The sequence below is a fragment of the Triticum urartu genome, chromosome 2A (assembly GCF_056163025.1).
Source record: "Triticum urartu cultivar PI428250 chromosome 2A, HENAU_Tu73, whole genome shotgun sequence".
Classification (NCBI taxonomy): domain Eukaryota; kingdom Viridiplantae; phylum Streptophyta; class Magnoliopsida; order Poales; family Poaceae; genus Triticum; species Triticum urartu.
The window spans coordinates 42,354,931-42,427,019 of record NC_141874.1 but is presented as its reverse complement, the minus strand read 5'-3'; the positions used below and the strand labels follow the sequence as shown (position 1 = coordinate 42,427,019).

General features: G+C 46.0%; 1 protein-coding gene across 1 annotated transcript; it reads right to left on the bottom strand.

The window, feature by feature from the left end:
* Window positions 1-32,993: 32,993 nt before the first annotated feature.
* Window positions 32,994-43,442, bottom strand: LOC125528647 (E3 ubiquitin-protein ligase UPL3). Its single transcript, XM_087542948.1, has 17 exons — window positions 42,391-43,442; window positions 40,825-40,935; window positions 40,518-40,634; window positions 40,261-40,428; window positions 40,025-40,180; window positions 39,123-39,362; window positions 38,893-39,014; window positions 37,387-38,797; window positions 36,337-36,435; window positions 34,714-36,231; window positions 34,357-34,584; window positions 34,144-34,248; window positions 33,977-34,057; window positions 33,832-33,900; window positions 33,606-33,734; window positions 33,405-33,524; window positions 32,994-33,307 (listed from the first exon to the last, which is right to left on the bottom strand). The coding sequence occupies exons 1-17, from the start codon at window positions 43,237-43,239 to the stop codon at window positions 33,242-33,244; spliced, it is 5,589 nt and encodes a 1,862-aa protein (XP_087399074.1). The 5' UTR covers window positions 43,240-43,442; the 3' UTR covers window positions 32,994-33,241.
* Between the last annotated feature and the right edge of the window lie 28,647 nt (window positions 43,443-72,089).

Genomic DNA, 72,089 nt, shown 5'->3' with positions numbered 1-72,089 from the left:
AGTAGATGGTAAGTTCACCAAGTAGCATCGCATAGCATAATCCTAACCGATGATCCTCCGCTCGTCGCCCTGTGAGAGAGCGATCACCGGTTGTATCTCGCACTTGGAAGGGTGTGTTTTATTAAGTATCCTATTCTAGTTGTCATAAGGTCAAGGTACAACTCTAAGTCGTCCTGTTACCGAAGATCACGGCTATTCGAATAGATTAACTGCCCTGCAGGGGTGCACCACATAACCCAACACGCTCGATCCCATTTGGCTGGACACACTTTTCTGGGTCATGCCCGGCCTCGGAAGATCAACACGTTGCAGCCCTACCTAGGCACAACAGAGAGGTCAGCACGCCGGTCTAAATCCTATGGCGCAGGGGTCTAGGCCCATCTCCCTTTGCACACCTGCACGTTGCGAACGCAGCCGGAAGCAGACCTAGCCTAGCAGGCGTTCCAGTCCAATCGGCGCGCGCCGCTCAGTCACTGACGTCACGAAGGCTGCGGCTGATACCATGACATCGAGTGCCCATAACTGTCCCCACGTAGATGGTTAGTGCGTATAGGCCAGTGGCCAGACTCAAATCAAATACCAAGATCTCGTTAAACGTATTATCTTGAAATAACCGTGAACACCGACCAGGGCCAGGCCCACCTCTCTCCTAGGTGGTCTCAACCTGCCCTGTCGCTCCGCCACAAAGTAACAGTCGGGGCCTGTCGGTGTCAAAACCGGCGGATCTCGGGTAGGGGGTCCCGAACTGTGTGTCTAGGCCGGATGGTAACAGGAGACAAGGGACACAATGTTTTACCCAGGTTCGGGCCCTCTCGATGGAGGTAAAACCCTACGTCCTGCTTGATTAATATTGATGATATGGGTAGTACAAGAGTAGATCTACCACGAGATCAAGGAGGCTAAACCCTAAAAGCTAGCCTATGGTATGATTGTTGTATGATGAAGTTGTCCTACGGACTAAACCCCTCCGGTTTATATAGACACCGGAGAGGGTTAGGGTTAAACAAAGTCGGTTACAATGGTAGGAGATCTTGAATATCCGCATCGCCAAGCTTGCCTTCCACGCCAAGGAAAGTCCCATCCGGACACGGGACAGAGTCTTCAATCTTGTATCTTCATAGTCCTGGAGTTTGGCTGAAGGTATAGTCCGGCTACCCGGACACCCCCTAATGCAGGACTCCCTCAGTAGCCCCCGAACCAGGCTTCAATGACGATGAGTCCGGTGCGCAGATTGTCTTCGGCATTGCAAGGCGGGTTCTCCTCCAAATTCCGTGTACCTGCTGAATAATGTCCGATTTTCGTAATGTAGCGCACCTTGGCTTCCATGCCCAATAATGGCCGTCTTCCACGTGTCAAACGAATGTGAAAAGTCGGGGTGTTTTTACATCCACACCCCTAGCCGCATAAACGAGCCACCTATTTAATGGGATGGGGATTCAGATCCAAACCACACCTTCTCCTCTCCGCGAGTAATCATCAGAGCGCCTCCAGCAAAGGTTCATTCCAACATGGCCAGCCGTCGCAGCTCCTCCTCTCGCCCTTCCAGTCCTAAACCTGGAGACTGGGAGAGGTGCTCCATCCCGCACAGCGAGCTAGTGTCACTTCAGGCCAAGGGATTTCTCCCCCAGGCCTATATGGTCCCGGTCCGAGCCGGACTCGCCACCTATAATGGCGGAGAGCAAGCGGAGAGCACCCCATGTCCCTCCAAAGGAGAGCAGGTGTGCCTCGTCCCTTATCTAGTAAGAGGACTTGGATTTCCAATCCATCCATTTCTTCGTGGGCTTCTGGAGTTCTACGGCCTCCAGCTGCACGATCTCACGCCCGCCTCTATATTGCATATCGCGGGCTTCGTCGCTCTTTGCGAGCTATTCTTGGGTGTTGAGGCTCATTTCGCGCTGTGGAAGAGATTATTCTGTCTGGTGCCCCGCTCTCAAGAGGGGTCTATATATCAAGTGGGCGGAGCCGAAGTGTGGCGTATCGCCGGGACCGGATATCTATCCGGAACCCCAAAGAAGGCATCCGAGGACTGGCCTTCGGAATGGTTTTATATAGATGATGTCCCGCTATCGGACCCTATCCGGGTCGGTCTCCCCGAATTCAACAGTGCTCCCTTAAAGAAACGCCTAAGCTGGCGTCCGCGGAGCTCTCAGAGAGAAAGCGACAGGGACGTCCTTCACCTGATGGGCCGGATAAGACTATTGGCTCATTCCGGACTAACCATGATCGGAGTCATGGCCGCATGCATTATGCGGGGGGTGCAGCCGCTTCAATATAGAGGCCACCCCATGTGGGATTTTAACGGGGAGGATGACGCCACCCGTTACGGTCGTAAGGGGCCAGCCTCAGCTGCCGCTCTAGTAAAGATCTTATCCTCTTTGTACAAGGGAGAAGAGGAGGAATTCCTCCGCGTCAACCCGCAGGGCGGATTTAGTATGTACAACCCCCCGAGTTGGGTAAGTGAACAATTGTGCCCGCCCATCCGCTTTATATTCCCATGATTAAATATGTAGTCCAACGATTTCAACGCAGGAACTGCGTCAGGAAGTAAAGGATATAAACAGCCGTCCCCCACAACCCGAGGATCCAGAACGGTCCCTCGATCCGGACTCCGAAGAGGATCCGGATATATCAGTGGAGTTGATTGACGTGGTGTTTCATCAGTTAAGCAAGGACAATACCTTGGTGGACATTATGGCTGATTACCCAGGGTTAATCCCGGCCTCCCAGGTAACAGAGAGCGGAGTCTCATCCCTTTGAGAAGGAATCCATTCTCACGCATTTCAGTTTTCCTGACCGTGTTTTGCAGGGGAGGTTTCCAAGGCGGGAGGCCGAACCTGCGACGGCTAGCCAACGAGGGGCCGCAGGGCCCCGTGGGGCAAAAAGGAATGTAGTCCGGACTGGGACGCCGGCGCAAAGGTATAGCGCATCCTCTTTTTCCCTGGTGTTATTTCTTCAGGGCATATTAACGTTCGTGCTATCTTCAGGACGAAGAGACCTCGCCGGACTACATCCGGAGAGGTTGCCAACCGCGCCTCCACCAGCCAGGCTCCAACGCCTGGCCCGGAAGCGGGAGCGAACACGAGGCGCGCACCGGACTCTCCTCCGACAGAGGATGCGGACAGGCTGTCTGCCACCAATTCCGAGGTGGAGAGTGCCATGAACCACAGGCGTCGCCGGACAGTTCTTCGCGACGCTTGTTTCTCCCAAGAGGCATTAGATGCCTTCAATTCGGGAGATGCGTACCTCCGTGCCGCTCAAAATGGTTTAACCAGAGCCACGGAGCAATATGTAAAAGACATACGGGTAAGAAAATTTTGGTAAATATATATGTATGTACCAGTAGCCCCCGAGACTTGAAACAGTTAGAGTAACTGGTTTAAGGATCATTTGTTATGCAGGTTCTTACAGAGAAGAATATCGTACTGTCCCAGGAGCTGAAAGAGTGCAAAGCCCAACTGGAGGCCGCACTAGCCACGGCAGGGGAGCCTAAAGAGACCCCCTCTGGTAAGATACACTTCGAAAGATTAATATCTTGCGAAGTGCGGCGTGGGTATGAATCTGCCAAATTATATTGCAGATGGCGCCGGACTGGATCCGGAGAGGCAACAACTCTTACGCCGGCTAAAGGCCGGTGAGAGTATGTTGACAAGGGTGAGGCGGGAGAAGAATGAGCTTTAGGATGCCAACACCAAGCTGGACATTGAACTTAAAGATGTCCGTGGCCAGCTGTCGGACTCTACTAAGGAGAATCAGCGGCTTCGACGCGGCATATTTAGTAAGTGCTTAAGCAAATCTTTGAAAGAAAAGAGTTCGGCGAGGAAGTCGACTAACAGAGTAATGTCTGTAGGTATGCTAACGGGTTGTCCTGCAGAGGAGATGCCCGGTTCTACGGGTGACCTTCTTCCCGAGCTCTCGCAACTGCACGAGCGAGCTCGGCAGGCGATGCGAGGCGTTGCCCGAGCCTTATGGCCTTCCCACTCCATGCCTGAGGGCCTTGGAGAGCTTTCGGAGAAGCTTAAGGGAGCTCGGCGGCGCTTCCGGTTGTGGAAGATATCGGCCTGCCGACAAGGTGCTAGGGAGGCCTGGGCCATGGTGAAGACGTGGTACGCGAAGTCTGACCCAAACCACATGGCCGAGGTCGGACCTGTGGGGCCTCACGGGAAGGAGATCCCTGTAAGCTTAGTGTACGGTCAAGTAGAATTGGCCGCAAAGTATTCCCAGCTGGACTGTAAGTTAGACAGCCTGTTAGATGGTATTGAAGAGGAATACAATCAGTCATAGTGACTATGTAATTTTTAATTGACATGTGTAATGCCTTCTAGCCGGATTGTAGATCGTTTGTCGTTGCCGACCTTTTCACTTCAACCTCAGGACCTGATGGTCTGGAGTGTGTCCGAATACCCTACTGGTTATGTAAGAACCGGGGTATGCATGGAGACCAGGCGTAGGGGTCATTAGTGCTTTATCAGACAAGTGCCCAACTAGTTATGTTATATTACATGGTTAGTAAGAAACATCTTCCAGAGAGAATAGTTCCGTTAGGGGTTCCTTTCTCTGGGAGGCATGCCCTAAAGTGCATGTCCGGACTACAAATGCAGGAAAATCATCTGGGGGCATATACATAAATAAGTAAAAAAAAAGGTCATCTTTTAGTTCACCGACTGAATATTCCCTTAAGAACGCTAGCTTTCGGCTTCACCCAGTCTGAGGTACACATCCGGCTGATCCGGCAGTAACAATCGCAGAGGTGCTCCCTTTACCACCTAGCCGAACAATCGGGAACGTAGGGGTAAGCACAGGAGCCAGGCAACCCAGCTTGGCCAAAACTTAACTCATATCGATGCATATAATGATGAAGAAAAGGTACATGCGGAAGTTTGACACATGTGGTGGGCGTGAAGCCCGTATAAATAAGCTTCTGTTAAAGAAGCCCCCAGGTTTAATGAGCGCGAGTAGCAGTTCACTTGAGGAGCCTTTAAGGGCTAAAAAAGAGAAGAGAGGAAGGAGAGAAATGTAAGACAGAAAATGTAAAAAATGGACAGAGGAAGGAGACAAACACAGAGTCCGGCGCTAGGCATAGAATCTTCGGAGACGGGCTGCGTTCCATGGGTTCGGCTCGAGTCGGTTATCCGACGCATCTCGCAGGCGGTATGCTCCACCAGTCAGGACTTGGTCGATTATGAAGGGACCTTCCCACTTGGGCTTCAGCTTGTCCTTTTTCTTGTCCGGCAGGCGTAGAACTAATTCGCCAACGTTGTAGCTTTTGGCCCGCACTTCTTTTCTTTGATATCTTCGAGCCTGTTGTTGATAGAATGCGGAACGGGCTTTTTCCACGTTGAGCTCCTCCTCTAAGGCGTCCAAACTGTCCTGCCGATCGAGCTCGGCCTCCCTTTCTTCGTACATGCACACTCGAGGTGAGTCATGAATTATGTCGCAGGGCAAGACTGCCTCTGCACCGTACACCATAAAAATGGTGTGTATCCGGTGGTGCGGTTCGGCGTGGTCCGCAGCCCCCAGAGTACGGAGTCGAGCTCCTCTACCCAGTGCGTGTTAGATTCCTTGAGGGACCGCACTAATCTGGGTTTGATGCCGCTCATGATGAGACCATATGCACATTTGACCTGACCGTTAGTTTGTGGGTGATAGACGGAAGCATAATCGAGCTTGATGCCCATGTTTTTGCACCAGAGTTTTACCTCGTCGGCCGTGAAGTTCGTGCCGTTATTGGTGATGATGCTGTGGGGGACGCCATAACGGTGTACGACCCCGGATATAAAGTCTATCACAGGTCCGGATTCGACCGTCTTAACAGGCTTGGCTTCTATCCATTTGGTGAACTTATCCACCATGACCAGTAAGTATTTTTTCTTGTGGGTTCCACCTTTAAGGGGTCCCACCATGTCAAGCCCCCAGACCGCGAAAGGCCAAGTGATGGGGATAGTTTGGAGGGCGGTGGGTGGCATATGGCTTTGGTTTGCAAAAAGCTGGCAACCGACGCATTTATGGACCAAGTCCTGAGCGTCCGCCCGGGCCGTCGGCCAATAAAAGCCTGTACGGAAAGCCTTGCTTACAAGGGACCGGGCTGCGGCGTGATGGCCACCGAGTCCGGCATGAATTTCAGCCAGCAGGTTCCGCCCTTCCTCTTCGGAGATGCACCTTTGAAGGACTCCGGTAGTGCTTTTCTTGTAAAGTTCTCCCTCATGGACTTTATAGGCTTTAGATCGCCGCACTATACAGCGTGCCTCGTTTTGGTCCTCTGGGAGTTCCTGCCTAGTAAGGTAGGCTAGGAATGGTTATGTCCACGGGGCGATAACGGCCATTAGTACGTGGGATGAGGTTGTTATTTCATTGGCAGAGCCTCTGATTATGTCAGATTGTTCGGCGTCGGACAGTGCGGTTGGGTCCGGACTAATATTGCCATGTTCCCCTTCCCATACTACGGATGGCTTGAACAGCCTTTCCAGGAAGATGTTGGGGGGGTACCGCATCGCGTTTTGCACCGATGCGTGCCAGGACGTCTGCCGCCTGATTGTTTTCTCGGGCTATATGGTGAAATTCGAGCCCTTCAAACCGAGCTGACATTTTGAGGACGGCGTTGCAGTAAGCTGCCATTTTTGGATCCTTGGCATCGAAGTCTCCATTTATTTGGGATATCGCGAGGTTCGAATCCCCGCGCACCTCTAGGCGTTGAATGCCCATGGATACTGCCATCCGGAGACCATGTAAAAGGGCCTCATATTCGGCTGCATTGTTGGAGTCCATGTACATAATCTGGAGTACATATTGAACTGTGTCTCCTGTGGGGGACGTCAAAACGACGCCGGCCCCTAGTCCGGCCAGCATTTTGGAACCGTCGAAGTGCATGATCCAGTTTGAATATGTGCCGTACTCTTTAGGGAGTTCGGCCTCCGTCCATTCTGCGACGAAGTCGGCCAAAACTTGCAACTTGATAGCTCGCCGTGGCCTATAAGTTATGTCGAACGGGAGGAGCTCGATGGCCCATTTTGCAATCCGGACCGTTGCGTCACGGTTGTTTATAATATCAATGAGTGGTACTTCCGATGCTACTGTGATTGAACACTCTTGAAAGTAGTGTCGTAGCTTCCGGGATGCCATGAATACCGCATATGCAATCTTTTGATAATGTGGGTACCGTGATTTGCATGGGGTGAGGACAGTGGACACATAGTAAACCGGCTTTTGAAGGGGGAATTTGTGTCCGTCCGTTTCCCGCTCGACGACGAGTACTGCGCTGACAACTTGATGGGTTGCTGCAATGTATAATAGCATTGGTTCGCCGATGTTTGGCGCGGCCAGGATGGGGTTTGTTGCCAATATGGCTTTTATTTCCTCGAGTCCGGCCGTGGCGGCGTCCGTCCACTCGAAGTGTTCGGTGTGCCGAAGGAGGCGATAGAGGGGTAGCGCCTTTTCTCCCAACCGGGAGATAAAGCGGCTTAGAGCCGCCACGCATCCGGTTAATTTTTGTATTTGTTTGAGGTCCTTTGGGATATCCAATTATGACAAAGCTCGGATCTTGGCTGGATTTGCTTCGATTCCCCTACTGGATACAATGAAGCCCGAGAGCTTTCTGGCTGGAACGCCGAAAACGCATTTTTCCGGATTTAGCTTGATGTCATATGCTCGGAGGTTGTCAAATGTAAGCTTCAAGTCGTCTACTAGAGTTTCGACATGTCTTGTTTTTACGACCACATCATCCACGTATGCCTCTACTGTTTTGCCGATCTGGTTTGCCAGACATGTCTGAATCATGCGCTGATATGTTGCACCGGCGTTTTTGAGCCCAAAAGGCATTGTGTTGAAGCAGAATGGGCCGTATGGGGTGATGAATGCCATTGCGGCTTGGTCTGACTCAGCCATCTTGATTTGATGGTAACCGGAGTATGCGTCGAGGAAGCACAACAAATCGTGTCCTGCAGTGGCGTCGATAATTTGATCGATGCGGGGGAGGGGGAAGGGATCCTTTGGGCAGGCCTTGTTGAGGTCTTTGAAGTCAACGCACAGGCGCCAGGATTTGTCCTTCTTTGGTACCATCACCAAGTTTGCTAGCCAGTCCGGATGTTTTATATCTCTGATGAATCCGGCCTCCAATAGTTTGGCTAGCTCCTCTCCCATTGCCTGTCTCTTGGGTTCAGAGAAACGCCAAAGGGCTTGTTTGACAGGTTTGAATCCTTTTAGGATATTTAAGCTGTGTTCGGCCAGCCTGCGTGGGATTCCTGGCATGTCCGAAGGGTGCCATGCAAAAATGTCCCAGTTCTCCCGTAGGAATACTCGCAGTGCGGCGTCTACATCGGGGTTTAATTGTGCCCCGATGGAAGCTGTTTTATTGGGGTCCGTTGGATGGACCTGGAATTTGACTATTTCATCCGCTGGTTTAAAGGAGGTGGACTTGGATCTTTTGTTGAGTATCACATCATCCCTGTTTACCGTGGAGCGCAGCGTAGTCAGTTCCTCAGCCACTAGGGCTTCGGACAGTGCCTCAAGGGCCAGTGTGGCTGTCTTGTTTTCGGCGCAAAGTGCTATGTCCGGATCACTAGCGAGAGTGATTATTCCGTTCGGCCCGGGCATCTTGAGCTTCATGTACCCGTAATGGGGTATTGCTTGGAAGATTGTAAACGCTTCCCGCCCCAGTAGAGCGTGGTATCCGCTGCTGAACGGGGCCACTTGGAATGTGACCTCTTCGGACATATAATTATCCGGCGTGCCGAACACCACATCTAGTGTGATTTTTCCTGTACAGCGTGCTTCCCGACTGGGGATTATTCCTCTGAAGGTTGTGCTGCTTCGCTCAATGCGGTTCCAGTCTATTTCCATTTTTTGAAGGGTTTCCTCGTAAATGAGGTTCAATCCGCTGCCTCCATCCATGAGTACCTTGGTGAGGCGAAAACCGTCCACTATAGGACTGAGTACCAATGCGGCTGGTGCTCGAGCTGTTCGGAATTTAGGTTCGTTGCTGGCATTAAAGGTAATAGCCGTGTCACTCCATGGGTTTATTGTTGCTACTTGATAGACTTTGACGAAGCTGCGGAGTGTTCTTTTTCGCATTTTATTTGATGCGAAAGTCTCGAAGACTGTTAAGACTGTACTGGAGTCCCTGAGGTGGCTTTCTGCGGCCTCCGGAATTAGGAGATCTTCGCCCCTTTTGGCCACCTACCGGAGTATCCAACATGCTCTAAGGCTATGAGTTGGTGTGGCATCCTCTGTACTATGAATTTTACAGGGTCCATTAAGCCATCCCTCCAGTACGGTTCCATGCCCTGTAGAGGGTTTTGGTTTTTTGGTTTTTAACCCCGGGTGTCTGATGATGATGCACCCTTTTATTTCGGACGAGGATTCTATTCAGGGCCGGATTGTCCCAAAATTTAGTTTCAGTTTTCCGGGCGCTTTCCATCGCACAGTACTTTTGTACTATGGACGCCAAGTCAGCGAAGCGTGTAAGATCACGATGACCTGTGGCGTTGAGGATTCCCTTGTCCGTGCAATTATTGCAGAAGATTGAGATTGCGTTTTCCTCGCGGCAGTCCTTTATCCTATTCATAACCAGGAGGAACCTTGCCCAGTAATGATGTACTATTTCTTCGGGCTTTTGCCTGATTTGGGATAGATCGCTTATGTTCGGGCGGGTGGGTGGAATTAAATCCGGAACTTCACCCAATCTAAGACTCAGAGGCCAAGGATTTTCCGAACTCTGAGGTTTGGATTCTTGGATGTTGTCCAGTGAATCTAGCTCGTTGCCTGATTCTAAGTTCAGGTCTTGAGTTACATCCTCCCCTCCGCGAGTATCCGGCTTGGAGGGATCTGGAATCCGGATGTAGCTAGTCCTTAAGATAGATGAAGAGTCGCCGCACTGTGCCTCTACTACGGCAACGTGATGGGTGACTTGGGGAGAATTAATTTCTCTTAGACCGGGTTTAAGTCCAACCTGGTCATAATCCGTAGTGACCCCTAAGGCGGCGATGCGATCCAAGAGCTCATTTACGGAAGAGTGCTCCATTGGATCTAACTGCTCGACGAGTTCCGAGCTGATGTGAAGATTGCTTTTGATGACCCGAGAGGTCACCGTCGGCGCAACGGCCGAACAGGCGGTCATGATAAAACCGCCTAACCGGAGAGTTTGGCCGACAGCCAAGGCTCCCTTAGTAACGGCGCCGTCTTTAAAGACGGGAAGAGGCATCCTTCCTGATTGCGACGACACAGAGGAACTCTCAATGAAAGCACCAATGTCGGTGTCAAAACCGGCGGATCTCGGGTAGGGGGTCCCGAACTGTGCGTCTAGGCCGGATGGTAACAGGAGACAAGGGACACAACGTTTTACCCAGGTTCGGGCCCTCTCGATGGAGGTAAAACCCTACGTCCTGCTTGATTAATATTGATGATATGGGTAGTACAAGAGTAGATCTACCACGAGATCAAGGAGGCTAAACCCTAAAAGCTAGCCTATGGTATGATTGTTGTATGATGAAGTTGTCCTACGGACTAAACCCCTCCGGTTTATATAGACACCGGAGAGGGTTAGGGTTACACAAAGTCGGTTACAATGGTAGGAGATCTTGAATATCCGCATCGCCAAGATTGCTTTCCACGCCAAGGAAAGTCCCATCCGGACATGGGACGGAGTCTTCAATCTTGTATCTTCATAGTCCTGGAGTTCGGCTGAAGGTATAGTCCGGCTACCCAGACACCCCCTAATCCAGGACTCCCTCAGGGCCGTCGGGAACCCAGGCCCACCTCTACCGGGATGGAGCCACCTGCCCCTTCGGCCCCCATCTCCGAATAGTATCATAAGTAATGTAACAGTATAAAGTATATAGCATATGCCCGTGATCACCTCCCGAAGTGATCACGGCCCAGTAGTATAGCATGGCAGATGGACAAGAGTGTAGGGCCACTGATGATAATCTAGCATCCTATACTAAGCATTTAGGATTGCAGGTAAGGTATCAACAGTTGTAGCAACAATGAAAGGCTATGCATCATAATAGGATTAATGGAAAGCAGTAACATGCTACACTACTCTAATCCAAGCTGTATAGAGGAGAGTAGGCGATATCTGGTGATCAAGGGGGGGGGGGGTTGCCTGGTTGCTCTGGCAAGACAGAGGGGTCATCAACACCGTAGTCGACAACAGGGGTACCGGCAGCGGTCTCGGGGTCTACCGAAAAGAAGTAACGGAGGGGAACACAATAAATAGCAGTGCAATCAAAGCATCACAAGGCATAACATGACAATACGCGGTGCTAGGGTGACCTAACGCGGTATGAGGTGATACTGGTGAAGGGGGGAACATCCGGGAAAATATCCCCGGTGTTTCGCGTTTTTGGACAGTCGAACCGGAGAGGGAAAGTTGCATGTTTGCTATGCTAGGGACGCGTGGTGAACGAACGGACTACGTATTTGGATTCGTCTCGTCGTTCTGAGCAACTTTCATGTACAAAGTTTTTTCATCCGAGCTACGGTTTATTTTATATTATTTTTAAAAGAATTAAATCATTTTTAGGATTTATTTAATTATTTTAATTCAACATTATCCAGAATAGTGTTTGCTGACGTCAGCAGCTGACTGGGTCAAACTGACATGTGGGCCCCACTATCATACTCTGTTTTAATTAACTAACAGTTAATTAAGTTAATTAGTGATTAGATTAATCTAATTATGATTAATTAAGTAAATTATTTATTAATTAATTAATTAATTTAATTATTATTTATTTGTTTATTTTGTTTTTTTAGTTAATTTTTTTATTATTAAACGTTCTGGGGTTTGGGGCCCCACACGTCATAGGGCCATAGGCCTTAACGGGCATCGGGTCACGGGCGTCGGGCGGATCGGGCGACGAGCGCCAGGCGCCGGATGTGGCAGCAACGAGGCCACGGCGGGGCGAAGCCGTGGCGATGCGGGCGCTTTAGCGGGAGGCGCGACCGGTTGGGCCAGCGCGCACGCAGCGGGATGCAGGCGGGTCGGCGCGGGTCCAAGCGAAGAAGATGCGGGGAGGGGAATAGGACGTCGCCCTAGCCGTGGCCGGCAGCAGCAGGCAAGTGCGGCGCGCGGCAAGTCAGCAACGACGCAAGCAACAGCCGGGGTAGTGGGCACGGTGGCGCGCACGCGCGGCGTGCAGGAGGTGCGGCCAGGGAGAGCCGCGTGACCAAGGGGCTCACGGGCGTGACGATGGCGTCACGAGCTCACCGAAGCTCGCGGGGCACTGGACGGTGGTTACGACGGAGGCGCGGGCGAGAGGAGCTTGGCGCGGGCGTGGCCTGGTTGGTGTTCAGCATGAGTGTGGCCGGAGTGAGCATGGCGACCGCGGCGACGGGCAGGGGAAAGGGGAGGACGATCGGGTCCTCACCGGCGTTGGTGAGCAGGGGGGGCATCGAGGAGCATGGAGGCCATTCGGGGAGGAGGACGGGGACGACATGGCGACGGGGAGACGAGCGGTTGCGGCGAGGGGCGGCTCCGACGTGGCCACGGACGACGACGGCGGCGGTGCGGCGTCAGGGATCGGCTCGGGTGCCGATCCAGATCGGGATGAGGGGGAATCCAGCTGAGGGGGTCGGTGTGGCGACGCCGGAGGAGCTACGAGGCGGAGGCGACCGTCCTCGGGCGCGGTGCGGCGCTCGCCGGGGTGGCGTTGCAGTCAAGCGACAGCGATGGGGTTCGAACCCCCTGATCCAGTTCGTGGGGGGGCAGAGGAGGCACGAGGGAGAGGGGATCGTGGAGAAGTGGGGGGGTTAGGGTTTCGGTGCCCCCTGGGGGTTATAGGCCAGGGGAGGGAGTGGGCCGGCCTAGCAGGCCACTAGCTGGGCCGAGGCCCAGTTGGCCTAGGGGTTTTCTTTTTATTTGTTTTATTTTCCCTTTTGTCTTTTCTGTTTCTTTTATTCCTTTAATACTTTATAGTTTCTCAAAAATAAAACCCACACCTAAAATAGAGTTACCATTCAACTACTGTCTCAAAAAGTTTTACCCCTGAACAAAATAGTTTAATATTTTATAAAATTCAAAAGACGTTTATTTATTTGTTTTAACTACTATTTTATCCATTTTAGATTACTTAAACATTTTATGAAAGTGTGGTTTCTCGGCCATAATTACACATGCATTATTTGGCACCGCCTGAACATTTTAGTTTTAAAGTTTGAAAACTTTTGTTGTTTGCCTTTAATTTAATTTTGAATTTGAATCGGTTTTGAACTAACCGGAGATTAACTCTAGTGACGTGGCATCATTAGCAAGGAATTACTGTTGTCTAATTATCCGGGCGTCACAATTCTCCTCCACTACAAGAAATCTCGTCCCGAGATTTAAGAGGGAGAGTAAGGGGGAAGGGATTTGGTTACGAAATTCTAACAAGTCTTCCCGGTCTTGGTTGGTCTTCTCGAAGAGGTCGATCCAGTACATTGATGTTTTCATTTCTCTGCTTCAGGTCATCATGATGAAGTTGTCGTCCCTCCTTCAAGATCTTCACCGTACTTACGAAAGGGTAAGAAGGGAAAACTATAAGGACGGATTCTAACAAGATCGAGCATCATACGGTTAACTCAGGGAAGAAGCATAAGTATCTCTCGATTTGAAACTTAAGAAGATATCGGGAGCAAAGTAAGAAGGTACCATGAGAAGTTCCAGACGGATAGGCAATCGTTCGATGCCTAAGCAGAAGGTGAAAGGGTTTCAATGCAATGAGAATAAGTATTGCGTCTCATACCAGAATAGATCACTAGACTGGTGGTCCGTGAATTACATACGAAGTCAAGCGCAAGGAATAACCTTGGGAACAGGTGGTGTACAGGAGAGTCAGGTTTCGATCCTGGGACCTGTGGGTTATGGGCCCACCATGTGGGTTAAAAGTAGGAGGAGCGGTGACATCTTGCATGGTCATGATAGCAAGGCATGTCAGAGGGTAGCCTGTCGCTTATGTCGGCAACAACATTGGTACCAAGGGCGAGGGACAAAGAGAACCATTTTCCTGCTCGTTGAACGAGGCGGACCATTAGGCAAAGTTCTCGTCCATCGGTGGATACCGGAATGTCATCAACAATAGTAACAGGTTCTTACTGACAGAGTTGTACACCGAGGTGCTTACAAAAGCAGTGACTTATTACTGCTTAGATCATATAAACCTCAAGAAGGTTAAAACAAAACAATGGAAAGGAAAATGTGATTATCATATTAAACAGAAGAATGGAAAGGAAAATGTGTTTAAACACATATTCCAGGGGTATATCCTTCCCAAGGACAAGCAGAGCACGATATCCATGACAGGATATAATCTAGAAAACTCTTTAGGTAAGGGGAGAGAAATTTCAGGACATTACCCATACAACGGTGTTTGGATAATTGAGCAGGAAACATTTATCATTAGGCTTTAAATGTTCTTGTTGAAAATCGGAGTACCACAGGCATGCTTCGATATATCATTGACATGGTCTTCAAGCAAAGGTCGGACTTGGATATACAAAGGATTCATCAGGAACAACTTATAGAATAAGTCTTCAATTTCCTCATGGGCGAAGAGTTTAACCTTGCCAAAAGGAAATTATAACAATAGGTCCTACAGCCAGGTGTGCTAGGCAAGACATCATCTTACCGGGTCATATAAAAGACTAGTGTTATAATTCTTGGGAATATGTTCCAACCATCATATCTGACCGAGATTCATATCTGATTGGTGTTGGGATACCTCAGGCTCATGATGCCTAAGAAGGAAGGGGTGCAACACAATTTGATGAGATGGCGTTGCAAGATTCTCGGGAAATGAAATATGGAAGCGAGTTCTGAAATAACAGCTCATCATTAAACCAAGGAGAGGATGAGGAGGTAGCTAATGGACTCAGGCAAATCATCAAGGTTTCCAAAATGATGGATTACCACAATTAAGTGAACGTGGTGATAGTATCGGACACACCAAAGTATATAATGAGGTATGTTCGATGAGAACACCCACAATTAAATATTGAACAAAAATGCACATGAAAATATGGACCAAGTAGGACGATCAAAGTAAGAATGGCGAATCGGTAACGAAACTATCATCCATTCACTTCAAAACAATAGGGTTGTAAGAGATATTAAATTCTCACAACATAGTTCACTCAACACGGGGGCCAAGAAAAGAATGGTGATGGCGAGGAGCATCACTACATCAAGGATTTCTTAAGAGGTGGTGAAATTCTCACGACTTTCTTGACATTAAAGATGGCAACTCTCCAAGGTAAAGAAGAACAAAAGCTGGATAGCGAGGAACTCAAGGTATAACACAAAACACGATCAAGTTTGTGTTGGAGGGAAGGCAATAAAGTGGCCGATGATAACACAACCCATCGAGGGGCAAGGAGGTATTTCTCCTCAAGAATTCGATATATATCTTGGAAGAGCTCAGAATGTAGATGATGATCACGACACATTTGCCGGGAGGTTTCATGAAGATGTAATCGAACAACGACTGCTCAAGCAGAAGGACTGATGCAGCAAAAGATTATTGGAACTACGGATACAACACCAACTAGGAATCAAGCTTGCCGTTCGAGGTGAAACGGTAAGACAAGGAAGATCGACATAAGCTTAGCTCATCGTCAAAAGTTGTGCTCCGGAAAGAAGGACCAGGTAGCACAGTTAAAATCAACACGATAATGATATAGCCGATCAGGCTAGGAATGACTTGAAGGATTACTAAACTCATAAGCAACGAAACTTACTTAGGGTTACCGAACCGGAATGCGGAATCAGTTCACATATGAGTGTTCTCGGTTGACAACCCAGAACCCAGGAAAATTGGAATTGGTGAGAAATAACAGTTGATGAAGATGTTGGAAATATGCCCTAGAGGCAATAATAAAATGGTTATTATTATATTTCTTTGTTCATGATAATTGTCTATTGCTCATGCTATAATTGTGTTATCCGGAAATCGTAATACATGTGTGAATACATAGACCACAACACGTCCCTAGTGAGCCTCTAGTTGACTAGCTCGTTGATCAAAGGATAGTCATGGTTTCCTGACTATGGACATTAGATGTCATTGATAACGGGATCACATCATTAGGAGAATGATGTGATGGACAAGACCCAATCCTAAGCTTAGCTCAAAGATCGTGTAGTTCGTTTGCTGTAGCTTTTCTGAATGTCAAGTATCATTTCCTCAGACCATGAGATTGTGCAACTCCCGGATACCGTAGGAGTGCCTTGGGTGTGCCAAACGTCACAACGTAACTGGGTGACTATAAAGGTACATTACAGGTATCTTCGAAAGTGTCTGTTGGGTTGGCACAAATCGAGACTGGGATTTGTCACTCCGTATGACGGAGAGGTATCTCTGGGCCCACTCGGTAATGCATCATCATAATGAGCTCAAAGTGATCAAGTGATTGATCACGGGATCATGCATTACGGTACGAGTAAAGTGACTTGCCGGTAACGAGACTGAACAAGGTATTGGGATACCAATGATCGAGTCTCGGGCAAGTAACGTACCGATTGACAAAGGGAATTGTATACGGATTGATTGAATCCTCAACATCGTGGTTCATCCGATGAGATCATCGTGGAGCTTGTGGGAGCCAACATGGATATCCAGATCCCGCTGTTGGTTATTGACCGAAGAGGCTTCTCGGTCATGTCTGCATGTCTCCCGAACCCGTAGGGTCTACACACTTAAGGTTCGATGACGCTAGGGTTGTAGAGATATTAGCACACGGTAACCAGAAAGTTGTTCGGAGTCCCGGATGAGATCCCGGACGTCACGAGGAGTTCCGGAATGGTCCGGAGGTAAAGATTTATATATATGAAGTCCAGTTTCGGCCTTCGGGAAGGTTTCGGGGTCACTGGTATTGTACTGGGACCACCGGAAGGGTCTCGGGGTTCCACCGGGTGGGGCCACCTATCCCGGAGGGCCCCATGGGCTGAAGTGGTAGGGGAAACAGCCCCTAGTGGGCTGGTGCGCCCCCCCTTGGGCCTCCCCCTGCGCCTAGGGTTAGAAACCCTAGGGGTGGGGGCGCCACCCTTGCCTTGGGGGGCAAGGCACCCCCTTGGCCGCCGCCCCCCTAGGAGATTGGATCTCCTAGGGCCGGCGCCCCCCTAGGCACCCTATATATAGTGGGGGGAGGGAGGGCTGCGCACCCAAGCCCCTGGCCTCTCCCTCTCCCTCCCGTGACACTCCTCCATCTCCCAGCGCTTGGCGAAGCCCTGCCGAGATCACCGTTGCTTCCACCACCACGCCGTCGTGCTGCTGGATCTTCATCAAACTCTCCTTCCCCCTTGCTGGATCAAGAAGGAGGAGATGTCTCCCAACCGTACGTGTGTTGAACGTGGAGGTGCCGTCCGTTCGGCACTAGGTCATCGGTGATTTGAATCACGTCGAGTACGACTCCATCAACCCCGTTCTCTTGAACGCTTCCACTCGTGATCTACAAGGGTATGTAGATGCACTCCTCTCTCCCTCGTTGCTAGATGACTCCATAGATTGATCTTGGTGATGCGTAGAAAATTTTAAATTTCTGCTACGTTCCCCAACAGTGGCATCATGAGCTAAGTCTATGCGTAGTTACTATGCACGAGTAGAACACAAAGTAGTTGTGGGCGTCGATATTGTCAATTTGCTTGCCGTTACTAGTCTTATCTTGATTCGACGGCATCGTGGGATAAAGCGGCCCGGACCAACCTTACACGTACGCTTACGTGAGAACGGTTCCACCGACTGACATGCACTAGTTGCATAAGGTGGCTGGCGGGTGTCTGTCTCTCCCACTTTATTCGGATCGGATTCGATGAACAGGGTCCTTATGAATGGTAAATAGAAATTGGCAATTCACGTTGTGGTTTTGGCGTAGGTAAGAAACGTTCTTGCTAGAAACCTATAGCAGCCATGTAAAAACTTGCAACAACAATTAGAGGACGTCTAACTTGTTTTTGCAGCAAGTATTTTGTGATGTGATATGGCCAAAGGTTGTGATGAATAATGAATGATATATGTGATGTATGAGATTGATCATGTTCTTGTAATAGGAATCACGACTTGCATGTCGATGAGTATGACAACCGGCAGGAGCCATATGAGTTGTCTTTATTTATTTATGACTTGCGTGTCAACATAAACGTCATGTAATTACTTTACTTTATTGCTAAAGCGTTAGCCATAGTAGTAGAAGTAATAGATGACGAGACAACTTCAAGAAGACACGATGATGGAGATCATGATGATGGAGATCATGGTGTCATGCCAGTGACAACGATGATCATGGAGCCCCGAAGATGGAGATCAAAGGAGCAAATGATATTGGCCATATCATGTCACTATTTGATTGCATGTGATGTTTATCATGTTTTACATCTTATTTGCTTAGAACGACGGTAGCTTAAATAAGATGATCCCTCGTAATAATTTCAAGAAAGTGTTCCCCCTAACTGTGCACCATTGCGAAGGTTCGTTGTTTCGAAGCACCACGTGATGATTAGGTGTGATAGATTCTAATGTTCGAATACAACGGGTGTAAGACAGATTTACACATGCAATACACTTAGGTTGACTTGACGAGCCTAGCATGTACAGACATGGCCTCGGAACACAGAAGACCGAAAGGTCGAGCATGAGTCGTATAGAAGATACGATCAACATGAAGATGTTCACCGATGTTGACTAGTCCGTCTCACGTGATGATCGGACACGGCCTAGTTAACTCCGATCATGTTTCACTTAGATGACTAGAGGGATGTCTATCTGAGTGGGAGTTCATTTAATAATTTGATTAGATGAACTTAATTATCATGAACTTAGTCTAAAATCTTTACAATATGTCTTGTAGATCAAATGGCCCATGTTGTCCTCAACTTCAACGCGTTCCTAGAGAAAACCAAGATGAAAGACGATGGCAGCAACTATACGGACTGGGTCCGGAACCTGAGGATCATCCTCATAGCTGCCAAGAAAGATTATGTCCTAGAAGCACCGCTAGGTGACACACCCGTCCCACAGAACCAGGACGTTATGAACGCTTGTCAGACACGTGTTGATGATTACTCCCTCGTTCAGTGCGGCATGCTTTACAGCTTAGAACCGGGGCTCCAAAAGCGTTTTGAGAGACACGGAGCATATGAGATGTTCGAAGAGCTGAAAATGGTTTTTCAAGCTCATGCCCGGATCGAGAGATATGAAGTCTCTGACAAGTTCTTCAGCTGTAAGATGGAGGAAAATAGTTCTGTCAGCGAGCACATACTCAAAATGTCTGGGTTGCATAACCGCTTGACTTAGCTGGGAGTTAATCTCCCGGATGACGCGGTCATTGACAGAATCCTTCAGTCGCTTCCACCGAGCTACAAGAGCTTTGTGATGAACTTCAATATGCAGGGGATGGAAAAGACCATTCCTGAAGTATTTGCAATGCTGAAATCAGCAGAGGTAGAAATCAAAAAGGAACATCAAGTGTTGATGGTGAATAAAACCACTAAGTTCAAGAAAGGCAAGGGTAAGAAGAACTTCAAGAAGGACGGCAAGGGAGTTGCCGTGCCCGGTAAGCAAGCTGCCGGGAAGAAGCCAAAGAATGGACCCAAGCCCGAGACTGAGTGTTTTTATTGCAAGGGAAGTGGTCACTGGAAGCGGAACTTCCCCAAATACTTAGCGGACAAGAAGGCCGACATCACGAAAGGTATATGTGATATACATGTAATTGATGTGTACCTTACCAGTACTCGTAGTAGCTCCTGGGTATTTGATACCGGTGCAGTTGCTCACATTTGTAACTCAAAGCAGGAGCTGCGGAATAAGCGGAGACTGGCGAAGGACGAGGTGACGATGCGCGTCGGGAATGGTTCCAAGGTCGATGTGATCACCGTCGGCACGCTACCTCTACATTTACCTACGGGATTAGTTTTAAACCTCAATAATTGTTATTTAGTGCCAGCTTTGAGCATGAACATTGTATCAGGATCTCGTTTAATTCGAGATGGCTACTCATTTAAATCCGAGAATAATGGTTGTTCTATTTATATGAGAGATATGTTTTATGGTCATGCTCCGATGGTGAATGGTTTATTCTTAATGAATCTCGAGCGTAATGCTACACATATTCATAGTGTGAATACCAAAAGATGTAAGGTTGATAATGATAGTCCCACATACTTGTGGCACTGCCGCCTTGGTTACATAGGTGTCAAACGCATGAAGAAGCTCCATGCAGATGGACTTTTAGAGTCTCTTGATTACGAATCATTTGACACGTGTGAACCATGCCTCATGGGTAAAATGACCAAGACTCCATTCTCAGGAACAATGGAGCGAGCAACCAACTTATTGGAAATCATACATACTGATGTGTGCGGTCCAATGAGTGTTGAGGCTCGCGGTGGCTATCATTATGTTCTCACCCTCACTGATGACTTGAGTAGATATGGGTATGTCTACTTAATGAAACACAAGTCTGAGACCTTTGAAAAGTTCAAGGAATTTCAGAGTGAGGTTGAGAATCAACGTGATAGGAAAATCAAGTTCTTGCGATCAGATCGTGGGGGAGAATACTTGAGTCACGAATTTGGCACACACTTAAGAAAATGTGGAATAGTTTCACAACTAATGCCGCCTAGAACACCTCAGCGTAATGGTGTGTCCGAACGTCGTAATCGCACTCTATTAGATATGGTGCAATCTATGATGTCTCTTACGGATTTACCGCTATCATTTTGGGGCTATGCTTTAGAGACTGCCGCATTCACTTTAAATAGGGCTCCGTCGAAATCTGTTGAGACGACACCGTATGAATTATGGTTTGGGAAGAAACCTAAGCTGTCGTTTCTAAAAGTTTGGGGATGCGATGCTTGTGTCAAGAAACTTCAACCTAAAAAGCTCGAACCCAAGTCGAAAAAATGCGTCTTCATAGGATACCCTAAAGAAACTGTTGGGTATACCTTCTACCTCAGATCCAAAGGCAAGATCTTTGTTGCCAAGAATGGGTCCTTTCTAGAGAAAGAGTTTCTCTCGAAAGAAATAAGTGGGAGGAAGGTAGAACTTGATGAAGTATTACCTCTTGAACCGGTAAGTGGCGCAGCTCAAGAAAATGTTCCTGAGGTGCCTGCACCGACTAGAGAGGAAGTTGATGAACCCATAAGAAGTTATGCAGTTCCATGGTATTCTTGAGATACCAGAGTGTAATGCTCGACGGTAGATCAAAGTAAGGGTTGGGCAGGTGCAATGATCTGCAGAAGACAAGTACTTCTACTTGTCCGAGAAATGGTATTTAAAAGGAGAACATGGCCGGAACAACGATTGCAAAATGCCAGATCCCAGATATAAGATAAACTTATACCAAGGAAATATTTATTTGAAGAGAAGCTTTAATGATACGATCTACATCGTTTCCATGGGCATGAACACAAAGTGTAAGGTCGACTCTCACTTCTTCAATGCATAACCTTTCATTCACTTCTTGCCTCAACGAAGTTGTGGTATTGAAATTTTATCTGACATAACACCAGTAGAGTATGACCCGTAGTAGTTTCCGGGTTCACATAGATTAGAAAAAGGCATATGTCCAACCCATCGGGGCCTCTTAGGAACATATACCACAAACTTTAGGAGTAATTATCACCAGCTCGAAAGTAGAGCATGGTTGACAAAGCAGATGATACAATTTACCAAAGGCATTATATACCCGTGGAAAGGCTCACAAGGGTATTGAATATGAAGGACGATGTCGGATGAAATCCAACAATGGATCGGGCGATCCACAACGAAGTTGATGTGAGTATCGGTACTCAATCAGAGGAAGAAAGAATGCACGTGAATCATATTATAGAACATCTGAATAATTCGATGCTTAGATAACAAAGGAATTATGATTTCCAAAACAAAGGATCAGAAGCAGCTCTGATCAAGGATGGATAAGTTGGATAGACTAGAGGCACAATTGACGACAAATAGTTTGGTCGAGAACCAGCTCATGGTCAAAATGACGTCTGAACCGGAAGGATAATTTAGAAGGGTTAATTGATGATTGTGTGCATTCGCACACATGTTGAATCAATAGGATCAAAATGATGGTGTCAAAAGATACTAGTGAATATTGCTTGTGATATGGAACGCAACCATAATGCAAGCAGACAAGTTTTTGCAGAGCAACAGCCGGCAGAGAATTGCCGGAAGACCGGATAGTATATAAATGTACCTTGTGGATCATATGATCAACTAGTAATGAACAGTTCCTCGATAAGGGTGAAGAATTATTCGTAGGGGTATTCATGCGGCAAAGAACTACCAAGTAGTAAGCATAAAGGATTCCTGGAACATCAAAGAGTATTTGACGGCATCTTGTAATAACATGAGCAACCGGGGATGAAGGTATGAAGGACAAAAGTAGGTAGTTATCCATAAGGATTTATCGGTGGTAGGGATCACAACGGTGAAGGGCACAAGGGTCTCGGTAAAGCATTAGAGTGTGTCTTCACAATCTTCTGGTGCAGCGGGCGATCATCAGGCCTGAAGGGGTTCTCCGGGAGAAAGTATTTTCGAGAACCTAAAGTTAGATTTTAGCAAAATCATTTAATCCCGAATAGAAGAGAGTTCAGAGTCCTAGAGTAAAGATCGAGGAGTAAAAGATCCTAATACCACCCAATGGCGACGTGCGCCCATAAGACACACATCCATGTTAATAAAGTTTTGCAATGTCTAGACTCGACTTCGGCCAAGGAGTGTGGAAGGAGGATTCCTACAGGCAGTCGGCTCTGATACCAACTTGTGACGCCCCTGATTTGACCGTACACTAATCATACACGCAAACGTGTACGATCAAGATCAGGGACTCACGGGAAGATATCACAACGCAACTCTACAAATAAAATAAGTCATACAAGCATCATATTACAAGCCAGGGGCCTCGAGGGCTCGAATACAAGAGCTCAATCATAGACGAGTCAGCGGAAGCAACAATATCTGAGTACAGACATAAGTAAACAAGTTTGCCTTAAGAAGGCTAGCACAAACTGGGATACAGATCGAAAGAGGCGTAGGCCTCCTGCCTGGGATCCTCCTAAACTACTCCTGGTCGTCGTCAGCGGGCTGCACGTAGTAGTAGGCACCTCCCGAGTAGTAGGAGTTGTCGTCGACGGTGGCGTCTGGCTCCTGGGCTCTAACATCTGATCGCAGCAATCGGATATAGGAAAGGGGAAAAGGGGGGAGAAAAGCAGCCGTGAGTACTCATCCAAAGTACTCGCAAGCAAGGAGCTACGCTACATATGTATGCATTGGTATCAAATGGAATAAGGCTATCATATGTGGACTGAACTGCAGAATGCCGGAATAAGAGAGGGATAGCTAGTCTTATCGAAGACTACGCTTCTGGCCACCCCCATCTTGCAGCAGGAGAAGAGAGTAGATGGTAAGTTCACCAAGTAGCATCGCATAGCATAATCCTAACCGATGATCCTCCCCTCATCGCCCTGTGAGAGAGCGATCACCGGTTGTATCTGGCACTTGGAAGGGTGTGTTATATTAAGTATCCTATTCTAGTTGTCATAAGGTCAAGGTACAACTCCAAGTCGTCCTGTTACCGAAGATCACGGCTATTCGAATAGATTAACTTCCCTGCAGGGGTGCACCACATAACCCAACACGCTCGATCCCATTTGGCTGGACACACTTTTCTGGGTCATGCCTGGCCTCGGAAGATCAACACGTCGCAGCCCTACCTAGGCATAACAGAGAGGTCAGCACGCCGGTCTAAATCCTATGGCGCAGGGGTCTGGGCCCATCGCCCTTTGCACACCTGCACGTTGCGAATGCAGCCGGAAACAGACCTAGCCTAGCAGGCGTTCCAGTCCAATCTGGCGCGCGCCGCTCAGTCGCTGATGTCACGAAGGCTTCGGCTGATACCACGACGTCGAGTGCCCATAACTGTCCCCGCGTAGATGGTTAGTGCGTATAGGACAGTGGCCAGACTCAGATCAAATACCAAGATCTCGTTAAACGTGTTATCTTGAAATAACCGCGAATGCCGACCAGGGCCAGGCCCACCTCTCTCCTAGGTGGTCTCAACCTACCCTGTCGGTCCGCCACAAAGTAATAGTCGGGGGCCGTCGGGAACCCAGGCCCACCTCTACCGGGATGGAGCCACTTGCCCCTTCGGCCCCCATCTCCGAACAGTATCATAAGTAATGCAACAGTATAAAGTATATAGCATATGCCCGTGATCACCTCCCGAAGTGATCACGGCCCAGTAGTATAGCATGGCAGACGGACAAGAGTGTAGGGCCACTGATGATAATCTAGCATCCTATACTAAGCATTTAGGATTGCAGGTAAGGTATCAACAGTTGTAGCAACAATGACAGGCTATGCATCATAATAGGATTAATGGAAAGCAGTAACATGCTACACTACTCTAATGCAAGCAGTATAGAGGATAGTAGGTGATATCTGGTGATCAAGGGGGGGTTGCCTGGTTGCTCTGGCAAGAGAGAGGGGTCATCAACACCGTAGTCGACAACAGGGGTACCGGCAGCGGTCTCGGGGTCTACCTGAAAGAAGTAAGGGAGGGGAACACAATAAATAACAGTGCAATCAAAGCATCACAAGGCATAACATGACAATACGCGGTGCTAGGGTGACCTAACGCGGTATGAGGTGATACCGGTGAAGGGGGGAACATCCGGGAAAATATACCGGTGTTTCGCGTTTTTGGACAGTCGAACCGGAGGGGGAAAGTTGCGTGTTTGCTATGCTAGGGACGCGTGGTGAACGAACGAACTATGTATTTGATCGTCTCGTCGTTCTGAGCAACTTTCATGTACAAAGTTTTTTCATCCGAGCTATGGTTTATTTTATATTATTTTAAAAGAATTAAATCATTTTTAGGATTTATTTAATTATTTTAATTCAACATTATCCAAAATAGTGTTTGCTGACGTCAGCGTGACGTCAGCAGCTGACTGGGTCAAACTGATATGTGGGCCCCACTGTCATACTCTGTTTTAATTAACTAACAGTTAATTAAGTTAATTAGTGATTAGATTAATCTAATTATGATTAATTAAGTAAATTATTTCTTTAATTAATTAATTAATTTAATTATTATTTATTTGTTTATTTTGTTTTTTAATTAATTTTTTTATTATTAAACGTTCTGGGGTTTGGGGCCCCACACGTCATAGGGCCATCGGGCCTTAACGGGCATCGGGTCACGGGCGCCGGGCAGATCGGGCGACGAGCGCCAAGCGCCGGATGTGGCAGCAACGAGGCCACAGCGGGGCGAAGCCGTGGCGATGCGGGCGCTTCAGCGGGAGGCGCGACCGGTTGGGCCAGCGCGCACGCAGCGGGATGCAGGCGGGCCAGCACGAGTCCAAGCGAAGAAGATGCGGGGAGGGGAACAGGGCGCCGCCCTAGCCGTGGCCGGCAGCAGCAGGCAAGTGCGGCGCGCGGCAAGTCAGCAACGATGCAAGCAACAGCGGGGGTAGTGGGCACGGTGGCGCGCACGCGCGGCGTGCAGGAGGTGCGGCCAGGGAGAGCCGCGTGACCAAGGGGCTCACGGGCGTGACGATGGCGTCACGAGCTCACCGGAGCTCGCGGGGCACTGGACGGTGGTTACGGCGGAGGCGCGGGCGAGAGGAGCTTGGCGCGGGCGTGGCCTGGTTGGTGTTCAGCGCGAGTGTGGCCGGAGTGAGCATGGCGACCGCGGCGACGGGCAGGGGAAAGGGGAGGACGATCGGGTCCTCACCGGCGTTGGTGAGCAGGGGGGCGTCGAGGCGCATGGAGGCCATTCGGGGAGGAGGACGGGGACGACATGGCGACGGGGAGACGAGCGGTTGCGGCGAGGGGCGGCTCCGACGTGGCCACGGGCGACGACGGCGGCGGTGCGGCGTCAGGGATCGGCTCGGGTGCCGATCCAGATCGGGATGAGGGGGAATCCAGCGGAGGGGGTCGGTGCGGCGACGCCGGAGGAGCTACGAGGCGGAGGCGACCGTCCTCGGGCGCAGTGCGGCGCTCGCCGGGGTGGCGTTGGAGTCAAGCGACAGCTATGGGGTTCAAACCCCCTGATCCAGTTCGTGGGGGGGCAGAGGAGGCACGAGGGAGAGGGGATCGTGGAGAAGTGGGGGGGGGGTAGGGTTTCGGTGCCCCTTGGGGGTTATAGGCCAGGGGAGGGAGTGGGCCGGCCTAGCAGGCCACTGGCTGGGCCGAGGCCAAGTTGGCCTAGGGGTTTTCTTTTTATTTGTTTTATTTTCCCTTTTGTCTTTTCTATTTGCTTTTATTCCTTTAATACTTTATAGTTTTTCAAAAATAAACCCACACCTAAAATAGAGTTACCATTTCAACTACTGTCTCAAAAAGTTTTACCCCTGAACAAAATAGTTTAATATTTTATAAAATTCAAAAGACGTTTATTTATTTGTTTTAACTACTGTTTTATCCATTTTAGATTACTTAAAAATTTTATGAAAGTGTGGTTTCTCGGCCATAATTACACATGCATTATTTGGCACCGCCTGAACATTTTAGTTTTAAAGTTTGAAAACTTTTGTTGTTTGCCTTTAATTTAATTTTGAATTTGAATCGGTTTTGAACTAACCGAAGATTAACTCTAGTGACAGAGGTGACGTGGCATCATTAGAAAGGAATTACTGTTGTCTAATTATTCGGGCGTCACATTCCTAACCATAGACATGTGTTGTCATTTGATGAACGGGATCACATCATTAGAGAATGATGTGATGGATAAGACCCATCCGTTAGCTTAGCATAATGATCGTTAAATTTTATTGCTAACTATAGACATGTGTCCCTAGTATGCCTCTACTTGACTAGCTCGTTAATCAAAGATGGTCAAGTTTCCTAACCATAGACATGTGTTGTCATTTGATGAACGTGATCACATCATAGAGAATGATGTGATGGACAAGACCCATCCTTTAGCTTAGCATAATGATCGTTAAGTTTTATTGCTATTGCTTTCTTCATGACTTATACATATTCGTCTGACTATGAGATTATGCAACTCTCGAATACCGGAGGAACACCTTGTGTGCTATCAAACGTCACAACGTAACTGGTTGATTATAAAGATGCTCTACAGGTGTCTCCGAAGGTTTTTGTTGGGTTGTCATAGATCAAGATTAGGATTTGTCACTCCGAGTATCGGAAAGGTATCTCTGGGCCCTCTCGGTAATGCACATCACTATAAGCCTTGCAAGCAATGTGACTAATAAGTTAGTTACGGGATGATGCATTACGGAATGAGTAAAGAGACTTGCCAGTAACGGTATTGAACTAGGTATGATGATACCGATGATCAAATCTCGGGCAAGTAACATACCGATGACAAAGGGAATAACGTATGTTGTTATTACGGTTTGACCGATAAAGATCTTCGTAGAATATGTAAGAACCAATATGAGCATCCAGGTTCCACTATTGGTTATTGACCGGAGATGTGTCTAGGTCATGTCTACATAGTTCTCGAACCCGTAGGGTCTGCACGTTTAACGTTAGATGACGATTTGTATTATGAGTTATGTGTTTTTGTGACCGAAGTTTGTTCGGAGTCCCGGATGAGATCACGGACATGACGAGGAGTCTCGACATGGTCGAGAGGTAAAGATTCATATATTGGAAGGTAGTATTCGGACATCGAAATGGTTTCGAGTGGTTCGGGTATTTTACCGGAGTACCGAGGGGTTACCGGAACCCCCCGGGGAAGTATTGGGCCTACATGGGCCTTAGTGGGGAGAGAGGGGAGCCCGCAAGGGTGGCGCGCGCCCCCCTCCAAGGGAGTCCCAATAGGACAAGGAGGAGGGGTGCGGCCCCCCTTTCCCTCTCCCTCTCCCTCTCCTTCCTTTTCCCCTCCGGTGAGAAAGGAAAACGGGGGGAGGGGCGAATCGTACTAGTAGTGGAGTCCTAGTAGGACTCCCACCCCCATTGCGCGCCCCCTTGTGGCCGGCTTCCTCCCCCCTCCTTTATATACGGGTGCAGGGGGCACACCCAATAACACATCAATTGTTCTCTTAGCCGTGTGCGGTGGTGCCCCCTCCATAGTTTACTCCTCCGGTCATAGCGTCGTAGTGCTTAGGCGAAGCCCTGTGCGGATCACATCACCATCACCGTCACCACGCTGTCGTGCTGACGAAACTCTCCCTTAACCCTCTGCTGGATCAAGAGTTTGAGGGACGTCATCGAGTTGAACGTGTGCTGAACTCGGATGTGTCATACGTTCGGTACTAGATCGGTTGGATCGTGAATACGTTCGACTACATCAACCGCGTTAACCTAACGCTTCCGCTTTCGGTCTACGAGGGTACGTAGACACACTCTTCCCCTCTTGTTGATATGCGTCTCCTAGATAGACCTTGCGTGAGTGTAGGAAAATTTTGAAATTGCATGTTGCGTTCTCCAACACCAGATCCTAGCATTAGGTGTCCCTAGGATCCATTCGGTCATGCCTAACAAGTTCTTGCTCTGAAGCTTCTTGTGTAGGACCTTGTTATGTTTTGCTTGAGGGGTTACAAGCTCTGTATGAGGTTCATGGGAAACCTATTTAAATTTTATTTTAACCCAGAGGCCAGAGGTTCCATGGATAATTTGGATAAGCAATGTATGATTGTTATATATTACTGACTAATTTATGCTTATTGCTATGGGAAGCATATGCTACATTTTACAATTCAATTGCCAACCAATAGCAAACAAGGGCATGTCAATATTTTTGCTGGTGATTACTATTAGCAATGATGTTTTAGTACCAAGTTCAAAGTATGAACACATTTTCAACTTATCACTGGACTCAGTGTAACTTGCAACACACAGTTGGCCATGAACGAAAATGATAAAGAATTGCACCAATGGTTTAATTCATACTATAGATTTTTCTACAAATACGATTACCTAATCATACATTAAAGATCACTATTATGATATTTGTTATTCCTTGTGATTTAGAGATATCTACCATAGATGTATATATTGTATATAATTTATAAAATATATATTCAAGAAGATATTTTTTGTGAAACACAATTTAAATTTAGCATGACAGAACTTTATTTCCATTACATACCTTATAAATGTATAACAAAAAATTTATATTTAGCATGACAGAACTTTATTTCCATTACATACCTTATAAATGTATAACAAAAAAATTTATATTTAGCAACTTGGTTATGTGGTTTACTAAGTCCAATATGTAATAGATTAGTATACTTGTTAAATTTAGAGGATGAAAAAAATAGAAGTATAAGATTTAAGTATAAATTATAGTAATCCTAGAAAAAGTGATGATTGGGTTCACGGCTAAGATAATTGCAATTGTAGTTATCTTAAGATCTTAATCAAACATAATAGGAAGTCTCAGATAATTGCGCTCGTAGTTACCAGCAATCAAATAGAACCAAAGAATCCGTCACATCAGAGTGCGCACTGACTTCATGAGCTGGATAATCCCCATGTCCTTGGCTTTTCCTTCTACATACGTTTCGACAATCTGCAAACGTGCATAAGCAGAGAAGCATATATATGATATTGATCATGTAAAAAAATGTATAAATGTTATCACTTAACAATCAGGTCTGAAACAACAAATTATTTCTCTGTGCTAAAACATACAATAGTCTGCCGTAGATTCATGTTGGGAAGGGAAATGCAACTTTATTATGGAATTTCTATGAAAATGGCTAAGAAATAGCCCCTTTGCTCGTAGATAAAGTGAGTACAAGAAACTACAATAGGAGAATAGTGGATGAAGCTATAATCTTGCATTCCTAGGTGCCTGATATCATTGGCTGCTTAACCACTTAGGGCTTCATCCAATAGTACCCCCCCTCTCGCAGCCAAAGAGGCGGGAAGAAGAGGAGGGGACCCGCGGCCTTCAGTAGGAAGCATGGAAACTAACATGTTTTGGGAGGGAGAGTGCTTTGGAGTCCTCCTCTTCCAAAGGCATGGAGTAGACTACATCTCTCATGCGTACGGTGGATCATGTAATAACTCTTCAGGCTTTTTGGGCGACATTTTGTTACTTAAGACGTCAAAAATGATTCACTATACCGACGATGCTCCTAACAGCTACCAGGGCGATGACGACCGTACCGACGAAATCTTGGGGAGTGCACATCGACAGCGACCTTGTTGACAATAATGTAGTTGCTTGGGTCGTCCGGACGTGTCGATCAGTTTACAAATAGCAGGCAGAGAAAACCTTGGAATGCTTGACCTATACTAGATGAGGTGAGCCTCGCACGTACTTATTGTTTTCATGGCGGCCTGACGACATCACATTCGGAGTCCGGCGCACTACGGAATAGGAAAGGACTAGTAGAGAATAAGAAAGCCTTGGGTATCTACTACTTCAATTGAGTTTTTTTAGGGGTACTCATTCGATTAAGTGTTAGAGCAACTCTAACAAAGTCCTCAAACAGGCCCGAAACAGCTAATATGGAGTTTGGGGCCAAATGCAGATCTAGCACTTTCGACTCCAAAAACGGGGTCATCATCTCCATATATGATGGTTGGTTAGGGATGCGGATATGGTCAAGGTCAGAGCTAGATTAATTCAAGGGATAAGCAAGGTAGCGATTCGACACTATAGAGAACCAGAAACTATAGCGACCTGGGTTTTTAGGTTTTTTTTTTTGAAAACCAAACATTTTTTGGATTTGCGAGGAAATTGTGAAACAAGTACATTTTAAAAAAACACAAACATTTTTTGTGAAAAATCCCAAACATCACAATTTTCAAAAAAAATATGAGATTTTTAAACGAAAGCGTTTTTGAAATTCTTTACAATTTTTAAAATTCCTGAGCATTTTCTAAATTTATGAACCAAATTTGAAAACACAAATATATTTTTTGAAATTTTGAGTAATTTATGGAAAACATAAACATTTTTAAAATTTCCAAAAAAGAAAACATGAGCATTCTTTAAAAGAAAATAAACATGAAAAAGGGAAAAAGAGTAAAAATAAACATAAAAACATTAAATGGACATTGTTGAAAGGGTAAAACGCATCTAAACCATAAATAAAGGTTTATGCACCAAGTGTAAATAGCACGAGATCGAAATTAAAGAATGGCAATCACTAATCATTGTTATTGAGCTTCTTATAATGTATCGGTTAATTCCTACTTTCATAAAAAAGATACTATCCGGAGGTTTCATGTTAATTAGAGATCAACATATCATATAATTTTAAATACTACCTCCTTCGGGAATTACTTCTCGCTTAAATGGATGTATCTAGCACTAGATACATCAATTTGAGCGACAAGTAATTCGAGAGGAGGGAGTATATCTCAACAGATAATGTTTCATAGTTTTAGCATAAGGCATCAACTGACCATTTATGCAGCGGACTTTGTTATGAACCGAACTGACAGAGATCATTCGCTACAGTACCTAAGCATCACGAGTTATCAATCTGACCGACTTGGTTATTAATGGTCAACCACTCATTCATTAAATCCTAACTGGCACAGTGTGTCAAGAAGTGCTAGTGTTTTTCAAGGATTTGAGCTTCTCTTCAATATGTCCAGAACCTGCGCGTGACAGAGGCAGGCCTTGTGTAGAGAACTTTATTCTGAAAGACAGGTTGTCCCACCCAAATCAAAAGTAGGGTATAACCGGACATGGAGTTTTGGTGCTCAGGCTCACCTGCACTTGAAATCCAGTCCATTGATGTCCCTCTTGGGATTCAGAAAATCTGGTTTGATGGGACAGGTTCGGTGTGCAGAAAAGTCTAATACAGGTTGTATATGTTTTGAGTAAAATGATCGATTGATCTTTCTTTGTTGATAGTGAAACTATTTGTACTATTACATGGGACGCTAGAGAAGAGACGTCTGTACAGAAAGAGATGCAAGCAACAGTCGCGTCGGTTGGGAGAGAGAGAGAGAGAGAGAGAGTCAGAGAGCGAGAGAAGGAAGAGAATATCACCTAGTCCTCCTACGGCAGGCAGCATCGTCATCCGGATGTGAAGATCTTAGCGAGAGCTGCTGGAATGCAGCTCGGGGTGATGTTGGTGGTGCCCCGCTCTGGATGGAGATGGGTGGACTAAGATGTACTGCCAGTAGTGAAGATAAACATGTAGGGGTGTGAGAGGAATGAGTTATTTCTAGTAGTTGGTGCATACGCATCGGATGCGCGTAGGAGAGATTCAGCAAAGTAGAGACAACATACAAGTGTGTGTGCCGCGGGCTTAGCGAGTGCTAAACATAAACGGGCAGCGATGCGTGTAAGAATGGATTTGACTAATGCAAACCATGACTTTCATTTCACGCAACAACAAAAAAGACCATGACTTGATAGACTACGGGCAGTCGTCACATTATTGGGCAAACTACTACATCATCATCTAGGTAACACGGGCTTTACATCCAGACTGCACACACCTGAGACCGGACGGCACACGCATCAGCATCAACTACACCCAAAAGACCTGGCAAAATCTGATTGGATGCCCCGAATTACTACATCATGACCACGCACTGGAACAACACAGTGACCATCAGATTGGTTACAGGGACCATCAGGCTAACAGCTGCAAGCAGTTGTGCGCCACGACGAATGTTTGTATGCGCCTAGGGCATCAGCTGCGGCGTTTCTGATTTCATCTGGGATAGGTTGGGATTTGAACCGGAAGCACAGGCTATGCAACACACAGTTGAACCGAGACTGAAAACAAAAAAGGAATCCCAAGGTGGCATAGATACAGGGGTCATATAAGAACTTCTCTTTTAGAGATCGTGCCTCCCAATCAGGAGGGCTTCTAGGTGTCGTGCAACAACAGAGGCATATCCAAACTCCTTGATCGTGGTGACATGATGAATCTCATAAATTTCTTGCACATGTTGAACACCAACTAGAAGTTGAAAATATCTTTAGCTTATACAATGACACTAGGCATTTAGTTATTCAAAAGATGTGCACTAGTCGAGGACATAACTTTTCATTAGTGCGGGTAAACCTAGTAATCACGAGCACAAGTCACTCAAAATAGACAGAGTACGATAATGAAGTATAACTGACGACCAAAAGAGAAATGTCTTCTTAGTCACTATAGAGATCAGTTGGAGAATATATACAACGAGTGCCCAGGAAAATAGTGAGAGAATGTTATAAGCACAGGCACCACAAGATCCGGGCTCTAAACCTTTCACAAAAGAAACGACTTAAAGCCTATGTTATACATGGCAATGAACAAACTAACTTTGAATAAAAACCGGTGCACATTTACATGTGCACCAACATCTGTATGTTAGTTTTGAACCCACTATGAAAGATCAAACGACCCCTGGCCTTCGTTGATAGCATAAAGCAGCTTCTTGTGCATAACCTCCTGCAACAATGTTCCGACGACCATAGCAGAAGTCAGTTTCCAGGCAAGACGATACGGAAAGGTGGAACAAAAAATTCATCAACCAAAAGAACCAAACCTTTGTCGAGTATGGCGGAAGTTTAAGATAGTTGGCACAAGTCATGACACTAGGCAGATCATCATCTGCAGACTCTGCTGCTCCAGCTGCATTTGAAGTATTCGCCGCAGTCGAAGAGTGCTGGCCAAGATACAAAATGGAAAAGCTTAAATAACATGAACGCAGAAATGATGTCATTCTGCATTGCTACAACAGGCTTACCTTCCTAACTATAGTCAGCTTAGGATTTAGGGAGGCTAAGCCACCAGGTGGAAGCCGAGGAGCACCAGTCACAAACTGGCAGAATGCATGTTGTTGCTCCGGAGTAAATTCCGTCATGATCTCAAGTAGCTGCAAACCAACAGCACAAACATTAAACTGAAGTTCCAAAAATCTGAAATAAAGCTGTGTGAAGAGATGTGCCCTTTTTTAAAGATGATGTACTCACATTGACAATTGCTGGACTCTTCGAGGTATAACCATGATCAAACTTTATATGTTCAACCAGTGTCTCCGGCTGCATTACATGCATTTGCTCAGAACAAGTTAAATAATGATTATAGAAGGGAGAAATAAAGTTAACAGGGCATTACCTCCCAAAGTTCCCGTCGACCACAAATGAGATAGTCAAGCTCTTGAGGAGAAAATATTTGGAGTGATGATATATCAAATACCTGAATTAGAAAAATAATAAGAGAAATGCAATAGCTAATTAACAATAATTGCCAGCAAATAAGATATCTTAGAAAAATGAGAAAACCTGATTAAATCCAGCTTTGAATGCTTCTACTTGACGCATTATTCCAGTCTTAAGTGTAGCATCCACTACCAGCGAAATGTACTCTTCTAAGTTGTAAATGCAGACCTACAGGAAGTTAAAAATAACAATGAATAGTCAACAACAAAACTAGAAGCAAAAGCTGAAGTACCACTTAGATGACAACATAAGAACCTAATCTACTCCATCACATACCACTGTATTTTCTTCACCTTCCTTCAGAACAAAATCCGGATAGCCCGGAAGAGTAAAATCTAAGCATAGGTCTTGAATAGGAGCACCACGAAAGCCCAATTCTTCTATTTGTTGACTATGATTAGAGCAGGACTCCAGAAATCGCTTGCGTTCAACAAGAACTTGCAACTCTTGAAGTATTTTACCAAACTCAGCATCAAAAGATAGTATGTCGTACAAATCAAGTTCCTAGTAAAGCAAAATATTTTGGCGTCAATACAGAAGACAGTAGAAAAAATAAAAAAAATACCAAGACTTGACAAGAAGGTGGAAGGGAATATTGGAATGGATCTACTGCAAGCGGGTTCTCATGCTTACTTGTCCAAGTAGAAGCTTATAAAATGCTGTTGACAAAGGCAAATCAAGAAGCCTTCCATCTTGCAATGCTTTTGCCATGATTCGACCAACTAAGCGGAAATACTCAACAACTTTGAAGAATTTACTACCCTCTGAAGAAGCAGTACTAGGTGGCCAAGGCCGAGGGAACAAGCCAAGAGGTGCATGTATCAAGTTCCTGCTATCAGCAGGTGAATGTGAATCAAGTTTTTTAGCTTCTAAAGAATCAGAATCAGATCTCCATAATCCCAAGCCAACCCTTTGCAGGTCATGACTTAAGAGGGTGTAGAACTCCAAAGTTGGACCAAGTCCAGTTCCCACTTCACCAAAGTATTCAACTTCAAGAACAGCCTTCTGATTGGAGAACATCTCCATTACTTTGGCAGCAGAATCCAGGATCCGGTTACGAGAAACACGAACTTTCTGGCGTTGCAATCTACCAATCCGGACTTCTCTTTCAGTCGCTGAGCTATTATTATCACCCTGTTGTTGCTGAAGACGATTCAATGCCCTAGATAACCCAAAAGCTGTGGAGTAGAAGTGTTGTCTTCTTGTTTCAAAAGGAAACAGAAATGGACAAGCTTTGGTCATCTGATAACACCAAGAAGGTAAACTACCACTGCAGAGTGCAAGAACATCCTGAATTTGCCGAGCAAGCTTTGGTGTCAACTTACTGCTGATAAACTCCTCTGAGGGTACCTTAGCTCCGGTGCCATATAACCCATCCAGGGTACCAACTTTTCCCTCTATAAAATCATCACAGGTTGCCTGTAGTCTCAGACGAGGAGATAGCTGATTCAATCCCTCCAATACACGCAATAGTGCTAAAATATTATAAGTTTGGGTCGATTTCTCAATATCACAAGGAAGTTCTCCTTGCAAAATGCTATCAAGAAGAGAAGTACATTGTTCTTGAGATGTAGCTCTGCAAAGTTCTGATTTGGACGATTTCAGCACTAAAGATGAACCTCTGGTTGATTCCCTATCCACTTCGTTATCAGCCTTTTGATATGTTATAGTGAACATATCACTCCAGAGACGGCTTCCATCATTGGGTAAATCAGAACCACCTAGCCTTTCCTCATCATCCTCATCATGAACTACTTGCTGTTGCATAGCTTGATATACAGTCAAATGCTTGCTAAGCTGCTTGCCGCCAGCTGTAAAAATCAATTTGTTTGAATGTTCATGTGCACTAGTTCCAAGTGGAAGGCCACGCCTATCCTGGCTACCTCTGATACCACGACTACCAACAGAAGCAAGCCCAGCCATGGCAGCTGCAGCAAACGACATCGCGCCCCGCGAACCAAGTGTGCTTGGATTTCTAAGTTCAACAGAACCTGCTCCCCTGCTACTAAAAGTATGTTTTACGCTGGAGCCAGATGAGGGTTGTGTCTGGTTATCACTTGCTATTGAGGCAATACTAGACCCATCAGCATCTGCCAGTTTTACATCATGCACACTCTCTGGAACACAGTCAGGAAGAGACCCACGTAGAACCTGGGGATTTTCAACAAAAATATGCAGTTTTCAGTCATGCCCACTAAAGCCACATTAACTTGCAGAAAAATAAAGAGATCAACCGAAGTACTTTTGAAATACTACCTCATGGTCATCATCTTCATCATCTGAAACATCATCATCGTCATCACCAAGCATCAAAGCATCATCAGCCTCAAAGGGAGATGCGCCCAGTTCTTCGTCCTGCATGTAGGAAACAGAATGTATCATGCACAACAAGCATAAATACAATAATAAAGTTTAACATCACATGACATAGTGTACAAGAATTGGATCAGAACTTTGTTCAGGGATAAGGGAATTAGTGAAATAGTAAGCCAGTTTCCAACACATAAGTGATCTATTTTGTTATACAGGTGAGTACTGGTAAGGGGTACTTGCAGCTAATTACATAGATATAATTAAATTGACAACTTAATTTATATATTTATCACTCAGTTAGGCAAGAAAAGCAGTATTGCATTCGGGCAAACTTTCAACAGTGAAATGAATCACATTGGTGAATATGCTCCCACTATCACAAGTTCTCAACTATGGAATGTGCCATTGCTGCTTAAGGTCCGTGCCACTCTCTCAACATATAATTATTGAATAGGATGAGGAACTGCAACAACCTTTAGGCACATTCAGTGATCGAGATAGTGGTGGGAGCACCAACCTTTCCCTACATCATTGGTTTTAGTTAGACAATGTCTTCATCAACTGAAGCATTGTAGACATGGTGAGACAATATGTACTCCCTAGATGCCATATCAAACTGCAGGTCAAAAGGCATTGTACTCTGTAGATCTAATTTTATGAAATTCACACATTGGTTCCACAATGAAATTCGTGTTAAATAATAATTTCATAACGGTATTAATCATGTCAATTCCCCTTAACAGTTGCACATCAAATTATTAAATGAAAGGAGAGCAGATATAATCATGAAACGACGACGAAAAACAGTAGGATGGTTGTTATAACGAAAATCAGCTTGGCAGCTGAGTAACTGCAGGGAGGCACTACCAAACAAAGAATATGTAGTCAAGCATCTGCATCAAATTTTGGGGAACTAGCAAAAATTCAAGACGTACTGGAGGAAATATATATTCTATAGATTATTAAGAAATGAGTCCATAATGAACAACAAACCTCTGAGCTACTGTGACCGTGTGGTGGCTTCACTTCTGCATCTTTCTGTGAAGCAACTTTCCTGCGTGCTGCAGTCCTAGTATGTGGTCCTTTTGGTTCATCGGACATCGACTTAACAACAGCTTTGCCTTTTCCCTTGGATGTGTTTCCGCTCCCCTCCTGAATATCCTTCTTAGTTGCAGAATCAGCATCAGCCAATGATTTCGACCTAGTTGAGGGCCGCCGGACAGATTGAGTTGACGAAGCCACTGGTGCTGTTGCACTAGGTGCCACAGATTCAGAATTCTTTCCAGATGATACTGCAGGATAAGATATTGACTCGCTACGCTGGATTCTAGGCCAAAGGAAATCTTCAACGGCTGCTAAACTTGCCAAGGGATCAATAAGAACTATATTGGATGAATAATCCTTAAGCGTTTTTTCACCCGCTGCTCGACACAGGCGCAACTTCAGGGGCTGAGATAGAGCACTTAATCCAGAGGATGGACGAGATCCTCCCAAACTGGACGTCCTTCCAGAATGGCTAATCACAACTGGGAACCGTTCCAGCGAAGACAACGCGCTTTGCAGTTTTTGAACTAAGAATGCCATTGGAGTTTGATTCCCTACCGCATCATTTGGAAGGGCAACATATATAAATGCTTTATATCGCCTGAGTGCCAGGTGACGCAACTTGGGTAGGTTTGCTTCGGACACCTTTTCCTTTCCAAAGGTTCCACAAGACAAATAATTAAGCAATGCTGAGATAACTCCACTCCCAATAAACTCAAACGTGGAAACCCCATCCCCATTGCTAAGCTCAGACAATATTTTGTCTATGATGTCGTCTAACTGTTCCTCGACATTGCATAAGATATCAAAATCATCACCTCCCAGTGACTTTGATTTCCCTTTGGCTTTTGTTTTAACAGTGTCCGCAGTGGCATTCAATTTTGCACAGAGTGCCCGTAGCTTCAAAAGGTCATCAGTAACTGCAATATCACTTGAGCCGGGTTCAGAGGGGAAGTACTTATCTTTGAATGACTTCGCACGATCACTAACTGAAGCACGAATTCTAGTATTTGGACCTTCTAGCGTGCTTGGTGGTGAATTGGCAATAGTAGTATGGGAACCCTTTGGTTCATCCAAGGAATTATTATCAGTATTCCCAGCACTGCTGCGCCGGCGGCTGCGTCTTGAACGTGAAGATGTACATGTACCAGAATCAATATCCTTGTCCTGCTGTGGTACTTGAAAAAGCATTGGACTTGAGATTTCCTGGCATATAAGCGATTCTACAGCATGAACAACACCTTCCCTCACAAACATCTTCGAAAATGTCCCAGGGAGCTTTTCCATCAGAATTTCAGCTATCTGGAGAGCGGGAACCAACACATGTGGATCTTTCCAAGCTAAGATGCCAGCTAAGAAGCTGCAAAGGTCAATATCAGGTTAGATGGAACCAGAGGTACACGAGTACATGTATAACAGTAAGCAAGAATGGCATCTGAAGTTTCGTATTAGCACCTGGATATGTTTGTTGTGCCATGGAGAATTTCGATCATTTCCGCTGAGCTGTAATACATTAATTTAGCAATGACAGATAAGCATTTATGACGTATTGGTCCATTTACACTGGAGCCATACACCTGCAAGGGATAGAGTGTATCCAAATAATGTCTCAGATAACAGGATTTCAATAATGTTATCGTCAGCAACCAACATCAACTGATACGCCAGCAAACCAAGAGACTGACCTGTGTCATGGTAGGTAATATGTCCATGCCAAATTGCTGGAGAAGTTCAGGCTGATCACGCAATAACTTCTCCCGACCCGAGACTTTAATATCTGTTGAACCAGACTCGCCTTGCTTGCTAGAACCAGGTTTCTTTACAGAAGAGCCTTTCATAAAAACATGGGAATGCGCTGGTAAAGAAATGGTTCCAGCAGGTAGAGGAGGAAGCAATTCGTCCGCAAGGTTCACAATTTCATACATCTGTGTGACACAACAAAGAATATTAGGATATGAAAACAAGCTGCAAACTACCATAGAACTACTACAGGAAACTCTTGGCTTTTGATAAATTAAAAAGAAAAATGGAGCAAGTAATATGGTATGATGTCGAGATTATTAAGGTTAACAAACAGTAGCTGGGCGTCATCTAGGCGGTCACCTACCGCCAGTCTAGTGCATCTCTAAACCTTGATCAAGATCAATACTATCATTGTGAATTTCATATTATAACTGGAGAAAGAAAATCGGGTAGAAAACAGAGAAGTCTATGAACCAAGAGTTCCAAGACAAACCCCTAATCCAATTTACCACATTGTTTGCTCACTGTTATAGCTTGCAGGACTGCACAAACAGCACGAGCACGGGAAACATTTGGCAAATTATTATACACAGAATAAGTATCCAGCATGCAACTTTCTTCCAAATTTTGAATATTCTGTTGTGTGATATTAATTTCAGTTTACCAAACAAACCTGAACTGAATGCATACTTGAGTGAATTTAAAATTGAAAAAAAAAGTATCACTCAAAAAGCTTCATCGGCTAAGTCAGATAAAACAACAACCGAACAGAGTCATCAACCGAATTCAAATAAAACAGTAAGTAGCTATAATATAGATATAGCCCTCATAAAGCAATAATCACCTGATCAGCTGGCCTAGTGGGGGATACAGTTGTACCAGCAACCAAACCAGAACCTGAAAGGATATCTTTAAGTGTGCCGCTAATTCCATGGAGGAGGAGTGTTTTAGCTGCCAATGGAGATCCACTTGCACATATTGACAGAACACGAATTACTCCCTTCAAGGATATATGAGCCAGAGTTAGCAAAGTTGCATAAATACTAAATAATACAGTAGATAAGTGAAATAGAAGCATACTGTATATGTTAATGTACTCAGTGATGCTTGTCCCGCTGAGTTGCTAACAGCTATTAAGCTAGCAGCTTGTGCAACCAATCCATAATTGCACAATTGATCCAATTTCTCTGGGGATGAAGCAAACGATTCTGCTATACGAGTCAGGCAAACAGAAGCATGTTCCAGCACCTGGAATACATTGATACAGATCATCAGCATCTAAGAATAGATGGTATCATGGCATAATCAGGGTATCCAAATACAGACAACAAGCATACTTTTGCATCATGGTAGTTCAGAAGATTTGTTAGCAGTGGAACCGCTTCCATTACAAAATCTGAGGCGTCTGAAGGAAGCTTCCTACACATATTGGCAGCTGTAGATAACGCAACTCTCTGTATACATTCCACCAAAAAAACAACTGTGAGTAGTAATAAAAATGTAGTACAGTATGTGTACAACAAAAAGATAGTGATATGACAAATTACTATGTCCCAATTTCTAAATGGTGCAAAAAAATAACGTAAGTATTGAGAATGTTATGTCTAAATGCTGGAAAAACATAGAAGTATTTAGAAAAATTACTTGAACACCGGTGGAGAAGAAGTCAAGATATGATAGCACTGCCATTAGCGCGCCAGCCCTCAAGCAGGCAGTTGGATGCTCCTGGGATATCTTCTTGAGTGCTTGTAAGGACTAAAATACCCAGAAAAGGCATAAGAAAATATTAGTACCACATCAAGATCTAGCAATGATAGATTCTTCCTGCAGCATATTTTAAACGACAAAACAAAACAAGGAAAGTGGCTAATCTAAAGTGCCACAGAAGCAATACAATATCAAAATCTAAGAAAGTAATTCAAATGTCCTAGGTGCTAAACATAATAGTTGTAGATACTACTCAATAACATATTGTGGAGCAGCAAACTAGATTCAATTGCACAAAGGGTTACAAAGGAATTCAAACAGATGATATCAAGTTAATTCACATTGTTTTGAATTAGACCCAAGAAAAGCAGAAGTATAATATCCATATAAGATGGGAAGGCAGAGAAGAAACACTGCCAGAAACCGGTTACATGAATCTTAGCATCTGATTTCCAACCCACTTCTTAGTATTTCAGATGGATCATTACAGTAGCACATACACAGGCGTGAAATCAGACCCTGAGCTAGAAATATTTCAGATGAAAAACATGTTCAAAAGCTAGCTTAGTCATGCACAAATAGGTGATTTGGCACAGCAAAACCGTGTTAAATGGCACCCAGGTGCTCGGCAGGAGCACCACCATGATCAGGCCTAGAAAGTCTTCTAAGGGGCAGATGAGGTCCTAAGATGGATTTGAGTTCGCTGGTGAGGATTTGGAGCCCGAGTCCTCCTGCGGCACCAGAGGAAGGGAAGACATCTCCATGCCCACAAGCTCCCTAAGGCTTTAAGGCATCACGTGCATTCGGACATGCTTTCATCTAACCATTTTTTCTTTCATGTGTCTCCTATCCTCAGCTTCTTCCTCCCAGAGTGACCAGTGCCTAGACCCTAGGCAGGCCCCAAGGCTACTAAGGGATCCGATCACCTTCTGCCTAACTCTCTAGATATTTCTTGTAACATCATTAAATGGTGAGCTACTGAACTAGGCAATATTTGGTACTTGCCAAGTGAACAATCAAACAAGCTATTTCAAATATATAGTTCCTTGAAAATTGATTATACACATATTTCAAACTTAATATTAACTGAGGCTAACTTACAACTACCACATCTGTACAGGTCACCGAAACTTGAGTCAGAAACATAACATAGAAAGCATACAGTGGAACTTCTCGAGTATGGGCACAACGCCAACAAAAATCATGTTCGTAACCTTCTCACCCATATTTATTTTAGCACTAAAATGGGAAAAAAAAACACAGCTACACAAAAGGCAAACTACTCATGAGCAAGTTCAAATATTATAAATGACCTGCAACACTAAAAGGAAACTCATGTAATGTAGGTTAAGGCTCTATGGGCAGCATAATCATGCATAATACAGTACACAACAATGGTTCACTAAACAAGCAGGGCGACATGATCTGGATCAGGCAACATGATAAAGAAGCAGCATGTACTATATATAAACCAAACAAGCGATGCAACAGAACAGTGCTCACCTGCTCCGCAAGGTCCATATATTCAATGGTGAGAAGCCGGGCGCAGAAGCATGCGACGGCGCCATAGTGCACAACGGCAGAGCAGGACGACGGAAGCACGTCACAGAGGTGGGTCAGGGCCCGCGCGGCGAGCAGCATGATGTCGGGGTTGCTCTCATGGTTGAGCAGCCCGACCAGAACAGGCACGAACGAGTCCACGGAGAACCCGGCGAGGGTGTCCTCGGTGCCGATGGACAGCATCTCGCAGAGCTGCGTGAGCGCCTCCACCTGGCGCCCCTCCTCGCCGTCGGCACGGAGACCCGCGAGCATGCTCTTCATCCGCGCGCCGTTCGGACCAGACATGGACGACGAGGAGGCAGCAGCGGCTGCGGCGGAGAGCGCGGACGACGGCAGCATGTCGTCCAGGCCGGCGCCAAGCTTCCTGAGCAGCCCCTGCAGGGCGCTGCTGGCGGAGGTGAGGCCGTGGGGGAAGGCCCCGTGGCCCTCGTCGTCTTCGTCCATGCCATCGAAGCTGAGGCCCAGCATCCGCTCGGCCTCGCGCACGCGGGAGCTCTCCGAGGGCTCCTGCTGCTCCTTGCCCTTGTCGGCGTTGGAGGCGCGGCCGCCGCGGCGGCGGGGCGGGGGGTTGTTGCCGCCGTCGGCCGGGAAGTCCATCGGGGGCTGCGGGGCGGGCGGGGAGAGGACGACGGAGCGGCGGGCGCGGGTGGGCGCGGGGTGTGCGGGGGTGGGGGTCGGGCTAGGGTTAGGGTTGGGGCGGGCGCGCTTGGAGGAGCGGGCCGAGGAGGAGGAGGTCGGGGTGGTGGAGGAAGACGACGAGGCTTCCGCCCGCTTGCGGCTGCGCGTTTCCATACAAGGGGGAGGAGGGGGAGGGGGGCGGCGGCCGCCTCGTCGGAGGCGGTGGCTGCGGCGCGGCGGCTAGGAGGCGGTGGGCGGCGGGGGAGGGGGCATCGATGGGCGATCGGAGGAGATCTGGGTGGGGATTTTGTTGATTGATTTGGGGAGGGGAGCAGGGAGGCGGTGCGGGTGGGGACTGCGGCTGCGGGGGCAGCGACGCGAGATAAGAGAGAGAGAGAGAGAGACCCGAGGCCTTTGCCGGATGGAACGCGTGAGCGTGAGGAGGGCCGCTTGGGCTTTTGCGGGGTTGTTCGGCTCTGCCCACGAGCACCGCACCGCACCGCCCTCCCTCGACCTAAGAAAAAGAAGAAGAAAACAAAATCTCCTCAGAAAGGTCTCTCAAAAGATAAAATACTTCCTCCGAGTAATTCCGAATAAAGAAAGTATTTGTTTAAATACATCCGTATCTAGACTATCTAAACATGTTTTGGCATTAGATGCATTCATATTTAGAAAAAATTATGACATGTAGGAGTAATTTGGAACGGAGGTAATAACATAAACCGAAAATTCAATGTACTGAGTTAACCGAAATTGTATGTCTCTCTCTTCTGAAGAAAGAAAAATGCTATCGAGGGACGTGGATAGCACAAGGTAAGATAAGGAACACACAATCCGGAAAAATAGCAAGGAAACTCCTTGGTAAGAGCTGAAGTCGCACCAAAATCGTCTGAATTGGTCGTCCCCAATCTTTCCTTGTGCGAGGTAAATTTGTTTTGGCATTGACACTCTGGCCATGCATGTCTAACTCTGACAATGTATATCTAGAGATTTGTGGCGAGGTTTTATCTATGTGTATCTAGTAGATGAATCCATTCATGATTCTACCAATGGAAAGCTGTGCTCGTGATCTCCAACCTGAGCAGGCCCGGCCCATAGGCCGGGCAAACGGGGCGCCCGCCCTGGGCCCCGAGGAGGCAGGGGCCCCGGCTCAGATAGTATACCTTCATGAAGCCCAAAGAAAATGCACGATTTTTTTCCAAGGAACCGTGCAAGGAAAAGCCCATTAGGCAAACCTCACGAAGGAATTCATCGATAATCAATCTGTTTGCACTGGACCCCAGACCCGCGACTCCTCTACTTCGCCAAATCCTAAACTCGGCGTCCCCGCTCCGATTCCAAAGTTGTGGCCAGTCATCAATGGATATCTACGGCGCAAATCATTCCCCAATCAGCTCTCCTTCGTTTCTCAACGCTCTAGCCGTTTCCTAGACTTTGGTCGACCAGGAAAGTACATGTTCTTCTTTCCTATAATCTCGTTCTTCAATTCAAAGATTCGTTGATAAATAGCTCTACGCATGATTCAAACATCGCAGATCCGCTAATCTCCATGGATTTTCTTCCACTCTTCATTGGATCCAAATGTCAGAGGGCTCAGGCAGTAGTCTAGGAGAAGGGAGAAATTTCATCCACTTCATGGTGCCGTCTTCTTTGTTCGTGCTGACTACTGTGGCGTATGGATCAAGGCATCTACATCCACATCAATCAATATCCAGGTGCTTTTGATCCCTGTATTAACCATTTTTTGTGCAGCTTGTTTACTGACTTGTCTTCAAGAAATTACTAATAGTATAATCTCAAAAGGGACAATTACTGTTAACTTTTACAAAACTAGAATTCTTCTAGGGAATCTCCATTTGTCATCATAGTATTAACATGAAATACACAGTTTGCTTTGCTATGCCGTATGTAGGATAGTTTGGAAGAGGTGAATTATTATTTGGGTGATAAATTTTTGGGTACCAGAACATGGCAGATTGGGGGAGGATCCAGAACATATGTACATGGTAACACAAATGATTAAGTAGCAACCTGTTTTTACAAGGTTATTTGTTGTGCCAAAAAATTGATGTCTCTATTGACAATTAGGAAATCGATATTTTGTGGAGCTATATTATTTCATTACTATCCCGATGCATTTCTCTTGATTGATAAATAGTGGTACTGCCAGTCTTAGAGTCGAAAGATCACCAATCTATGCTATATACTGGATATCCATATTACATTACTTTTGAAAAGAAAAACTGAGCTTTTAGTATGTCTCAAGGAGGGCCCCTTATTCTTTTATTGCCCTGGGGCCCCGTATATCCATGGGACGGCCCTGAACCTGAGGCGTCGCCGGAGCTTTCGGCCAAGGGAGAACATATGAAAGTGCATTGTTTCTTCGATGGTATTCTCGTGTTGATGACAATGGGTGCTAGTGAGGACTAGTGTAGATGACCTATGCTAAAGGTGTAATAGTTGGGGCTCCCTCGTATGTTGGTTTGTAGCAAGTGGGTAGACGTCTTCCCTTAGTGATAAACCTAACAATCTATAGAGATGCAATAGTTGGATGTCTTTAACACCAATAAAACCCTCTTATGCCCTCAACAACACAATAAGGATGTCAATCATTGCTAGTCTTGCTAGTTGAACAAGCCTATTAAAAGATAATGTGTGATAAATATTTTTGGTATTTTCAGAATAAAATGAACATGAAAATAAAACAATGTGTAAATATTTTTTAACACGGTACAGAGCATACGCTTATACATATGCATATACACCCAACCTTATGAACGCACGCACGCATATCCTGTCCATATGAGCACATCCGAGAGACCGAGCTGACACATCATCTTAGATTGACGAAGTGCCACGGACGCCTTCATACTTGACTGGAACATCTCTCCCACTAAACGCACATCACCGAAAAGTCTGAAATAAATTTAGAAAATGCGATCACCAATACCACTGCCATCATAATCACCCAACCACATGTCCGTTTACATGTGTAAATGTTGTTGGATTGTGATTCTAATGATGGAAACTGAATCGAGGTTCACGGGTTCATCAAGTGTAGCTCTCCAACACATAAAACTGTGAATGTTAACTTTCTCATGTGTAAAAGTGCAATGGAAAACTCATGTTCATGCTAGACAAGTAAAGTCGTGAGAAGATATATAGACAGTACATCCATAACACCGAAGATCGAGACCTTCGCATGCATCTTCAGAACTCTTTCATAGACCGACACACTCCTTATCATTTGCACGTTAACTATAAACACGGGTAATTATATTTAGCACATTGACATACTGTTAAGACTAGAGGATTATTTATCCTCTACTAACCCTTAATCCTTAGTGGCCGGCAACAATTCTTGCAGGCCTTTTTCATTTTTTTTGTCACTATGGAAGATTATCTACAAGATTTGAACCTATCTAATGCATACCACTTCCATTATTGGCTACCGTTCTAAACTGGAGAAGTGTAGTCAAATAACTAGAAAAAAATATGCATCTATATACCTCTCCATCTCCTTCCTCGTTTTTCACCTCCAGCCACCATATCTAGATTGTACGCTCCAGATCCAACGGCTCCGAGCACCCCAGTTCATCTCCACTCCTGCAGCCCATTAGCCCTCACATAAGTATGTGTTGATTTGCAGATAACACGGAATCACACCGTGAAAGACCCGCCAAACACTGCACTATAAAAAAGATAAAAACACACTCCATTATCTCCCCCACCCGCCAAACCAAATAGTCCCCCAGTTTCAATATAAGATGTATTTGTTTTCTAATGAAAAGTCAAATTTCTTTAACTTTGATGAAGTTCAAAAATGGACATTCACAATGCTAAACAAATAAATAGAAAAAACATTTCATGGTGAATCCAACGATACCAAATTGATTACAAGTGGTCAAATAATGGGTTTGACTTTTCAAAAAACTAATACACCTTACATTTTAAAATTGAAGGAGTAACAAAATTATGAAAAAAATCAACAACACCAACAACACAGCAAAGCGCGACCAACCCTTCTAGTATGTTGTCTAACTAAGAGCTATACTTGAGTTGAGCTAAACTAGATTATTTATATTCTATCTTTTGAACAAAAATGCAGGAATGGAACCAAACACAGAATGAGGTTCCACTATAGTTGACCATTTCGTTTAGGAACGAAGTGGAATGGAATGTCATGGTTCCATGGATAACCTCCGCCCCCTTAGCCGCAATCCCCCCTTCGACGTCTCTTTTCATTTCTCCGCCGAGCGATTCATGTCATTTTCCCTCTCTCGTAGATCCATGGCAGGAGGTGCTCAAGGACGTGGGGGCGTGGCGGTGAAAGCACAAGTGCTCCCTAGGTGGTTTTGGTAATTAATGTCAACATATCTTTTGTTGGACTAATACTTTTATCTAGTATATTTCAGATGAGTTCAACAGTGGAGTGGCACAGACAAGAGGATATGGAACCCCTTCAAGATACTAAGGACAGAAGATTGGCAAAAGCTCAAAAGCTCAAGACTCGACATTTCATTTTAGTGATCCAAGATCACATTGAGTCCATAGGAAAGCCAATACTATTAAAAGGGAATGAGGTGTTGCTTAATGGCTTGCTTGCTCAAAGTGCTTAGTGATATGCTCCAAAACCCTCAACCACTTTCTCATTTCCACATATGTCCCAAACCAAAAGACAAACTTGGCCCCACCGATTTGATCTATCCAGCGCCACCGAGTTTACTTGACATAGCCACTGTCAGAAACCCTAATCAATTCGGTCTCACCGATGGGATCTCGGTCTCACCGAGATGGGCTTGCAAACTCTCTATTGCTTGTTGCAATAATTTCGGTCCCACCGAGATATGCAATCGGTCCCACCGAGTTTGCTTGACCAACTCTTTGCTTAGCTTATTACCAAAATCGGTCCCATCGAGTTTGTGTAATCGGTCAAACCGAGATGAGGTTTTACCCTAACCCTAGCACATCGGTCCCACCGAGTTGATCATATCGGTCCCACCGAAAATCCTAATGTTCACATTTTGAACTAAATCGGTCTGACCGAGTTTCTCAACTCGGTCCCACCGAGTTTGGTAAATTGTGTGTAACGGCTAGATTTTGTGTGGAGGCTATATATACCCCTTCACCCTCTCTTCATTCGAGGAGAGAGCCATGAGAACGTGCCTACACTTCCACCACTCATTTTTTGAGAGAGAACCACCTACTCATGTGTTGAGACCAAGATATTCCATTCCAACCTGTGACGCCCTCGATTCAATCGTACACTAATCATACACGCAAATGTGTACGATCAAGATCAAGGACTCACGGAAAGATATCACAACACAACTCTAGACACAAATTAAAATAATACAAGCTTTATATTACAAGCCAGGGGCCTCGAGGGCTCGAATACATAAGCTCGAATACACAAGAGTCAACGGAAGTAACAATATCTGAGTACAAACATGAGTTAAACAAGTTTGCCTTAAGAAGGCTAGCACAAAAACAACATTGATCGAAAAGGCAAGGCCTCCTACATGGGAGCCTCCTAACTACTCCAAGTCGTCAGCGGCCGTCACGTAGTAGTAGGCATCCTCGGTGTAGCAGTAGTCATCAGTGGTGTCGTCTGGCTCGTGAGATCCGTCATCTAGTCGCAACAATCGGGTATGGGGAAAAGAAGTAGCAAAGCAGCCGTGAGTACTCATCCAAAGTACTCACAAGACTTACATCAGATCTAAACTAAGTATGCATCCGTATCAAAGGAAATGGGCTGTATATGTGGACTAAACTGCAGAATGCCAGAAGGAAGGGGAAAGCCTAGCCTATCGAAGACTAGCATCTTCAAGCATTTAGAAGAGTACAGATCAACATAATGTAAAGTAGTAGTAGTGTTATCAACCTCGGCCAGAGATCCTTTCTCGACTTCCTGCGAGAAAGCAATCCCAGAGCCATACTATCCATTTCTCATCTCAAGTATCCAGTTCTAGTTGTATCGATCGGGATACAACTCCAAGTGTCTGTTACCGTAGGACAGGCTATCGATAGATGTTTTCTTCCCTGCAGGGGTGCACCAACTTACCCACCACGCTCGATTAACTCCGGCCGGACACACTTTCCTGAGTCATGCCCGGCCTCGGCCAAACAATACGCCGCAACCCGACCTAGGCTTAATAGAGAGGTCAACACGCCGGACTAAACCTATGCCCCCAGGGGTCATGGGCCATCTCCCCGGGAACTCCTGCACGTTGCGTACGCCGCCGGTGAGCAGACCTAGCTACCTCCTTCAAGAAGGCAGGTGCTTATAGTCCAACCCAGCGCGCGCCGCTCAGTCGCTGACGTCTATTAAGCTTCGGCCGATGCATACGACGCAGAACGCCCATACTATGCCCACGTGATGGTTAGTGCTATCAGGCCAGAGGCCCCTCGGATCAAATATCCAAATCGTAGTGGATTAGTAATGCGCGGTAACAAGCAGAGACTCACGAAAGATGTGACCCCGTCGCCCCGTCTCGAGTACTTGCGGCAAGGGCTAAGAATGCCCGGCCACGCCTCGTAAGTATCTCGCGGGCACCTTCCAGGTCAACCCGACTCCACATCACTCGCTAATAAGCTCGCACGGGTACCCCTCAGGGCCGACCCGTCTTTAGTAACATGGTTCAGTGTAAAGTCATAGTAACCATAGTAACTGTGTGTCTAACACCAAGGGGAAAACCCGAGGAATCACCCCCGATGAAATCCACTCGATGTTATCATCAAGGTGAACATAAGAGGATCCACCCTCGAGGTTCACACTTGAGGGGTTGCACGACAGAGCCGTAATGGAAGTGGTTAAGGAGGAAATCACCCTTGATGACCTCGACCGTATAGCTACACTACAGGGATCTCATCAGGAGTGATGTAAGAGGTTCCACCCTCAGCACTCGATGGTAACTCTGTAGAGTCATACAACTAGGGGGGTGATGTGCGGTGTCGGGGCCTGGACATCGATCACGTTGATCGAGTCATCGAACATAAAGCGGGGCAACTGGGACAAGGTGGGGGTCACTGATAGATCTCTAACCAACCTATACTAAGAAATTTAGGATAAGCAGGTAAGGTATGAAAGCAGGTAACAAAAACAGGCTATGCATCAACGAGGCGCGCGTGGGGAAGGGCGCGTGCGGTGAGGGCGAAGGTAGCTGGGCAGGGGCACGATCATGCGTGCGGGGGGGCATGCCCAGAGAGCGACAGGCGTGAGCCGGGCGAGACCAGTGCGCGACCGGCGCGCAGTGGCCATGCGCGGGCACTAGGACGGCCGCGGTGAGCACGAGGACGCGGGCCGGATCCGGTGACGGGGAGAGAAGAGGGGGCGAACGAGGCTCACGGCGGGGTTGTAGGGAGACGGCAGTGGGCTCGGGGAGGGTCGGGGTGGTCCGACGAGGGAGAGGACGAGGCGGACGACGACGACGGGGACGAGGCAGTCCGGCGACGGTGTGGTCACGGACGAGGCGGCGTCAGCGCGGTCGGCGACGGGGGTAGGCTCAGGGTCGGGGCGCGTCGTGCGGGAGGAGACGGAGAGGCGGGCGCCGATGAGGTGGCGAGGGGCGACGCCGAGGTGGTCGGGGCTCGCTGCCTCGATCTCAATCCAGACGGGATCGGGTGAGGGAGGGGGTGGGGAACGAGGAGGAGTGGGGGTCGTGCGGGGTTAGGGTTACGGGGAGGGAGTGGCCTAATAGGCCAGGGGGCGTGAGGGAGCGGGCCGGCCTGACCGGCAATGGCTAGCTGGGCCACGAGGCCCACTAGGGGGGGGTTAACTTTTGCTTTTTTTTAAAAAAAGCTTTTCCATTTTAGCTATTTTTAGGCCACTTAGACATTTTGCAAAAATGTTGGTTCACCACCAATATTACCAGAAGAATATGTTCCACATGATGAACACTTTAGTTTTCATGTCTGAGCATTTTGAATTTCACACATAAATTCAAATTGAATTCAACTAGAATTTGAAATGGAATATTGATCAAAGTGGCCAAGCATAGTTTGGAAAAAAAGATTAGTTTAATCATAGGGGGTTACTATAGCAAGACACTGGGGGTGTTACACAACCACAAGAATCTTGATCTCTAGCCTTCTCCAAGTTGCTTTCCACTCAAATCATCTTTCCACCAAATCCAAATCTATGAGAGAGAGTTGAGTGTTTGGGAGGCTATCATTTGAAGCACAAGAGCAAGGAGTTCATCATCAACACACCATTTATTACCTTTTGGAGAGTGGTGTCTCCTAGATTGGTTAGGTGTCACTTGGGAGCCTCTGTCAAGATTGTGGAGTTGAACCAAGGAGTTTATACGGGCAAGGAGATCGCCTACTTCGTGAAGATCTACCCTAGCGAGGCAAATCCTTGGTGGGTGATGGCCATGGTGGGATATACAAGGTTGCTTCTTCGTGGACCCTTCGTGGATGGAGCCCTCCGTGGACTAGCGCAACCGTTACCCTTCATGGGTTGAAGTCTCCATCAACGTGGATGTACGATAGCACCACCTATCGGAACCATGCCAAAAATCTCTGTGTCTCCAATTGCGTTTGCACACTCCAATCCCATCCCTTTACTTTCTTGCAACTTGCATGCTTTACTTTCCGTTGCTCATATACGCTGCCTATTGAGCATGTGTTGGTTTTTCCTTGAAGAGGAAAGGGTGATGCAGCAAAGTAGCGTAAGTATTTCCCTCAGTTTTTGAGAACCAAGGTATCAATTGAAGGAAATATGCCCTAGAGGCAATAATAAAGTTATTATTTATTTCCTTATATCATGATAAATGTTTATTATTCATGCTAGAATTGTATTAACCGGAAACATAATACATGTGTGAATACATAGACAAACTTAGTGTCACTAGTATGCCTCTACTTGACTAGCTCGTTAATCAAAGATGGTTATGTTTCCTAACCATGAACAAGGTGTTGTTATTTGATTAACAAGGTCACATCATTAGTTGAATGATCTGATTGACATGACCCATTTCATTAGCTTAGCACCCGATCGTTTAGTATGTTGCTATTGCTTTCTTCATGACTTATACATGTTCCTATGACTATGAGATTATGCAACTCCCGTTTACCGGAGGAACACTTTGTGTGCTACCAAACATCACAACGTTACTGGGTGATTATAAAGGAGCTCTACAGGTGTCTCCAAAGGTAGATGTTGGGTTGGCGTATTTCGAGATTAGGATTTGTCACTCCCATTGTCGGAGAGGTACCTCTAGGCCCTCTCGGTAATGCACATCACATAAGCCTTGCAAGCATTACAACTAATATGTTAGTTGTGAGATGATGTATTACGGAACGAGTAAAGAGACTTGTCGGTAACGAGATTGAACTAGGTATTGGATACCGACGATCGAATCTCGGGCAAGTAACATACCGATGACAAAGGGAACAACGTATGTTGTTATGCGGTCTGACCGATAAAGATCTTCGTAGAATATGTAGGAGCCAATATGGGCATCCAGGTCCCGCTATTGGTTATTGACCGGAGACGTGTCTCGGTCATGTCTACATTGTTCTCGAACTGTAGGGTCCGCACGCTTAACATTACGATGACAGTTATTATGATTTTATGCATTTTGATGTACCAAAGATTGTTCGGAGTCCCGGATGTGATCATGGACGTGACGAGGAGTCTCGAAATGGTCGAGACATAAAGATTGATATATTGGAAGCCTATGTTTGGATATCGGAAGTGTTCCGGGTGAAATCGGGATTTTACCGGAGTACCGGGAGGTTACCGGAACCCCCCGGGAGCTATATGGGCCTTAGTGGGCTTTAGTGGAAAGGAGAAAGGGGCAGCCCAAGGTGGGCCGCGCGCCTCCCCCCTCCCCTAGTCCTATTAGGACAAGGAGAGGTGGCCGGCCCACTCTCTCTCTTCCCCCCTCAAGGAATCCTATTCCAACTAGGATTGGGGGGGGGGGGAATCCTACTCCCAGAGGGAGTAGGACTCCCTTGGCGCGCCCTCCTTGGCCGGCCGCCCCCTCCCCCTTGGCTCCTTTATATACGGAGGCAGGGGGCACCCTAGGACACACAAGTTGATCCTTGAGATCGTTCCTTAGCCGTGTGCGGTGCCCCTGCCACCATATTCCACCTCGATTATATTGTAGCAGTGCTTAGGCGAAGCCCTGCGACGGTAGAACATCAAGATCGTCACCACGCCGTCGTGCTGACGGAACTCCTCCCCGACGCTTTGCTGGATCGGAGCCCGGGGATCGTCATCGAGCTGTACGTGTGCTAAGAACTCGGAGGTGCCGGAGTAACGGTGCTTGGATCGGTCGGATCGGGAAGACGTACGACTACTTCCTCTACGTTGCGTCAACGCTTCCGCAGTCGGTCTGCGTAGGTACGTAGACAACACTCTCCCCTCTTGTTGCTATGCATCACCATGATCTTGCGTGTGCGTAGGAATTTTTTTGAAATTACTGCGTTCCCCAACATCAATCCAGTAGGAGACTACACGCAAGTCCCTCATACCTGTACAAACAATCAAGAACCTTGCAACCAACGCGATAAAGGGGTTGTGAGTCCCTTCACGGCCACTTGCAAAAGTGAGATCTGATAAAGATAATAAGATAAATATTTTTGGTATTTTTGTTGTATAGATTGAAAAGTAAAGATTGCAAAATAAACGACGATAGAAATAGCTAGTTGACGGGAAAATAATGTTGGGGAACGCAGTAATTTCAAAAAATTTCCTACGCACACGCAAGATCATGGTGATGCATAGCAACGAGAGGGGAGAGTGTTATCTACGTACCTACGCAGACTGACTGCGGAAGCGTTGATGCAACGTAGAGGAAGTAGTCGTACGTCTTCCCGATCTGACCGATCCAAGCACCATTACTCCGGCACCTCCGAGTTCTTAGCACACGTACAGCTCGATGACGATCCCCGGGCTCCGATCCAGCAAAGCGTCGGGGAAGAGTTCCGTCAGCACGACGGCGTGGTGACGATCTTGATGTTCTAATGACGCAGGGCTTCTCCTAAGCACCGCTACAATATGATCGAGGTGGAATATGGTGGCAGGGGGCACCGCACACGGCTAAGGAACGATCTCAAGGATCAACTTGTGTGTCTAGAGGTGCCCCCTGCCTCTGTATATAAAGGAGCCAAAGGGGAGGGGGCCGCCGGCCAGGAGGAGGGCGCAGGAGGAGTCCTACTCCTACCGGGAGTAGGACTCCCCCCCAATCCTAGTTGGACTAGGATTCCCCAAGGGGGAAAGAGAGAGAGAGGGGGGCCGACCACCTCTCCTAGTCCTAATAGGACTAGGGGAGGGGGGAGGCGCGCGGCCACCTTGGGCTGCCCCTTTCTCCTTTCCACTAAGGCCCATTAAGGCCCATATGGCTCCCGGGGGGTTCCGGTAACCTCCCGGTACTCCGGTAAAATCCCGATTTCACCCGGAACACTTCCGATATCCAAACATAGGCTTCCAATATATCAATCTTTATGTCTCGACCATTTAGAGACTCCTCGTCATGTCCATGATCACATCCGGGACTCCGAACAATCTTCGGTACATCAAAATGCATAAACTCATCATAAATGTCATCGTAACGTTAAGCATGCGGACCCTACGGTTCGAGAATAATGTAGACATGACTGAGACACATCTCCGGTCAATAACCAATAGCGGGACCTGGATGCCCATATTGGTTCCTACATATTCTACGAAGATCTTTATCGGTCAGACCGCATAACAACATACGTTGTTCCCTTTGTCATCGGTATGTTACTTGCCCGAGATTCGATCGTCGGTATCCAATACCTAATTCAATCTCGTTACCGGCAAGTCTCTTTACTCGTTCCGTAATACATCATCCCGCAACTAACTCATTAGTTGCAATGCTTGCAAGGCTTATATGATGTGCATTACCGAGAGGGCCCAGAGATACCTCTCCGACAATCAGAGTGACAAATCCTATTCTCGAAATACGCCAACCCAACATCTACCATTGGAGACACATGTAGAGCTCCTTTATAATCACCCAGTTACGTTGTGAAGTTTGGTAGCACACAAAGTGTTCCTCCGGCAAACGGGAGTTGCATAATCTCATAGTCATAGGAACATGTATAAGTCATGAAGAAAGCAAAAGCAACATACTAAACGATCGGGTGCTAAGCTAATGGAATGGGTCATGTCAATCAGATCATTCAACTAATGATGTGACCTCGTTAATCAAATAACAACACTTTGTTCATGGTTAGGAAACATAACCATCTTTGATTAACGAGCTAGTCTAGTAGAGGCATACTAGTGACACTAAGTTTGTCTATGTATTCACACATGTATTATGTTTCCGGTTAATACAATTCTAGCATGAATAATAAACATTTATCATGATATAAGGAAATAAATAATAACTTTATTATTGCCTCTAGGGCATATTTCCTTCAGTCTCCCACTTGCACTAGAGTCAATAATCTAGATTACACAGTAATGATCCTAACACCCATGGAGCCTTGGTGCTGATCATGTTTTGCTCGTGGAAGAGGCTTAGTCAACGGATCTGCAACATTCAGATCCGTATGTATCTTGCAAATCTCTATGTCTCCCACCTGGACTAGATCCCGGATGGAATTGAAGCGTCTCTTGATGTGCTTGGTCCTTTTGTGAAATTTGGATTCCTTTGCCAAGGCAATTCCACCAGTATTGTCACAAAAGATTTTCATTGGACCCGATGCACTAGGTATGACACCTAGATCGGATATGAACTCCTTCATCCAGACTCCTTCGTTCGCTGCTTCCGAAGCAGCTATGTATTCCGCTTCACATGTAGATCCCGCTACGACGCTTTGTTTAGAACTGCACCAACTGACAGCTCCACCGTTTAATGTAAACACGTACCCGGTTTGCGATTTAGAATCGTCCGGATCAGTGTCAAAGCTTGCATCAACGTAACCTCTTACGGTGAGCTCTTTGTCACCTCCATATACGAGAAACATATCCTTAGTCCTTTTCAGGTATTTCAGGATGTTCTTGACCGCTGTCCAGTGATCCACTCCTGGATTACTTTGGTACCTCCCTGCTAGACTTATAGCAAGGCACACATCAGGTCTGGTACACAGCATTGCATACATGATAGAGCCTATGGCTGAAGCATAGGGAACATCTTTCATTTTCTCTCTATCTTCTGCAGTGGTCGGGCATTGAGTCTTACTCAACTTCACACCTTGTAACACAGGCAAGAACCCTTTCTTTGCTTGATCCATTTTGAACTTCTTCAAAACTTTGTCAAGGTATGTGCTTTGTGAAAGTCCAATTAAGCGTCTTGATCTATCTCTATAGATCTTTATGCCTAATATGTAAGCAGCTTCACCGAGGTCTTTCATTGAAAAACTCTTATTCAAGTATCCCTTTATGCTATCCAGAAATTCTATATCATTTCCAATCAGTAATATGTCATCCACATATAATATCAGAAATGCTACAGAGCTCCCACTCACTTTCTTGTAAATACAGGCTTCTCCGAAAGTCTGTATAAAACCAAATGCTTTGATCACACTATCAAAGCGTTTATTCCAACTCCGAGAGGCTTCCACCAGTCCATAAATGGATCGCTGGAGCTTGCACACTTTGTTAGCTCCCTTTGAATCGACAAAACCTTCTGGTTGCATCATATACAACTCTTCTTCCAGAAATCCATTCAGGAATGCAGTTTTGACATCCATCTGCCAAATTTCATAATCATAAAATGCGGCAATTGCTAACATGATTCGGACAGACTTGAGCATCGCTACGGGTGAGAAAGTCTCATCGTAGTCAACCCCTTGAACTTGTCAAAAACCTTTTGCGACAAGTCAAGCTTTATAGACAGTAATATTACCGTCAGCGTCAGTCTTCTTCTTGAAGATCCATTTATTCTCAATTGCTTGCCGATCATCGGGCAAGTCAACCAAAGTCCATACTTTGTTCTCATACATGGATCCCATCTCAGATTTCATGGCTTCAAGCCATTTTGCGGAATCTGGGCTCACCATCGCTTCTTCATAATTCGTAGGTTCATCATGATCTAGCAGCATGACTTCCAGAACAGGATTACCGTACCACTCTGGTGCGGATCTTACTCTGGTTGATCTACGAGGATCACTAGTATCTTGATCTAAAGTTTCATGATCATCATCATTAGCTTCCTCACTAACTGGTGTAGACGTCACTGAAACAGTTTTCTGTGAAGTACTACTTTCCAATAAGGGAGCAGGTACAGTTACCTCGTCAAGTTCTACTTTCCTCCCACTCACTTCTTTCGAGAGAAACTCCTTCTCTAGAAAGGATCCATTCTTAGCAACGAATGTCTTGCCTTCGGATCTGTGATAGAAGGTGTACCCAACAGTCTCCTTTGGGTATCCTATGAAGACACATTTCTCCGATTTGGGTTCGAGCTTATCAGGTTGAAGCTTTTTCACATAAGCATCGCAGCCCCAAACTTTAAGAAACGACAACTTTGGTTTCTTGCCAAACCACAGTTCATAAGGTGTCGTCTCAACGGATTTTGATGGTGCCCTATTTAACGTGAATGCGGCTGTCTCTAGAGCATAACCCCAAAATGATAGCGGTAAATCTGTAAGAGACATCATAGATCGCACCATATCTAATAAAGTACGATTACAACGTTCGGACACACCATTACGCTGTGGTGTTCCGGGTGGCGTGAGTTGCGAAACTATTCCACAATTTTTCAAATGTACACCAAACTCGTAACTCAAATATTCTCCTCCACGATCAGATCGTAGAAACTTTATTTTCTTGTTACGATGATTTTCAACTTCACTCTGAAATTCTTTGAACTTTTCAAATGTTTCAGACTTATGTTTCATTAAGTAGATATACCCATATCTGCTTAAATCATCTGTGAAGGTGAGAAAATAACGATATCCGCCACGAGTCTCAATATTCATCGGACCACATACATCTGTATGTATGATTTCCAACAAATCTGTTGCTCTCTCCATAGTGCCGGAGAACGGTGTTTTAGTCATCTTGCCCATGAGGCACGGTTCGCAAGTACCAAGTGATTCATAATCAAGTGGTTCTAAAAGCCCATCAGTATGGAGTTTCTTCATGCGCTTTATACCGATATGACCTAAATGGCAGTGCCACAAATAAGTTGCACTGTCCTTATCAACTCTGCATCTTTTGGCTTCAACATTATGAATATGTGTGTTACTACTATCGAGATTCATCAAAAATAGACCACTCCTCAAAGGTGCATGACCATAAAAGATATTACTCATATAAATAGAACAACCATTATTCTCTGATTTAAATGAATAACTGTCTCGCATCAAACAAGATCCTGATATAATGTTCATGCTCAACGCAGGCACCAAATAACAATTATTTAGGTCTAATACTAATCCCGAAGGTAGATGTAGAAGTAACGTGCCAACCGCGATCACATCGACTTTGGAACCATTTCCCACGCGCATCGTCACCTCATCCTTCGCCAGTGTTCGCTTAATCCGTAGTCCCTGTTTCGAGTTGCAAATATTAGCAACAGAACCAGTATCAAATACCCAGGTGCTACTGCGAGATCTAGTAAGGTACACATCAATAACATGTATATCACATATACCTTTGTTCACCTTGCCATCCTTCTTATCCGCCAAATACTTGGGGCAGTTCCGCTTCCAGTGACCAGTCTGCTTGCAGTAGAAGCACTCAGTTTCAGGCTTAGGTCCAGACTTGGGTTTCTTCTCTTGAGCAGCAACTTGTTTGCCGTTCTTCTTGAAGTTCCCCTTCTTCTTCCCTTTGCCCTTTTTCTTGAAACTAGTGGTCTTGTTAACCATCAACACTTGATGCTCCTTCTTGATTTCTACCTCCGCGGCTTTCAGCATTGCGAAGAGCTAGGGAATAGTCTTATTCATCCCTTGCATATTATAGTTCATCACGAAGCTCTTGTAGCTTGGTGGCAGTGATTGGAGAATTCTGTTAATGACGCAATCATCTGGAAGATTAACTCCCATCTGAATCAAGTGATTATTATACCCAGACATTTTGAGTATATGCTCACTGACAGAACTGTTCTCCTCCATCTTGCAGCTATAGAACTTATTGGAGACTTCATATCTCTCAATACGGGCATTTGCTTGAAATATTAACTTCAACTCCTGGAACATCTCATATGCTCCATGACGTTCAAAACGTCGTTGAAGTCCCGATTCTAAGCCGTAAAGCATGGCACACTGAACTATCGAGTAGTCATCAGCTTTGCTCTGCCAGACGTTCATAACATCTGGTGTTGCTCCAGCAGCAGGCCTGGCACCTAGCGGTGCTTCCAGGACGTAATTCTTCTGAGCAGCAATGAGGATAATCCTCAAGTTACGGACCCAGTCCGTGTAATTGCTACCATCATCTTTCAACTTTGCTTTCTCAAGGAACGCATTAAAATTTAACGGAACAACAGCACGAGCCATCTATCTACAATCAACATAAACAAGCAAGATACTATCAGGTACTAAGTTCATGATAAGTTTAAGTTCAATTTAATCAAATTACTTAAGAACTTCCACTTAGATAGACATCCCTCTAATCCTCTAAGTGATCACGTGATCCAAATCAACTAAACCATAACCGATCATCATGTGATATGGAGTAGTTTTCAATGGTGAACATCGTTATGTTGATCATATCTACTATATGATTCACGCTCGACCTTTCGGTCTCTGTGTTCCGAGGCCATATCTGCATATGCTAGGCTCGTCAAGTTTAACCTGAGTATTCTGCGTGTGCAAAACTGGCTTGCACCCGTTGTAGATGGACGTAGAGCTTATCACACCCGATCATCACGTGGTGTCTGGGCACGACGAACTTTGGCAACGGTGCATACTCAGGGAGAACACTTCTTGATAATTTAGTGAGAGATCATCTTATAATGCTACCGTCAATCAAAGCAAGATAAGATGCATAAAAAGATAAACATCACATGCAATCAATATAAGTGATATGATATGGCCATCATCATCTTGTGCCTGTGATCTCCATCTCCGAAGCACCGTCATGATCACCATCGTCACCGGCGCGACACCTTGATCTCCATCGTAGCATCGTTGTCGTCTCATCAATCTTATGCTTCTACGACTATCGCTACCGCTTAGTGATAAAGTAAAGCATTACATCGCGATTGCATTGCATACAATAAAGCGACAACCAGATGGCTCCTGCCAGTTGCCGATAACTCGGTTACAAAACATGATCATCTCATACAATAAAATTCATTATCATGCCTTAACCATATCACATCACAACATGCCCTGCAAAAACAAGTTAGACGTCCTCTACTTTGTTGTTGCAAGTTTTACGTGGCTGCTACGGGCTTAAGCAAGAACCAATCTCACCTATGCATCAAAACCACAACGATAGTTTGTCAAATAGACTCCGTTTTAACCTTCGCAAGGACCGGGCGTAGCCACACTTGGTACAACTAAAGTTGGAGAGACCGTCGCCCGCAAGCCACCTATGTGCAAAGCACGTCGGGAGAACCGGTCTCGCGTAAGCGTACGCGTAATGTCGGTCCGGGTCGTCTCGTCCAACAATACCGCCGAACCAAAGTATGACATGCTGGTAGGCAGTATGACTTATATCGCCCACAACTCACTTGTGTTCTACTCGTGCATATAACATCAAACCATAAAACCTAGGCTCGGATGCCACTGTTGGGGAACGCTGTAATTTCAAAAAATTTCCTACGCACACGCAAGATCATGGTGATGCATAGCAACGAGAGGGGAGAGTGTTGTCTACGTACCTACGCAGACCGACTGCGGAAGCGTTGACGCAACATAGAGGAAGTAGTCGTACATCTTCCCGATCCGACCGATCCAAGCACCGTTACTCCGGCACCTCCGAGTTCTTAGCACACGTACAACTCGATGACGATCCCTGGGCTCCGATCCAGCAAAGCGTCGGGGAAGAGTTCCGTCAACTAGAGAGAGAGGGGGGCCGGCCACCTCTCCTAGTCCTAATAGGACTAGGGGAGGGGGGAGGCACGCGGCCACCTTGGGCTGCCCCTTTCTCCTTTCCACTAAGGCCCATTAAGGCCCATATGGCCCCTGGGGGGTTCCGGTAACCTCCCGGTACTCCGGTAAAATCCCGATTTCACCCGGAACACTTCCGATATCCAAACATAGGCTTCCAATATATCAATCTTTATGTCTCGACCATTTCGAGACTCCTCGTCATGTCCATGATCACATCCGGGACTCCGAACAATCTTCGGTACATCAAAATGCATAAACTCATAATAACTGTCATCGTAACGTTAAGCGTGCGGACCCTACGGTTCGAGAATAATGTAGACATGACTGAGACACATCTTCGGTCAATAACCAATAGCGGGACCTGGATGCCCACATTGGTTCCTACATATTCTACGAAGAGCTTTATCGGTCAGACCGCATAACAACATACGTTGTTCCCTTTGTCATCGGTATGTTACTTGCCCGAGATTCGATCGTCGGTATCCAATACCTAGTTCAATCTCGTTACCGGCAAGTCTCTTTACTCGTTCCGTAATACATCATCTCACAACTAACATATTAGTTGTAATGCTTGCAAGGCTTATGTGATGTGCATTACCGAGAGGGCCCAGAGATACCTCTCCGACAATGGGAGTGACAAATCCTAATCTCGAAATACGCCAACCCAACATCTACCATTGGAGACACCTATAGAGCTCCTTTATAATCACCCAGTTATGTTGTGACGTTTGGTAGCACACAAAGTGTTCCTCCGGCAAACGGGAGTTGCATAATCTCATAGTCATAGGAACATGTATAAGTCATGAAGAAAGCAATAGCAACATACTAAACGATCGGGTGCTAAGCTAATGGAATGGGTCATGTCAATCAGATCATTCAACTAATGATGTGACCTCGTTAATCAAATAACAACACTTTGTTCATGGTTAGGAAACATAACCATCTTTGATTAACGAGCTAGTCTAGTAGAGGCATACTAGTGACACTAAGTTTGTTTATGTATTCACACATGTATTATGTTTCCGGTTAATACAATTCTAGCATGAATAATAAACATTTATCATGATATAAGGAAATAAATAATAACTTTATTATTGCCTCTAGGGCATATTTCCTTCAAATAATATAATGGAGAATAGACCCAGGGGCCATAGGTTTCACTAGTGGCTTCTCTCGAGATAGCATAATCTACGGTGGGTGAACAAATTACTATCAAGCAATTGATAGAAAAGCGAATAGTTATGAGAATATCTAGGCATGATCATGTATATAGGCATCACGTCTGTGATAAGTAGACTGAAACTATTCTGCATCTACTACTATTACTCCACACATCAACCGCTATCCAGCATGCATCTAGAGTATTAAGTTCATAAGAACAGAGTAACACATTAGGCAAGATGACATGATGTAGAGGGATAAACTCAAGCAATATGATATAAACCCCATCTTTTTATCCTCGATGGCAACAATACAATACGTGCCCTGCTGCCCCTGCTGTCACTGGGAAAGGACACCGCAAGATTGAACCCAAAGTTAAGCACTTCTCCCATTGCAAGAAAGATCAATCTAGTAGGCCAAACCAAACTGATAATTCGAAGAGACTTGCAAGGATATTTAAATCATGCATATAAGAATTCAGAGAAGAACCAAATATTGTTCATAGATAATCTTGGTCATAAAGCCACAATTCATCGGATCTCGACAAACACAGCGCAAAAAGATTACATCGAATAGATCTCCAAGAGAATCGAGGAGAACTTTGTATTGAGATCCAAAGAGAGAGAAGAAGCCATCTAGCTAATAACTATGGACCCAAAGGTCTGTGGTAAACTACTCACACATCATCGGAGAGGCTATGGTATTGATGTAGAAGCCCTCCGTGATTGATTCCCCCTCCGGCAGAGCGTCGGAAAAAGCCCCAAGATGGGATCTCATGGGTATAGAATGCGGCGGTGGAAATAGGGTTTCGTGGTGCTCCTGGATGTTTTCAGGGTATATGGGTATATATAGGAGGAAGAAGTAGGTCAGTGGAGTTGCGAGGGGCCCACGAGGGTGGGGGCGCGCCTGGCCCCCCTAGGCATGCCCTCCTGCCTCGTGGCCTCCTCGCTTATTTATTAACGTCCACTCCAAGTCTCCTGGATCACGTTTGTTCCAAAAACGATCCTCGCGAAGGTTTAATTCCGTTTGGATCCCGTTTGATATCCCTTTTTTGCGAAACACTGAAATAGGCAAAAAAAACAACAATTTGCACTCGGCCTTTGGTTAATAGGTTAGTCCCAAAAGTAATATAAAAGTGCATAATAAAGCCCATTAAACATCCAAAATAGATAATATAATAGCATGGAACAATCAAAAATTATAGATACGTTGGAGACGTATCAATATACTATTGCCATGCTTGCTTGAAATGTATTGTGAATGCTTAAACTTGTGCTAAAACTCCACCTTAACTTGAAGAAAGTTAAAACTACTACTTTCTTTGTTGAGGGTCTAATCACCTCCCTCTAGACACCTCTTCTCGATCCTTTTAGGCGGTCGCCGCCGCGCAACCGCGACTAGCACGATGCGGAGGCTGGTAGTTCTGTTGGGGAATGTAGTATTTCAAAAAAAATCCCTACGCACAGGCAAGATCCATCTAGGTGATGCATAGCAACGAGAGGGGAGAGTGTGTCCATGTACCCTCGTAGACCGAAAGCGGAAGCGTTTAGTACCGCGGTTGATGTAGTCGAACGTCTTCGCGATCCAACCGATCCAAGTACCGAACGCACGGCACCTCCGTGATCTGCACACGTTCAGCTTGGTGACGTCCCTCGTACTCTTGATCCAGCTGAGGCCGAGGGAGAGTTTCGTCAGCATGACGGCGTGATGACGGTGATGATGAAGTTACCGGCGCAGGGCTTTGCCTAAGCACTACAACGATATGACCGAGGTGGAAATCTGTGCAGGGGGCACCACCCACGGCTAAGACAACTGTCAATTTGTGTGTTCTAGGGTGCCCCTGCCCCCGTATATAAAGGATCAAGGGGGAGGCCGGCCGGCCCTATAGGGGCGCGCCCCAAGTAGGATTCCTACTAGGAATAGGAATCCTATTCCTAGTAGGTTTCCAACAAGGAAGAGAGGGGGAAGGAAGGAGAGGGAGAGAGGGAGAAGGAAGGAGAGGGGGCGCCGCCCCCTCCTAGTCCAATTCAGACTCCTCAAGGGGGGATGCGCGGCCAGCCCTAGGCTCTCTCCTCTCTCTCACACAAGGCCCATGTTGGCCCATTAGTTCCCCTGGGGGTTCCGATAACCCCCGGCACTCTATTATCTATCCGGTGACCCCCGGAACTCATCCGGTGTCCGACTAACATCGTCCAATATATCAATCTTTATGTCTTGACCATTTCGAGACTCCTCGACATCTCCCTGATCACATCCATGTCGGGGAATGTAGTAATTTCAAAAAAAATTCCTACCCACACGCAAGATCATGGTGATGCATAGCAACGAGAGGGGAGAGTATCGTCCACATACCCTCGTACACCATAAGCGGAAGCATTATGTGAACGCGGTTGATGTAGTCGTATGTCTTCACGATCCGACCGACCCAAGTACCGAACGCACGACACCTCCGAGTTCCGCACACATTCAACTCGATGCGTCCCACGAACTCCGATCCAGCAGAGCTTCGCGGGAGAGTTCCGTTAGCACGACGGCGTGATGACGGTGATGATGTTGCTACCGACGCAGGACTTCGCCTAAGCACCGCTATGATATGATCGAGGTGGATTATGGTGGAGGGGGGCACCGCAGACGGCTTGGAACTATCAACTTGTGTGTCTTTGGGTGCCCCCCCGCCCCCGTATATAAAGGAGCAAGGGGGAGGCCAGCCGGCCTTGGTGCGCCCCAAGGAGAGGAGGAATCCTCCTCCTAGTAGGAGTAGGATCCATCCTTTCCTAGTCCTACTAGGAAGGGGGAAGGGGGAAGGAAAGAGAGGGAGAGGGAGAGGGAAAGAGGGGTCGCGCCCCCCTCCCCTAGTCCAATTCAGACTCCTCATGGGAGGGGGCGCGCCACCTCCTGGGATGCTGCCCTCTCTCTCCCCTCAGGACCACTAAGGCCCAATACTTCCTCGGGGGGTTCCGGTAACCCCTCCGGCACTCCGGTTTTCTCCAAAACCATCCGGAACACTTACGGTGTCCGAATATAGCCGTCCAATATATCAATATTTATGTCTCGACCATTTCAAGACTCCTCGTCATGTCCGTGATCACATCTGAGACTCCTAACTACCTTCGGTACATCAAAACACATAAACTCATAATACCGATGTCACCGAACTTTAAGCGTGCAGACCCTACGGGTTCGAGAACTATGTAGACATGACCGAGACTCGTCTCCAGTCAATAACCAATAGCGGAACCTGGATACTCATATTGGTTCCTACATATTCTACGAAGATCTTTATCAGTCAAACCGCATAACAACATACGTTGTTCCCTTTGTCATCGGTATGTTACTTGTCCGAGATTCGATCGTCGGTATCCTCATACCTACTTCAATCTCGTTACCGGCAAGTCTCTTTACTTGTTCCGTAATACATCATCCCGCAACTAACTCATTAGTCACAATGCTTGCAAGGCTTATAGTGATGTGCATTACCGAGAGGGCCCAGAGATACCTCTCCGACAATCGGAGTGACAAATCCTAATCTCGATCTATGCCAACTCAACAAGCACCATCGAAGACACCTGTAGAGCACCTTTATAATCACCCAGTTACGTTGTGACGTTTGGTAGCACATGATACGTCTCCAACGTATCTATAATTTTTGATTGTTACATGCTATATTATATTCTGTTTTGGACATTATTGGGCTTTATTATACACTTTTATATTATTTTTGGGACTAACCTACTAACCGGAGGCCCAGCCCAAAATTGCTGTTTTTTGCCTATTTCAGAGTTTCGCAGAAAAAGAATATCAAACGGGGTCCAAACGGAATGAAACCTTCGGGAACGTGATTTTCAGAATGAACGTGATCCAGAGGACTTGGACCCTACGTCAAGAAAGCAACCAGGAAGGCACGAGGTAGGGGGCATGCCTACCCCCCTAGGCGCGCCCTCCACCCTCATGGGGGCCATGTTGCTCCACCGACGTACTTCTTCTTCCTATATATACCTACGTACCCCCAAACTACCAGATACGGAGCCAAAACCCTAATTCCACCGCCGCAACCTTCTGTACCCGTGAGATCCCATCTTGGGGCCTTTTCCGGAGCTCCGCCGGAGGGGACATCGATCACGGAGGGCTTCTACATCTACACCATAGCCTCTCCGATGATGTGTGAGTAGTTTACTTCAGACCTTCGGGTCCATAGTTATTAGCTAGATGGCTTCTTCTCTCTTTTTGGATCTCAATACAATGTTCTCCCCCTCTCTTATGGAGATCTATTCGATGTAATCTTGTTTTGCGGTGTGTTTGTTGAGATCGATGAATTGTGGGTTTATGATCAAGCTTATCCATGAACAATATTTGAATCTTCTCTGAATTCTTTTATGTATGGTTGGTTATCTTTGCAAGTCTCTTCGAATTATCAGTTTGGTTTGGCCTACTAGATTGATCTTTCTTGCAATGGGAGAAGTGCTTAGCTTTGGGGTTCAATCTTGCGGTGTCCTTTCCCAGTGACAGTAGGGGCAGCAAGGCACGTATTGTATTGTTGCCATCGAGGATAACAAGATGGGGTTTATATCATATTGCATGAGTTTATCCCTCTACATCATGTCATCTTACTTAAAGCGTTACTCTGTTCTTTTAAACTTAATACTCTAGATGCATGCTGGATAGCGGTCGATGTGTGGAGTAATAGTAGTAGATGCAGGCAGGAGTCGGTCTACTTGTCTCGGACGTGATGCCTATATACATTATCATACCTAGATATTCTCATAACTATGCTCAATTCTGTCAATTGCTCAACAGTAATTTGTTTACCCACCGTAATACTTATGCTCTCGAGAGAAGCCACTAGTAAAACCTATGCCCCCCCGGGTCTATTTTGCATCATATTAATCTTCCGTCAACAAGCTATTTCTTTTGCCGTTTTTATTTTGCTTTATTTACTTTGCATCTTGATCATAAAAATACCAAAAATATTATCTTATCATATCTATCAGATCTCACTTTCTTAAGTGACCGTGAAGGGATTGACAACCCCTTTATTGCATTGGTTACGAGGATTTTATTTGTTTGTGTAGGTGCGAGGGACTCGTGCGTGGCCTCCTACTGGATTGATACGTTGGTTCTCAAAAACTGAGGGAAATACTTACGCTACTTTGCTGCATCACCCTTTCCTCTTCAAGGGAAAACCAACACAGTGCTCAAGAGGTAGCAAGAAGGATTTCTGGCGCTGTTGCCGGGGAGTCTATGCAAAAGTCAACATACCAAGTACCCATCACAAACCCTTATCTCCTGCATTACATTATTTGCCATTTGCCTCTCGTTTTCCTCTCCCCCACTTCACCCTTGCCGTTTTATTTGCCCTCTCTCTCCGTCCTCGTTCTCTTTCCCTATTTGCCTCTTTTTGCCCGTTTCTTGTTTGCTTGTGTGTTGGATTGCTTGTCTGTCACGATGGCTCAAGATAATACTAAATTGTGTGACTTTACCTATACCAACAACAATGATTTTATTAGCACTCCGATTGCTCCTCTTACCGATGCTGAATCTTGTGAAATTAATGCTGCTTTGCTGAATCTTGTCATGAAAGATCCGTTTTCCGGCCTTCCTAGTGAAGATGCCGCTACCCATCTAAACAACTTTGTTGATTTGTGTGATATTGATGACCCACAAGTATAGGGGATATATCGTAGGCCTTTCGATAAGTAAGAGTGTCGAACCCAACGAGGAGCAGAAGGAAATGATAAGCAGTTTCCAGCAGGGTATTCTCTGCAAGTAGTGAAATAAGTGGTAACAAATAGTTTTGTGATAGGATAATTTTAACGAGAAACAAGTAACAAAGGTAAATAAAGTGCAGCAAGGTGGCCCAATCCTTTTTGTAGCAAAGGACAAGCCTGGACAAACTCTTATATAGACAAAAGCGCTCACGAGGACACATGGGAATATCGTCAAGCTAGTTTTCATCACGCTCATATGATTCGCGTTCGGTACTTTGATAATTTGGTATGCGGGTGGACCGGTGCTTGGGAGGTGCCCTTACTTGGACAAGCATCCCACTTATGATTAACCTCTATTGCAAGCATCCGCAACTACAACAAAAGTATTAAGGTAAACCTAACCACAACATGAAACATATGGATCCAAATCAGCCCCTTACGAAGCAACGCATAAACTAGGGTTTAAGCTTCTGTCACTCTAGCAACCCATCATCTACTTATTACTCCCCAATGCCTTCCTCTAGGCCCAAATAATGGTGAAGTGTCATGTAGTCAACGTTCACATAACACCACTAGAGGAGAGACAACATACATCTCATCAAAATATTGAACGAATACCAAATTCACATGACTACTAATAGCAAGACTTCTCCCATGTACTCAGGAACAAAAGTAACTACTCACAAAGCATAAACATGTTCATAATCAGAGGGGTATTAAATATGCATATAGGATCTATACATATGATCTTCCACCAATTAAACCAACTAGCATCAACTACAAGGAGTAATTAACACTACTAGCAACATACTAGTACCAATCCCGGACTTGGAGACAAGAATTGGATACAAGAGACTAGGGTTTTGAGAGGAGATGGTGCTGATGAAGATGTTGATGGAGATTGCCCTCTCCTGATGAGAGGAGCGTTGGTGATGACGATGGCGATGATTTCCCCCTTTGGGAGGGAAGTTTCCCCGGCAGAACAGCTCCGCCACAGCCCTAGATTGGTTCCGCCGTGGCGGCGGAGTTTCGTCCGAGAAGATGGCTTTTTATTTTTTTCCCATCGAAAGACTTCATATAGCAGAAGTGTTGGAAATATGCCCTAGAGGCAATAATAAATTAGTTATTATTATATTATATTTCATTGTTCATGATAATCTTTTATTATCCATGCTAGAATTGTATTGATAGGAAACTCAGATACATGTGTGGATACATAGACAACACCATGTCCCTAGTAAGCCTCTAGTTGACTAGCTCGTTGATCAATAGATGGTTACGGTTTCCTGACCATGGACATTGGATGTCGTTGATAACGGGATCACATCATTAGGAGAATGATGTGATGGACAAGACCCAATCCTAAGCCTAGCACAAGATCGTGTAGTTCGTATGCTAAAGCTTTTCTAATGTCAAGTATCATTTCCTTAGACCATGAGATTGTGCAACTCCCGGATACTGTAGGAGTGCTTTGGGTGTGCCAAACGTCACAACGTAACTGGGTGGCTATAAAGGTGCACTACGGGTATCTCCGAAAGTGTCTGTTGGGTTGGCACGAATCGAGACTGGAATTTGTCACTTCGTGTAACGAAGAGGTATCTCTGGGCCCACTCGGTAGGACATCATCATAATGTGCACAATGTGACCAAGGAGTTGATCACGGGATGATGTGTTACGGAATGAGTAAAGAGACTTGCCGGTAACGAGATTGAACAAGGTATCGGGATATTGACGATCGAATCTCGGGCAAGTATCGTACCGATAGACAAAGGGAATTGTATACGGGATTGATTGAATCCTTGACATCGTGGTTCATCCGATGAGATCATCGTGGAGCATGTGGGAGCCAACATGGGTATCCAGATCCCGCTGTTGGTTATTGACCGGAGAGTTGTCTCGGCCATGTCTGCATGACTTCCGAGCCCGTAGGGTCTACACACTTAAGGTTCGATGACGCTAGGGTTATAGGGAATAGATGTATGTGGTTACCGAATGTTGTTCGGAGTCCCGTATTAGATCGCGGACGTCACGAGGAGTTCCGGAATGGTCCGGAGGTAAAGATTTATATATGGGAAGTCATCATACGGTCACCGGAATAATTTGGGGGGTTACTGGTATTGTACCGGGACCGCCGAAGGGGTTCCGGGGGTCCACCTGCCCCGGAGGGCCCTATGGGCTGTGTGTGGAGAGGGACCAGCCCCTTAGTGGGTTGGGCGCGTCCGCCCTTAGGGCCCATGCGCCTAGGGTTTGGGGAACCCTAAAGGGGGGCGCCCCCTTGCCTTGGGGGACAAGGCAACCCCCCTGGCCGCCGCCCCCTCCTCAGATTGGATCTGAGGGGGCCGGGCCCCCTCTCCCTTGCCCCTATATATATGTGGGGGGTGGGAGGGCAGCCGCACCCAAGTTCTGGCGCAGCCCTCCCCCTCTCCCAAGTCCTCCTCCTCTCCCACGGTGCTTGGCGAAGCCCTGCAGGATTGCCACGCTCCTCCTTCACCACCAAGCCGTCGTGCTGCTGCTGGATGGAGTCTTCCCCAACCTCTCCTTCTCCCCTTGCTGGATCAAGGCGTGGGAAACGTCACCGGGCTGCACGTGTGTTGAACGCGGAGGCGCCGTTGTTCGGCGCTTAGATCGGAATCAACCGCGATCTGAATCACTGCGAGTACGACTCTTCATCCGCGTTCTTGCAACGCTTCCGCTTAGCGATCTACAAGGGTATGTAGATGCACTCCCCTTCCCCTCATTGCTAGATTACTCCATAGATTGATCTTGGTGATGCGTAGAAAATTTTAAATTTCTGCTACGATCCCCAACAGTGGCATCATGAGCTAGGTCTATGCGTAGTTTCTATGCACGAGTAGAACACAAGTTGTTGTGGGCGTCGATTTTGTCAATTTACTTGCCGTTACTAGTCTTATCTTGATTCGGCGGCATCATGGGATGAAGCAGCCCGGACCGACCTTACATGTACTCTTACGTGAGACAGGTTCCACCGACTGACATGCACTAGTTGCATAAGGTGGCTAGCGGGTGTCTGTCTCTCCCACTTTAGTCGGATCGAATTCGATGAAAAGGGTCCTTATGAAGGGTAAATAGAAATTGGCATATCACGTTGTGGTTTTGGCGTAGGTAAGAAACATTCTTGCTAGAAACCTATAGCAGCCACGTAAAAATTTGCAACAACAATTAGAGGACGTCTAACTTGTGTTTGCAGCATATGCCTTGTGATGTGATATGGCCAAAAAGGATGTGATGAATGATATATGTGATGTATGATATTGATCATGTTCTTGTAATAGGAATCACGACTTGCATGTCGATGAGTATGACAACCGGCAGGAGCCATAGGAGTTGTCTTAATTTATTTATGACCTGCGTGTCAACTTAAACGTCATGTAATTACTTTACTTTATTGCTAAACCGTTAGCCATAGTAGTAGAAGTAATAGTTGACGAGACGACTTCATGAAGACACGATGATGGAGATCATGGTGTCATGCCGGTGACGATGATGATCATGGCGCCCCGAAGATGGAGATCAAATGGAGCAAAATGATATTGGCCATATCATGTCACTATTTGATTGCATGTGATGTTTATCATGTTTTACATCTTATTTGCTTAGAACGACGGTAGCTTAAATAAGATGATCCCTCGCAATAATTTCAAGAAAGTGTTCCCCCTAACTGTGCACCATTGCGAAGGTTCGTTGTTTCTAAGCACCACGTGATGATCGGGTGTGATAGATTCTAATGTTCGAATACAACGGGTGTAAGCCAGATTTACACACACAATACACTTAGGTTGACTTGTCGAGCCTAGCATGTACAGACATGGCCTCGGAACACGGAAGACCGAAAGGTCAAACATGAGTCGTATAGAAGATACGATCAACATGAAGATGTTCACCGATGATGACTAGTCCGTCTCACGTGATGATCGGACACGGCCTAGTTGACTCGGATCATGTATCACTTAGATGACTAGAGGGATGTCTATCTGAGTGGGAGTTCATTAAATAATTTGATTAGATGAACTTAATTATCATGAACATAGTCTAAATTGTCTTTGCAAATATGTTGTAGATAACGTTGTAGCTCCCTGTTTCAATATGTTCCTAGAGAAAGACTAAGTTGAAAGATATGGTAAGCAATGATGCGGACTGGGTCTGTAGTCCGAG

Coding starts and splice junctions, on each gene's coding strand:
- LOC125528647 (XM_087542948.1), bottom strand. CDS start 43,239: ATGGAAACGCGCAGCCGCAAGCGGGCGGAAGCCTCGTCGTCTTCCTCC. Junction 40,635..40,824: donor TCTTCTCCACCGGTGTTCAA/GTAATTTTTCTA, acceptor GAATGTATACAG/AGAGTTGCGTTATCTACAGC. Junction 39,363..40,024: donor CCACTAGGCCAGCTGATCAG/GTGATTATTGCT, acceptor TGTGTCACACAG/ATGTATGAAATTGTGAACCT.